The sequence below is a fragment of the Zea mays genome, chromosome 3, assembly GCF_902167145.1.
Source record: "Zea mays cultivar B73 chromosome 3, Zm-B73-REFERENCE-NAM-5.0, whole genome shotgun sequence".
Taxonomy (NCBI): Eukaryota; Viridiplantae; Streptophyta; class Magnoliopsida; order Poales; family Poaceae; genus Zea; species Zea mays.
The window spans coordinates 235142031-235213738 of NC_050098.1; the positions used below are offsets into that span (position 1 = coordinate 235142031).

Here is a 71708-nt window from a genome sequence, read left to right on the forward strand (position 1 = left end):
GCCATTGACGCGGATCTCATCGCTGTTGCCGAGCACAGGAATCCTCGGAAGCCTCCTAGAGGAGTCAACACGTTTGACAAGATGCTCAAGGAGTCGTGCCCCTATCATAGGGGTCCCGTCAAGCACACCCTTGAGGAGTGCGACATGCTCTGGCGTTACTTCATCAAGGCGGGACCCTCGGCAGAAGGTGGCAAGGACCAAGGCAACAGCAAGAAGGGGGGCGACAAGGACGAGGAGTTCTCGGAGGTTCGCGACTGCTTCATGATCTACGGCGGGCAGGTGGTGAACTCCTCAGCTCGGCACCGCAAGCAGGAGCGCCGGGAGGTCTCCTCGGTGAAGATAGCGGCGCCGGTCTACCTTGACTGGTCCGACAAGCCCATCACCTTCGACCAAGGCGACCACCCCGACTATGTGCTGAGCCCAGGAAGGTACCCGCTCGTCGTTGACCCCGTCATCAGCAACGCTAGGCTCACCAAGGTCCTCATGGACGGAGATAGCAGCCTCAACATCATCTACGCCGAGACCCTAGGGCTCTTGGGGATAGATCTGTCCACGATCCGGGCCGGTGCAGCACCCTTTCACGGGATCGTCCCCGGTAAGTGCGTCCTGCCCCTTGGGCAACTTGATTTGCCCGCCTGCTTCGGAACTCCCTCCAACTTCCGCAGGGAAACCCTCACGTTCGAGGTGGTCGGGTTCCGAGGAACCTATCATGTGGTGCTAGGGAGACCATGCTACGCCAAGTTCATGGCCGTCCCCAACTACACGTACCTCAAGCTCAAGATGTCGGGCCCCAACGGAATCATCACCGTCGGATCCACGTACCGCCACGCTTACGAGTGCGACGTGGAATGCGTGGAGTACGCTGAGGCCATCGCCGAATCTGAGGCCCTCATCGCCGACCTAGATTGCCTCTCCAAGGAGGCACCGGATGCGAAGCGCCACGCCGGCAACTTCGAACCGATCGATGCGGTTAAATCCGTCTCTCTCGACCCCAGCAACGACGCTTGCAAGCAAGTCAGGATCGGCTCCGAGCTCGACCCCAAATAGGAAGCAGTGCTCGTCGACTTTCTCCGCGCAAATGCCGAAATTTTTGCGTGGAGTCCCTTGGACATGCTGGGCATATCGAGGGATGTCGCTGAGCACTCGCTGGATATCTGAGCTGGAGCCCGACCCGTGAAGCAGCACCTGCGCCGCTTTGATGAAGAGAAGTGCAGGGCCATAGGCGAGGAGGTCCACAAGCTGATGGCTGCAGGGTTCATCAAAGAGGTATTCCATCCCGAATGGTTAGCTAACCCTGTGCTTGTGAAGAAAAAAGGTGGGAAATGGAGGATGTGCGTAGACTACACTAGTCTAAACAAAGCATGTCCGAAGGTTCCCTACCCTCTGCCTCGCATCGATCAAATTGTGGACTCCACTGCTGGGTGTGAAACCCTGTCATTCCTCGACGCCTATTCAGGTTATCACCAAATCAAGATGAAAGAATCCGACCAGCTCGCGACTTCTTTCATCACACCCTTTGGCATGTATTGTTATATTACTATGCCATTTGGCTTGAGGAATGTAGGTGCAACCTACCAAAGGTGCATGAACCATGTGTTCGGAGAGCACATCGGCCGAACGGTCGAGGCTTACGTCGATGACATCGTTGTCAAGACAAGAAAAGCCTCCGACCTCCTCTCCGACCTCGAAGCGACTTTCGGGTGCCTGCGTGCAAAAGGCGTAAAACTCAATCCCGAGAAGTGTGTCTTCTGAGTCCCCCGAGGCATGCTCCTGGGGTTCATCGTCTCCGAAAAAGGCATCGAGGCCAACCCGTAGAAAATCGCAGCCATCACCAACATGGGACCCATCAAGGATCTAAAAGGAGTACAAAGGGTCATGGGATGCCTTGCGGCTCTGAGCCGCTTCATCTCGCGCCTCGGCGAGAGAGGATTGCCCTTGTACCGCCTCTTAAGGATGGCCGAGCGATTCACTTGGACCCCCGAGGCCGAGGAAGCCCTTGGGAACTTAAAGGCACTCCTTACTAACGCGCCCATCTTGGTGCCCCCCGCTGCGGGAGAAGCCCTCTTGATCTACGTAGCCGCAACCACTCAGGTGGTCAGCGCTGCGATCGTAGTCGAGAGACAGGAGGAAGGGCATGCACTACTCGTCCAGAGGCCGGTCTACTTCATCAGTGAAGTGCTATCCGAGACCAAGATCCGCTACCCACAAATTCAGAAGCTACTTTACGTAGTAATTCTGACACAACGAAAATTGCGACACTACTTCGAGTCTCATCCGGTGATTGTGGTGTCATCCTTCCCCCTGGGAGAGATCATCCAGTGCCGAGAGGCCTCTTGTAGGATAGCAAAATGGGCAGTGGAACTCATGGGCGAAACAATTTCATTTGCCCCTCGGAAGGCCATAAAGTCCCAAGTCTTGGCAGACTTCCTGGCTGAATGGATCGACACCCAATTGCCGACAGCTCCAATCCAGCCCGAACTTTGGACCATGTACTTCGATGGGTCGCTGATGAAAACAGGGGCAGGTGTTGGCCTGCTCTTCATCTCACCCCTCGGGAAACATGTGCGCTACATACTGCGCCTCCATTTTCCAGCGTTAAACAACGTGGCCGAGTACGAGGCTTTGGTTAATGGGTTGCGCATCGCCGTCGAGCTAGGGGTTCGGTGCCTCGACGCTCGGGGCGACTCGCAGCTTGTCATTGACCAAGTCATGAAGAACTCCCACTGCCGCGATAAAAAAATGGAGGCCTACTGCGACGAAGTTCGGCGCTTGGAGGATAAGTTCCACGGGCTGGAACTCAACCATGTTGCTCGATGGTACAACGAGACCGCGGATGAGCTGGCTAAAATAGCCTCAGGGCGAACGACGGTTCCCCCGGACGTCTTCTCTAGGGACATATATCAACCATCCGTGAAACTCGACAACGCGCCCGAGCCCGACGAGACCTCGGCCCAGCCCGAGGTACCCTCGGCCACCGAGGGTGAGGCCTTGCGCATCGAGGGACAATGGAATGGGGTTGCGCCAAACCAAAACTGGCAGACCCCGTACCTGCAATATCTCCATCGAGGAGAGCTGCCCCTCGACAAGGCCGAAGCTCGGTGACTGGCTCGACCCGCCAAGTCGTTCGTTTTACTGGGTGATGAAAAAGAGTTGTACCACCACAGCCCCTCAGGCATTCTCCAACGATGCATATCCGTCGCCCAAGGACAAGAGCTGCTACAAGAAATACACTCGGGGGCTTGCGGTCACCATGCAGCACCTCGGACCCTCGTCGGAAATACTTTCCGATAAGGTTTCTACTGGTCGACCGCGGTGGCCGACGCCACTAGGATTGTACGCTCCTGCAGAGGGTGCCAATTCTACGCGAGACAGACACACCTGCCCGCTCAGACCCTACTGAGAGCACCTAGAGGGGGGGTGAATAGGTGATCCTGTAAAACTTAAAACTTAACACCACAAACTTGATTAAGAGTTAGTATAATGAAATCAAGTGAGTAGAGAGGAGAAATCTTGTGAAGTACAATAGACACAATAAGGACAAGCACAAGAGACACGAGGATTTATCCCGTGGTTCGGCCAAGTACAAAACTTGCCTACTCCACGTTGTGGCGTCCCAACGGACAAGAGTTGCACTCAACTCCTCTCAAGCGATCCGATGATCAACTTGAATACCACGGTGTTCTTCTTTACTTTTACTCTTTCCCGTTTGCGAGGAATCTCCACAACTTGGAGTCTCTCGCCCTTACAATAAGAATCAATATGGAGCACAAGAGTAAGGGAGGGAAGCAACACACTCAAATCCACAGCAAATATGCACACACAAAACCAAGACTTGAGCTCAAGACAATATCTCGAGGTTCTCACTAGAACGGAGCTCAAATCACTAAGAATGTCGAACAAGTGCGCAAGAATGAAGTGTGAGTGATCAACAATGCTCAAGGAATGCTTGGTTTCCTCCTCCATGCACCTAGGGGTCCCTTTTATAGCCCCAAGGCAGCTAGGAGCCGTTGAGAGCATTTCAAGAAGGCAATTCTTGCCTTCTGTCGCCTGGCGCACCGGATAGTCCGGTGCACCACCGGACACTGTCCGGTGCGGATCTCTTTCCTTATTTGGCGAAGCCGACCGTTGCAGTCTTGGAGCCGTTGGTGCACCGTACACTGTCCGTTGCACACCGGACAGTCCGGTGCCCCTTCCGACCGTTGGCACTTGCCACGCGTCGCGCGCGGATTCCGCGGCCGACCGTTGGCCCGGCTGACTGTTGGCTCACCGGACAGTCCGGTGCACCACCGGACAGTTCGGTGATTTATAGCCGTACGCCGTTAATTGCTTCCCGAGAGCAGCCAGTTGACAGACTCCGGCCTGGCGCACCGGACACTGTCCGGTGCACCACCGGACAGTCTGGTGCACCCAGACCGAGCTGTCTTTGGCTGAACAAAGCCATCCCTTTTCCAACTTGATTTCTTCTGTTTCCAGCACTTAGACACAATACATTAGTCTCAAAAACAATGTACTAAGTCTTAGAAACATACCTTTTTACTTGATTTGCACTTTGTCCATCACTTTGCATAGATTAACATAAGTCCACTTGTGTTGGCACTCAATCACCAAAATACTTAGAAATGGCCCAAGGGCACATTTCCCTTTCAATCTCCCCCTTTTTGGTGATTTATGCCAACACAATAAAAAGCAACTAAAGTAAGTGCAACATCAATACAAATGAGAACTCAAAATTGTTTTGATTCAAATTTGGCATATATGGATCATTCTTTGCCACCACTTGGTTTGTTTTTGCAAATCAAACTCAATTTCCTATCTCTAAGTAAAACACACTTGTTGAAACATAAAGAGAGATATTTCAAGAGAAATTGATCAAAGATTCAAAAACTCCCCCTTTTTCCCATAATCAAGCCTTCTCCAACAAGAGACCAATGTTTTGACAATAAATGACAAACATGAGTAGACAGGAGTATTTAGACAAACAAAGACTCTAACTCTACTATTTTCAAAATACTCAAGTGGTAGCTGATCCATTTCTTGCTTTGGCCTTATTTTCTCCCCCTTTGGCATCAAACACCAAAACGGGATCAACTTTGGCCCTTTAACCCCATTGCCTCACCAAAATCTTCAATTAAGAGTAAAAAGGCAATAAGAGTACCAAGATGAACTTGGAGTGAGTTACTCTCTCATCGGAGTGCAGTGGAAGTCTTGCTTGGTCCAAGTCCACCTTTTCCCTTTCAAACCTCCTTTGAGACTAAATTAAGTAAACTCAAGCACACAGTTAGTCTCAAAGGGTCAAGTTGTAGCACATCTCCCCCTAAATATGTGCATCACTTGCAAATGGACTTGTGAGGTCCGAGGAGTGCTTGTACAACTTGAGCACCATAAATAAACAACAATATGCATTAAGGAACATGATCAAGGCATAAAACACATGTATGCTATAAATCAATCCAGGTTCCGCGAATCTAAGACATTTAGCTCACTACGCAGCTTGCAAAAGGTCGACTCATCTAGAGGCTTGGTAACGATATCAGCTAGCTGGTTTTCGGTGCTAACATGAAACACTTCGATATCCCCCTTTTGCTGGTGGTCTCTCAAAAAGTGATGCCGGATGTCAATGTGCTTTGTGCGGCTGTGTTCAACAGGATTGTCCGCCATGCGGATAGCACTCTCATTATCACATAGGAGTGGGACTTTGCTCAGATTGTAGCCAAAGTCCCTGAGGGTTTGCCTCATCCAAAGTAGTTGCGCGCAACACTGTCCTGCGGCAACATACTCGGCCTCAGCGGTGGATAGGGCAACAGAAGTTTGTTTCTTAGAACTCCACGACACCAGGGACCTTCCTAAGAATTGGCACGTCCCCGATGTACTCTTCCTATCGACCTTACATCCAGCATAGTCGGAGTCTGAATATCCAATCAAGTCAAAGGTAGACCCCTTTGGATACCAGATCCCGAAGCAAGGCGTAGCAACTAAATATCTAAGAATTCACTTCACGGCCACTAAGTGACACTCCCTTGGATCAGATTGAAATCTAGCACACATGCAAACGCTAAGCATAATATCTGGTCTACTAGCACATAAATAAAGTAAAGACCCTATCATAGACCGGTATGCCTTTTGATCAACGGACTTACCTCCTTTGTTGAGGTCGGTGTGTCCGTCGGTTCCCATCGGAGTCTTTGCGGGCTTGGCGTCCTTCATCCCAAACCGCTTGATCAAGTCTTGCGTGTACTTCGTTTGGGAGATGAAGGTCCCATCCTTGAGTTGCTTCACTTGGAACCCAAGGAAATAGCTTAACTCGCCCATCATCGACATCTCAAACTTTCGAGTCATCACCCTGCTAAACTCTTCACAAGACTTTTGGTTAGTAGAACCAAATATTATGTCATCGACATAAATTTGGCACACAAAAAGATCACCATCACAAGTCTAAGTAAAAAGAGTTGGATCGGCTTTCCCAACCTTGAAATCATTAGCAATTAAAAAGTCTCTAAGGCATTCATACCATGCTCTTGGGGCTTGCTTAAGTCCATAGAGCGCCTTAGAGAGCTTACACACGTGGTCGGGGTACCGTTCATCCTCAAAGCCAGGGGGTTGCTCCACGTACACCTCCTCCTTGATTGGCCCGTTGAGGAAAGCGCTCTTCACATCCATTTGGAACAACCTGAAAGAATGGTGAGTAGCATAGGCTAACAATATGCAAATTGACTCTAGCCTAGCCACAGGAGCAAAAGTCTCCTCAAAGTCCAAACCTGCGACTTGGGCATAACCTTTTGCCACAAGTCGTGCCTTGTTCCTTGTCACCACCCCGTGCTCGTCTTGTTTGTTGTGGAACACCCACTTGGTTCCCACAACGTTTTGCTTGGGACGAGGCACCAGTGTCCAAACTTCATTTCTCTTGAAGTTGTTGAGCTCCTCTTGCATGGCCAACACCCAGTCCGGATCTAGCAAGGCCTCTTCTACCCTGAAAGGCTCAATAGAAGAGACAAAGTAGTAATGCTCACAAAAATTAACTAATCTAGAACGAGTAGTTACTCCCTTGCTTATGTCACCCAATATTTGGTCGACGGGATGATTCCTTTGAATCGTCGCTCGAACTTGGGTTGGAGGTGCCGGTTGCGCTTCTTCCTCTATCACATGAACATCTTGTGCTCCCCCTCGATCACACGCCTCTTCTTGATGAACATGTTCATCGTCTTGAGTTGGGGGATGCACCATTGTTGAGGAAGAAGGTTGATCTTGCTCCTTTTGTTCCAGTGGCCTCACATCTCCAATTGCCATGGTGCACATTGCGGCCGTTGGAATGTCTTCTTCATCTACATCATCAAGATCAACAACTTGCTCTCTTGGAGAGCCATTAGTCTCATCAAATACAACGTCGCTAGAGACTTCAACCAAACCCGATGATTTGTTGAAGGCCCTATACGCCTTTGTATTTGAGTCATAACCTAACAAAAACCCTTCTACAGCTTTGGGAGCAAACTTAGAATTTCTACCTTTCTTCACTAGAATATAACATTTGCTCCCAAATACACGAAAGTACGATACATTGGGTTTGTTACCGGTTAGTAGCTCATATGAAGTCTTTTTGAGGAGGCGATGAAGATAGACCCGGTTTATGGCGTGGCAAGCCGTGCTCACGGCTTCCGTCCAAAACCGTTCGGGCGTCTTGAATTCACCAAGCATCGTCCTTGCCATGTCTAGTAGCATCCTGTTCTTCCTCTCTACCACACCATTTTGCTGTGGTGTGTAGGGAGCGGAGAACTCGTGCTTGATTCCTTCCTCCTCAAGATACTCCTCCACTTGAAGGTTCTTGAACTCGGACCCATTGTCGCTTCTTATCTTCTTCACCTTGAGCTCAAACTCATTTTGAGCTCTCCTTAGAAAGCGCTTGAGGGCCCCTTGGGTTTCAGATTTATCCTGCAAAAAGAATACTCAAGTGAAGCGGGAAAAATCATCAACTATAACAAGACCATACTTACTTCCTCCTATACTTAGATAGGCGACGGGTCCGAAGAGGTCCATATGAAGTAACTCCAGGGGTCTTGATGTTGTCATCACATTTTTGGCATGATGAGGGCTTCCCACCTGTTTACCTGCTTGACAAGCTGCACAAGGTCTATCTTTTTCGAAGGTTACATTAGTTAGACCTATCACGTGTTCTCCCTTTAGAAGCTTGTGAAGGTTCTTCATCCCCACATGTGCCAAACGGCGATGCCATAGCCAGCCCATGCTAGTCTTAGCAATTAAGTATGCATCTAGACCGACCTCCTCTTTTGCAAAATCAACTAAATAAAGTTTGTCGTCTAGTACACCCTTAAAAGCTAATGAACCGTCACTTCTTCTAAAGACAGACACATCTATATTTGTGAATAAACAGTTATATTCCATATTACACAGTTGACTCACAGACAACAAGTTATATCCAAGCGACTCAACTAAGAACACATTCGAAATAGAGTGCTCGGATGAAATAGCAATTTTTCCTAACCCTTTCACCTTGCCTTGGTTCCCATCACCGAATATAATTGAATCTTGGGGATCCTTGTTCTTGACGTAGGAAGAGAACATCCTCTTTTCCCCCGTCATGTGGTTTGTGCATCCGCTGTCGATAATCCAGCTTGAGCCCCCGGATGCATAAACCTGCAAGGCAAATTTAGGCTTGGGTCTTAGGTACCCAACTCATGTTGGGTCCTACAAGGTTAGTTACAATAGTTTTAGGGACCCAAATGCAAGTCTTGTCTCCCTTACATTTGGCCCCTAATTTCCTAGCAATTACCTTCTTATCCTTTCTACAAATAGCATAGGAAGCATTGCAAGCATAATAAATTGTAGACGGTTCATTCATTACTTTCCTAGGAACATGAACGATATTTCTTCTAGGCATGGCATTTTTCCTAGCCAAATTTCTATGATGCATAGAAGAACTAGAAGCAAACATTGCATTTGAATCATAAGCATGTGAAACAACATCATTGCAACTCCTATCATGATGAACATTCCTAGAATATCTCCTATCATGGTATAAGAAAGCATGGTTCTTTTGAATACTATTTGCCATAGGGGCCTTCCCTTTCTCCTTGATGGAGATGGAAGCCTTATGGCTTGTTAAGTTCTTGACTTCCCTCTTGAAGCCAAGACCATCCTTAATTGAGGGGTGTCTACCAACCGTGTAGGCATCCCTTGCAAATTTTAGTTTATCAAAATCATTTTTGCTAGTCTTAAGTTGGGCATTAAGACTAGCCACTTCATCATTCAATTTAGAAATTGAAACTAGGTGTTCACTACAAGCATCAATATTAAAATCTTTACACCTATTGCAAATTACAACATGTTCTACACAAGATGTTGATTTATTGGCTATTTCTAACTTAGCATTCAAATCATCATTTATGCTCTTTAAGCTAGAAATAGAGTCATGGCATGTAGACAATTCACAAGAAAGCATCTCATTCCTTTTAATTTCTAAAGCAAGGGATTTTTGTGCCTCTACAAACTTATCATGCTCATCATATAAGAGATCCTCTTGCTTTTCTAACAATCTATTCTTATCATTCAAAGCATCAATCAATTCATTTATTTTATCAATCTTAGTTCTATCTAGGCCCTTGAATAAACGAGCATAGTCTATTTCATCATCATCACTAGACTCATCCTCACTAGAAGAAGCATAAGTGGATTTTCGAGAGTTTACCTTCTTCTCCTTTGCCATGAGGCAGGTGTGATGCTCATTTGGGAAGAGGGACACTTTGTTAAAGGCGGTGACGGCGAGTCCTTCGTTGTCGGAGTCGGACGACGAACAATCCGAGTCCCACTCCTTTCCAAGGTGTGCCTCGCCCTTAGCTTTCTTGTAAGCCTTCTTCTTTTCCCTCTTGTTCCCTTGTTCCTGGCCACTATCATTATCGGGACAATTAGCGATAAAATGACCAATCTTACCACATTTGAAGCATGAGCGCTTCCCCTTTGTCTTGGTCTTGTTGGGATGCTCCTTGCGACCCCTTAGCGCCGTCTTGAAGCGCTTGATGATGAGGGCCATCTCTTCCTCATTGAGTCTCGCTGCCTCAACTTGTGCCACCTTGCTAGGTAGCACCTCCTTGCTCCTCGTTGCTTTGAGAGCAACGGTTTGAGGCTCGTGGATTGGACCATTCAAAGCATCATCAACGTATCTAGCCTCCTTGATCATCATCCGCCCGCTCACGAACTTTCCAAGTATCTCCTCGGGCGTCATCTTGGTGTACCTAGGATTTTCACGAATATTGTTCACAAGATGCGGATCAAGGACAGTAAAAGACCTTAGCATTAGGCGGACGACGTCGTGGTCCGTCCATCGCGTGCTTCCATAGTTCCTTATTTTGTTGACGAGGGTCTTGAGCTGATTGTACGTTTGGGTTGGCTCCTCGCCCCTGATCATTGCGAATCTCCCAAGTTCGCCCTCCACCAACTCCATTTTGGTGAGCATGGTGACGTTGTTCCCCTCATGTGAGATTTTGAGGGTGTCCCAAATATTCTTGGCGTTATCCAAGCCGCTCACCTTATGGTATTCATCCCTGCACAATGAAGCTAGAAGAACAATAGTAGCTTGTGCATTTTTATGAATTTGCTCATTAATAAACATGGGACTATCACTACTATCAAATTGCATTCCACTCTCTACTATCTCCCATATGCTTGGATGGAGAGAGAACAAGTGACTACGCATTTTGTGACTCCAAAATCCGTAGTCTTCTTCATCAAAGTGAGGAGGTTTACCAAGTGGAATGGAGAGTAAATGAGCATTTGCATTTTGCGGAATACGAGAATAATCAAAAGAAAAGTTTGAATTGACCGTTTTCTTTTTCTCGTAGTTGTCGTCGTCTTTTTGGGAGGAAGAGGACTCGTCGCTGTCGTCGTAGTAGACGATCTCCTTGATGCGCCTTGTTTTTTGTTCTTCTTCCCGTCTTTTCTTTTGTGGCTTGAGCCCGAGTCAGTAGGCTTGTCATCTTTTGGATCATTGACGAAGGACTCCTTCTCCTTATCATTGACCACCATCCCCTTGCCCCTAGGATCCATCTCTTCGGGCGATTAGTCCCTTTCTTGAAGAGAACGACTCTGGTACCAATTGAGAGCACCTAGAGAGGGGGGGTGAATAGGTGATCCTGTAAAACTTAAAACTTAACACCACAAACTTGATTAAGAGTTAGTATAATGAAATCAAGTGAGTAGAGAGGAGAACTCTTGTGAAGTACAATAGACACAATAAGGACAAGCACAAGAGACACGAGGATTTATCCCGTGGTTCGGCCAAGTACAAAACTTGCCTACTCCACGTTGTGGCGTCCCAACGGACGAGAGTTGCACTCAACTCCTCTCAAGCGATCCGATGATCAACTTGAATACCACGGTGTTCTTCTTTACTTTTACTCTTTCCCATTTGCGAGGAATCTCCACAACTTGGAGTCTCTCGCCCTTACAATAAGAATCAATATGGAGCACAAGAGTAAGGGAGGGAAGCAACACACTCAAATCCACAGCAAATACGCACACACAAAACCAAGACTTGAGCTCAAGACAATATCTCGAGGTTCACACTAGAACGAAGCTCAAATCACTAAGAATGTCGAACAAGTGCGCAAGAATGAAGTGTGAGTGATCAACAATGCTCAAGGAATGCTTGGTTTCCTCCTCCATGCGCCTAGGGGTCCCTTTTATAGCCCCAAGGCAGCTAGGAGCCGTTGAGAGCATTTCAAGAAGGCAATTCTTGCCTTCTGTCGCCTGGCGCACCGGATAGTCCGGTGCACCACCGGACACTGTCCGGTGCGGATCTCTTTCCTTATTTGGCGAAGCCGACCGTTGCAGTCTTGGAGCCGTTGGCGCACCGGACACTGTCCGGTGCACACCGGACAGTCCGGTGCCCCTTCCGGTCGTTGGCACTTGCCACGCGTCGCGCGCGGATTCCACGGCCGACCGTTGGCCCGGCTGACTGTTGGCTCACCGGACAGTCCGGTGCACCACCGGACAGTCCGGTGATTTATAGTCGTACGCCGTTAATTGCTTCCCGAGAGCAGCCAGTTGACAGACTCCGACCTGGCGCACCGGACACTGTCCGGTGCACCCAGACCGAGCTGTCTTTGGTTGAACAAAGCCATCCCTTTTCCAACTTGATTTCTTCTGTTTCCAGCACTTAGACACAATACATTAGTCTCAAAAACAATGTACTAAGTCTTAGAAACATACCTTTTTACTTGATTTGCACTTTGTCCATCACTTTGCATAGATTAACATAAGTCCACTTGTGTTGGCACTCAATCACCAAAATACTTAGAAATGGCCCAAGGGCACATTTCCCTTTCACCTACAAACAATACCCATCACTTGGTCGTTTGTCGTATGGGGTCTGGACCTCGTCGGTCCCTTGCAGAAGGCACCCGGGGGCTTCAAGCACCTGCTGGTCGCCATCGACAAATTCTCCAAGTGGATCGAGGTCCGACCCTTAACCAGCATCGGGTCCGAGCAGGCGGTGGCGTTCTTCACAAATATTATCCATCGCTTTGGGGTCCCGAACTCCATCATCACCGACAATGGCACGCAGCTCACTGGGAAGAAGTTCCTAGACTTCTGCAAAGACCACCACATCCGTGTGGACTGGGCCGCCGTAGCCCACCCAATGACAAATGGGCAGGTGGAGCGCGCCAATGGTATGATTTTGCAGGGACTGAAGCCGAGGATCTACAATGACCTCAATAAGTTCGGCAAGCGGTGGATAAAGGAACTACCCTCGGTGGTTTGGAGTCTGAGGACGACGTCGAGCCGAGCCACGGGTTTCTCGCCGTTCTTTTTAGTCTATGGGGCCGAGGCCATCCTACCCATGGACTTAGAATACGGTTCCCTGAGGACAAAGGCTTACGACAACCAAAGCAACCAGACCAACCGAGAAGACTCGTTGGACCAGCTGGAAGAAGCTCGGGACGTGGCCTTACTACACTCGGCGCGGTATCAGCAGTCCCTGCGACGCTACCACGCCCGAAGGGTTCGGCCCCGAGGCTTCCAAGTGGGAGACTTGGTACTTCGGCTGCGACAAGACGCCCGAGGGCGCCACAAGCTTACTCCTCCCTAGGAAGGGCCCTTCATCATCGCCAAGATTTTGAAGCCCGGGACATACAAGCTGGCCAACGATCAAGGCGAGGTCTATAGCAACGCTTGGAACATCCAACAACTACGTCGCTTTTACCCTTAAAATGTTTCAAGTCGTTTATGTACCTCGCTTTCTTTACATGCACAAATAAAGTCTAACCATCAGCCTTGCCTCGGTAAAGCCCGACCCTCCCTCGGGGGCTAGAAGGGGGGAACCCCCTCTACGTCAAAAATTTTCCTCGGAAAAGTCTTTTGCCAGAACGTCTTTTCGCGCTTTTTGACTGCGTCGATAACATAATCCTAAAGACGAGCGAGAGAGACCTTGAACGGCAAGGTCGACCGAGCCGAGGGACTCCTACGCCTCTGGGATACGGATACCTCACTCGTCACCTTCCGCGAAAAGTAGCTCACGCTCGGATAAGCGATTCTGCTACCGAACAAGTCCTAACGCTCGGAAACTTTTCTGCCAGAACGACCTTCGTGCCGTTTCGACTGCGTCGATAACAGAATCCTAAAAACGACGAGGGACCATGTAAGCGGCAAGGCTGACCGAGCCGAGGGACTCCTACGCCTCCGGGATACGGATACCTCACTCATCACCTTCCGCGAAAGTGACTCACGCTCGGACAAGGGATTCTGCTACCGAACAAGTCCTAACACACGAAACGAGAGGAAAGAAAACGCAGCTTTATAATCCAACGATTAAAATGTCTAGGCCTCGGCGGCCGCAAAAAACATACGCATACTTCAAGCAAACTGTTCTTGCAAGCTCAGACATCGGCTCGGGAGGAGCGGCACCCTCGGCGTCGTTTCCACCTTCGGTAAGATCTGGCACGGCCCCAGGCGGCGACACGGGCGGAAGGAGCTCCACCTCGAAGGAGGAAGCCAGCGCCGCACTTGGACCCTCGATAGCCGCGTCAAGCCTCTGGACCTCGGCTAAGGCAGCCTCCTCATCGTCGGGTAAGCAGTACCCCTCGCTAACCCGCTCCAGATCCACGTCATAGTGGGAAGCGAGCACGACGAAGGCCCGCCTAACGGCGTGGTGCAGCACCCCGCGGAATCTGTTGCGCACATGGCCGCCCAAGGCCTGTAGATGACTCTGGGGGGAGCTACCCGAGGGGACGCCGTCGAGGCTAAAGGCCTGGCAGAAAGCCGAGATGGCCTCGGACATGGCCACACGCTCGGCCTCCTTCTGCTCAGCCGCCTCGGCAAGCGCCTTGCAGTTCTTGACAGTCTCGTCAAGGGCTGTCTCGAACCCTGCAGACGACAGGACAACTTTCTTCAGACGCAAGGAGAAGGATGGAGACAAAAACAAAGTCATAGAGCAGGCAAAACATACCCTCGGCCCGGGCGCGCTGCTGTGAGGCCATGTCTCGGGCAGACCGGGCAGACCCGACGACCACGACCAGACCATCCGCAAGGGTCCCGACTCGAACGGTCGCCTCGAGTCTAGAAAGGGGGAAGCCCCTCTGCGCCAAAAATTTCCTCGGAAAAGTTTTTCGCCAAAACGACTTTCGTGCCTTTCGACTGCGTCGATAGCGGAATCCTAATGACGAGCAAGAGAGATCTTGAGCGGCAAGGCCGACCGAGCCAAGGGACTCCTATGCCTTCGGGATACGGATACCTGACTCGTCACCTTCCACGAAAGGTAGCTCACGCTCAGATAAGTGATTCTGCTACCGACAAACAAGTCCTAATGCTCGAAACAAGAGGAAAGAAACATGGCTTTTTACCCAAATGTTCAGGCCTCAGCAGCCACGAAGAACAAACACACGTACTTGGGGTAACAATGGTACCTAGACTCAGACGTCGGCAGCACCCTCGGCGGCTGTCCCGACCTACGGCAGATGTCTTAGTACTTAAAGCTATTACATCTCGCTCCCAAGAGGGTACCATTACAAACGGGACTCCGGGTCCATTCCCGCAGGAATGAACAACCTCCACACTAGGAGGCCTGCGGGATAACAAACTCCAGGTGGCTCGCCGGCGACCACTACACCAGCAGTGCGACAACGACCTCCGCCTCGGACGGCTAGACAACAACAGCGATGGCCTCAGGGCAAACGCTACTGCTGGAAGGCCCTCATTCACGTCCCCTCACGGGGGACGAGAACCAGCCATCAAAGCCAAAGAGCCAAAGGCCCGAGCGCAGGTGGCACTGACGGTCTCGTCGGCGGAAGCAACCACCGTTGCGGTGGGAAGCCTCACCAGCGGCGGCCGCCGCTTCAGCACCGACGACAGCAGCCGCCTGCGCACGACACGACCGTCACCCAGATGGAGGACGGACAGCTGCACCCTGGCCAGGCAGCAGCAGTTCACCTTCCCCCGCATGGCTGGAGGACGCCTCCTCTGCAGAGCTGGAGGATGCCCTTCTCCCCCGAATGCTGGAGGAAGAAGCGGGTCGCCGGCCCAAGCGAAGGTAGGCCCCACCTCGGACGGCTCACGCACGCGCAACAGACGCCCCCCGAATCGCCCGTCCTGTCGCATTAACTCCTTGGCAGGGCAAGCGACACCTCCGGCAGGCGAAGCGGGTGCCGTTTCATCTCCGTCATGATGGCCGCGTCAAAAAAGGTGCGCCACCTTATTTAAATTCATGTCCTTTTTCTTTCCCTCTCTCTCTCTCTTGCCACAGGGACCGGGAAAGGGGGTATTTCAAAAAAGGACCCTTCCCAGCGAAGGAAACGGGCCCCGAGCCCTCCTACTGATCAGGGGTTCGAAGGTTGCGCCCTCCGGGGTTCGGCAACCGCCCTAGAGCACTCGGGCTCCGTGCCCTTTACTGATCAGGGGTTCGTAGGCTGGCCCCTCAGAAGGGTTCAATAGCCGCCCCAGAGCACACAGAGTCAGGGATGACCCTGGGTACGTCCGTTACATGGCCGAGGCTTGGGCTACGCTCCCGAGGTACCCTAGGACATTTCCGAGACCAGCGGGAACGATTTTGTAACGGAATCCCATCGGAGGGAGGCATCGAGCCCTCGGACCCTATCGAATGGGTCCGGGTCCGGCAAATCACCTGCAGGTACTTTTGGAGCGCGCCTCTGGGCCACTAGCCGACCCTTATCGAATGGGGCTCGGGCGTCCACTCGGATCACCCGCTAGCAACTCACTGGAAACACCATGTTCGGTGCCCTCCGAGGGTAACATGGCGCTTTCCCCCCTTCCTCCTTGCGGAAAGGCGACGAAGGGGCATACAATAAAAGTCGAGACGGTCCTTGATCGTCCTCTCGCTCCGTGCAGAGGCTCGGGGGCTGCTCTCACACCAGGCTACGGTCGAACCGTTGACCACGTCAACAAACCAACGTGAAAACTCGAAGCCTGACCGTGCACCCGGGCTACGGCCAGGCCGCATGAGGGAACGACAAGGCCATCCGAGGCATCGCAAAAAGAATTAAGACCTCAGAGGAGTCAAAACCACTCCTCCGAGGCCTCGGGAGCTATACCCGGCGGGTGCGCTCGCGCGCACCCACCGGAACAGAATATAACTGAGAAGGGTTGGTCCCCTTGCAAAAATCCGGCAGAACCTCCAAGCGAGTGCCCGCACTCCCTTTGAGGCTCGGGGGCTACTGTCGGGTACCGTAATTAGGGGTACCCCCAATGCTCCTTAATCCGTCTGGAAAACATCTTCAGAACAAACCATACACGGCTGATAAAGCGCGGTTCAAGTCAGGGCCACGTCTGCCGAGGGATGCGACCTCATCCGAGCTCAGCCTCGGGCGGGAACAGTAGTCCCGGACGGATTCACGCCTCGCCTGAGGGTACCCTCAGCCAGCAGACGCACCCTCGGCTCGCCCGAAGCCCAGCTTGGGCAGACTTTGTCGTGCAGCGACCTTGGCCAAATTGCCTTACCAGCCGACCGTATCGCATGCACATTTAATGCGGGGATCTCCTGACACCTTATCCTGACACGCGTGCCTCAGTCGGTAAGGTCGAAGTGACCACATTCACTTCGCCCCTTTACTGACCGATCTAACAGGAAAACAGCGCTGTTCGCCCCACTCCGGCTACCGTGCCAACCACCAGGATAAAACGGAGTCACGATCTCCCACGAGTTTGGCCTCCGGCGTAACAGGGAGCTCCGCCTCGCCCGACCTCAGGCCTCGGCCTAAGCCTCGGCCTCGGGAGAAGATCTCCGCCTCGCCCGACCCCAGGCCTCGGCCTCAGCCTCGGCCTCGGGAGGAATCACAACCTCGCCCGAGCCCAGCCTCGGCCTCAGGAGAAGTCTCCGCCTCGCCCGAACTGGGCCTCGGACCGACTGCGCTACAAGGGATACATCATTACCCTACTCCTAGCTAGCTGCCCCAGGCTACGAAGGAACAAGACCAGTGTCCCATCTAAGGTTACTCCGGTAATAGGTAATGATGGTTCCTCGCGTGCGCCCATGACGTCGGATCACTCTCAACCCCCTACGGAAGCAAGACAACGTCAGCACAATCCATGTCGCGCCGACAGCTGTGCTTCTACAAGGCTCAAGGCACTTCTCTGACGGCAGCGTTAGCTCGTCTACAAGGCTCAAGGCGCTTCTCCGCCAGCCACGATAGCACATAGCTACACTCCCTTGTACAGCTGGGCATCTCCTTGTATCTATAAAAGGGGATGTCCAGGGCCTTCCTAAGGCACGTCGTGGACACACGTTGGACGCCATGGGCAGATGCGGCAACACTGACAACGTTGGTCGCTCTCGCCCTCGCTCCCTCGCGCGACGCTTGTAACCCCTACTACAAGCACCCCGGTGCGAGATAACATAAGCTACATTTCCCTCTTGTGTTCCATCTTGCATCAATCCATCTGGGCAGGGACACGCAGCAACAAATTTACTGGTCGGTTGACGGTCCTCGCGGGTCCGAAACGCCGACACAATCCAAATTTTAAACTACCAAACTCAAATCCTAGTTCAAAGTGAGCAGATATGGAGAGGAAAGTGAAATGAGTGATGTTGTTTCGAGTTAGATTGGTGAGCAAATAAGAAGAAAGGGAATGTGAGGGTGTAAGTACCCTGACCCTCCTCAACTAGTTGTTATTGTGCTTAATAGGCTAGCATAAAAAAATTTGATCACATTAGAAATTCTAACACCTAGAAGTCGAAATAGATTATGCATAGTTTACATGTGAAGTAATGACAAACAACAGAAATTTTGATTGTTGCCGAAAATTCTAATGAGTATATCTAACTCCAACCCTAGAGGTCCTAACTAGAAATTCTGTCAAAACCTTCGTTGGTCCCATGTTAAGGTCTCAAAACGTTCGAAAGATGGGTATGTGTGGATTTTGCCGTTTTGGCACCTTCTTCACATTATTCAAGCACATTTGGCACATGTTTTTAGGCACTCACATTGAAGAGTTGGGGTTGTAGCCTAAGTTTTTTGTTTAAGCTAGTATTGTACTTTTTATGAATGTTAGTGGTTATGCATGTACAAGCATCAATATTCAATCATGGCTTGGTGTTGGAACTATAGTTACATATAAGTTCTGATTCCAATGCATCTACAAACCTGGACAGTGACGTATGTGCAGTGGAACAATGAGGATTGCATTCGAGAATAGCCAGCAAAGCAATTTGCTCGATCGAAATGCTTCTGCATTGCAATATATATATATAAATATATATATATATATATATATATATATATATATATATATATACATAAAAGGCATAGATAAGAGTAAATGCATTAGTGGTCCTTAAACTTGACATGTTATGTTATTTAGGTCCTCGAACTCTCTAAACCAGTAAAACAGGTGTTGTAACTTGGTCGGCACATCCAGAACCGGGGTTTTTAAACCGAATGACAATGTGACGTGCCACGCTGGAGCGTATTAATTAAAGTTCGGGACCATGTGACACACTGACACAACACGTCAAGTTCGAGGACACAAGTGACTTTAACTTTGCACACAATGTCGACATCCGGTTTAAGCAAATCCGATTTTGGATATATATATATATATATATATATATATATATAGGCAAGCCAAGTTACATTGCCTATTTTGTGGTTTCGAGAGTTCGAGACCCAAACGACACAACATGCCAAGTTCGAGATTGATTATGCATTTTACTCTAGATGTGATCATCCTAAAACTGTGTAGATGTGATATATCATCAGTAGCCATATAAATGAAGTTCCGAACAAATGGTACAAATTTCAGTGGCTCATCCTTTAGTTTCATCATCCAAGGCTCCAACACAACATCTAGCTAATTAATACAAGCAACAGTACATATTGTATATAGTAGGAGTAATGCTTAGCAAACTCGATCTAGTGGGATACTGTAATTAATTGATTGCTTCAGCTAGAGGATCCCTCCCTTCTCTTTAATTATTTGGCTTTCTCATACGCATGCCTATATATTGTACTGTGAGTCCTTGGAGCAATAACAACAGCAACCATCAGGCCGTCTCTGTGTTTGAGAAACCATTATTTTTGCTTATGGTGGTTTTGGTTGGCCCAGCGATGAGCACTGCTAGTGTTCAAGTCATGGTCGGTTTGGTAGTAGACGACATCCCCGTGGTCGCTGACGAAGTGGTCGACTCTGAGGCTCCTGAGGAGCACGACGAGGAGGTGAAGTGGAAGCGGCCCTGACTTGTGCGGCTCCCGGTAGTATCGCCCCAGCACCGGCTTGGCTGCCTTGGTCTGTTTTGTTTGTTTTTTTCACAGATAGATGGATCGTCATACGAACTGTTACAAATTAGGCAGTAGGAGCTAGCAGCAGCTTCTTACAGCTTCGACGAGATGGTAGTGCGGGATCTGCGGGAAGAGGTGATGAATGACGTGGGTGCCGATGTCGTGGTGGACGTTGTTGATCCAGCCGTAGTCCCTGTCCACCGTGGTGAGGCCGCCGCGCAGGTAGCTCCACTCCTGGCCGCGGTACCAGGGGAGAGGAAGCTGATGGTGCCCATGGTGGTGCAGGTACGTCACCAGGTCAAGCCACATCACGAACACCTGCATATACATGGTCAGAGTCAGTTCAATGCAATGCAGCTAGATCTCTCTGGTTGCTTTTTTGCTTGGCTAGCTTCCCCTTACCAGGTATGGGATGCCGTACATCTTGAGCACCTGGAGTGGGCCGAACGCGCACGCCATGGCGAGGAGGGAGGCGAGCATGATGCACCAGCAGGTGGTTGACACCATGACGTCGCTCTTCTCCTTGGGGCTGAACAGGTCGCTGCTGGGAAGGAAGTGGGAGCCCGACTTGCCGGGGCTCCTGTACAACTGCAGCCGCATCCAATTAAAATGTATTCAGATCGATGATCATATATAGATATAGAGGACATGAGATCTATCTATATATCGATGGAGACGTACGAGGTAGACGGGGAATGCGAGCAGCGGGAAGGGCACCGTGAATCTCAGCTTCTTGGTGCGTGGCTCTAGTTGCCGGTACAGCTTCTCCGTGATCTGGCATGCATGCATGCCAACAACAAGAAAGCTCAGCTCGATCAGATTGAATCCTATTTCAGATGTAGTACACTATAGTATAGAGATAGATAGGTAGATTTGAGTGTCTGACCGGGTGCCATGACTCGTCCCTGTGGATGTGGCCGTGGTTCTGATGGTGTGTTCTGTGGCTGATCCTCCTGCAGCATGCATGATTATTCATATTATATATCCCAGTCAGTTCATCAATGCAAATGCAAGGTTGATATTGTATTTACCATCCATGGTAAGGGACGAGGATGAAGGAGTGAAGGAGATGGCCCACGACGCTGTTGAGCGTCGCGCTGTCCGAGAAGCTGCCATGGCCACTGCGTGCATCAACATCATGCAACATGGTCGTCGTCGTCATTTCGTCGTCGTTGTATACGTAACCGAAAGAAAAGAAAACAAAACAAAAGGAGGAAGAGAGATCGACGTACGTACCAGTCGTGTCCCAGCACGAAGAGCGCCCAGAACATGGTCCCCTGCGCCGCCCAGTACAGCGGCCACACCGCCCAACTGTCCATGCCCGCCGCCGCCGCGCCCAGCGCCGCCACCACCGCCACGTCCCGCGCCACGTACCACAGCGACCGCCAGGGGTTCTTGCGCCAGCAGTGCTCCGGCACCGCCGCCCGCACGTCGCCGATGCGGAACGGCGGCGGTTTCCCGGCGTCGAAGACGACGTCGTGGTCGTGGTCGTCGTCCACCCGCCGCCGGCCGCTCATCGTGTCGTCCTCCGTCGCCTTGGCCGCCGATTCCTGATCCGCCGTCATCTGCATTGGTTTTTGGCGGTGGTGCGGCCGCCGCCGGAGTAATGGAATGGGAATTGGTTTGCTAACGCATAAACATATGAACGGCCGATCGAGGAGTTGGACAAGATGGATCGGGGAGAGAGAGAGAAAGAGAGAGATGGAATTGGTTTGATTTGCTAGGACGTGAACGGAAGGCGTAACGTAAGAGGCTCGCTCCCTCTCCGTTCTCAAAATATGTGTGTGTGTGTGTGTGTGTGTGCGCGTGCCGTCTCCAGGCGCGGCGTCTCTTGCGGCCGGCTACTTCTACTTATAAACAGCACCAGCAGGCAAACCAACCATCCAATTCAACCACCCACACCACACCACATGCTTTGCTTTTCAATTTGGGACGTACCACGTCCATCGTACACTGCTGACATTTGCATGCACATGTTTTAATTTTATTCTAATAAGTATATAAATATATATATATATATATATATATATATATATATATAATTAAATCGATACCGGACTGTCCAGACGCAGAGCAACGGTTTCTTTCTTTCCTTGCCGAAAGCCACAGATACCAACTTGGATGGCATGCTACGTGTGCAAGCAACGGATCAGTCACCCATGGAAGCAAACATTTATTCCAAGTCGCTGTACTAAATCAAGTCTTCATTTCTGAATCAATAGGGCGGCAAGCTCCCCTCTCTCAGCCATGGACGAAATGATATCGCAGCCTCCCACGAGCTCCCCTCCGACGAAGACCTGAGGGAACGTCGGCCAGCTGCTGTAAGCCTTGAGGGTTTCTCTCAGCCCGTGGTTGTGCTCCTCGTCGAGCACATCCACGGTCACGAAATCCGCGGCGTGCGCTTCCAGGATACCCACCACCCTCTGCGAGAACCCGCACTGGGGAGCGCTCCTTGATCCTTTGATGAAGGCCACCACCCTGTTCTCCTTCACCAGCCGGTCTATCAGCTGCTCCAGCGGAACCGTCAGCTGGACGTGGCGTCCAGGCGTCAGACGCAGGTCCGGGGGCCGCTGGGGGGCACCAACCCAGGTGTGGTTTCCTGCAACGTTCCCTGGTGGCGCCTTGCCCGTGGCCGCTATGTGTTCTTCCATCCATGATTTCCAGGCATTGTTAAGGGCAGATCGATCTGGTGCCTCCTCATCTGATACTGCGACCTGCAAGTACCATAAAATGCTTCAAGTACTAACTAATCAACATGGGGAAAAGGTAGAAACTATTTTCTTTCTTTTTTTTTCCTTTTTGACAGATTTAGTTTGTGCAAAAGAGGAGGAGTCAAGGCAGCAGGTGTGTGTGTCCAAGCCTTTAAGGCCCCAGCAGAACCAGGGCAATATTCAGAAAAAGCTGGTATAACAAACAACAATTCACAGAACTGACTAAAACGGGACAGGGGGGTACAACCACCACTAGCTAAAACTTTGACCTGGATTTATGTTATTTCACCAGATCCTTTGGCATTGAAAACATCATATGAAGACATATCCAGATTCATGATCTCGCATGAGCCGGCCCCATAGTCAGTTAAAACATGGCGGTTGCTAACTTCCTATAGCAGCAATGAGGAATTTAATGTCCACAAACCTGCTATAAAGAAGGGAACTGTGAACAGTGTAATGCCATACCTACTGTCCTAATAGAAGGTAATCAATTACAGAGGTTACAATGAGAAATACTACGCTATATTAAAAATCAGGTACCAATATATTAATTACTTTGCAGACTCTATGTTATTGAACGTCATGTTTTGTGAACCAGAAGAAGGCTCATGGATGCAAGGCAAGTATGTTTTGTTTCAGGGAGAAAGGAAGAAGCTGAGCATATCGAATGAGAAATGCTAACTCCTACGTCAAGCAAAGTACAGACAGAGCGATACTAGGTACAGATGTTTACACAATGGCCACTTAAATGAGAATATTATTGGCGGAGTAGGATGGAGATAAGGTACTGTGCATTTTGTCCCCTCCTTTTCTTTAGGTCGCCAACAAAAGGCAGAGAGGACGAGGACACACGACTAATTAAACCATGCCTTCCTTAGTAACCCAAATTAGCATGTCTCAGTTTGCCCAAATTAACGATCCCTCATACTTACATACCAAAGCTAGCCCAAAGGTAAGTACTGGTTTAGTTCCAAGGCGAGGCTAAACTGTTTGTAAATTGGGAGAAGAAACTGCAATAATAATATAATGATGTACACGCTTAGTAGTTCATGCCGTACCTTGACGGAGGCGCAGAGGTTGGCGGGGACCTTCCGGCGGTGGCCCTCGACGCTGGCCCTCACGTTGCGCGAAATCCCGACGAACTGCAGCTCGCCGGCGGCGTCGTAGACGCCGTAGACCCCGGCCTTAGGAGGCAGGGCGTCTTCGTCGACCAGGAGGGGTTGGGTGGGCTCCTGAGGGATGGGCACGGGGGACGCCTCGGAGAGCTTCTTGAAGGCGGCGACGGCGAGGGGGCGGCAGGAGCTGCGGCGGCGGAGAGGGAAGCGAAGGGTATTGGAGTACGACGAGGAGGAAGCCGGCGCGGAGAGGAGAGGGAAGGCGAGGCGGAGAGAAGCAGCAGCGGTGGCGGTGGAAGCCATGGTGGCCATGGGGACGGTGGGACGTCTGCTTGCGTGCGGTGGAGGCGAGTGGTGGGGGTGCTCTGCTTCTGCCTGTCGGATAGGATGTGGGCTTCGTTACGGCCCATAACAAAGGTCCATTTCTGCAGGCAAAGTTGTCCGGCCTGGTGGCCTTCTAAACCCACCTGCGAAAACAGCCTTGTGTGGCCCAGTCTCAACTTTTGTTATTTATTTATTTATTTATTTATTTATCTTCCGTTCTCAATGAACATATTGACAGCAAGGGGGGTTCATGCAAAGCGAACATGTTTATAGAACCATATCGATGAGTGTCACGCGTCTCTTTCGTGTCTGTCCCACTAGGCAAGCAGTTTTGTTAAATTCCTTAATGTGTTTCATTTGTCCTGTGTACTACTCTTAAAAAACATACCTATATAAGCATGATTGTTAAACATCACAATTTATGAGACTTTCTTCGATAAACTCATGAAGGGATAAGAAACTCTAGGCATGAGTTAAATTTAATTGTCTCTGCCGAAATGTTGGCATATAAACTGGAGAAGGAAAACTTTTTAGTTGAGCATTTGATATCTAGTAAGGGTTGCTACAATGTATTTGGCATAGACCATTAGACTCAGTTGCAAATATTCTAATTTGGGTCATTAGTCTATGTTATGTAATAGATTTTAGTGTTTAAGTCCACACGTGGAAGTGAAAGGTGAAACATCAATTAATACCATACTGCTAGTTGTGTGGAGGCTAGGGATTCTCCTCACGATATATGTGCACCAATCCCTCCGAGAAAAGTTGCGCCAGAAATTATTATACTAGGAGCCCCTAGGTTTGGGAATCCCTATGATAATAAATTGGATTTATTCCTCTTTTATCTATTGCACCGCTAGCGTGCACCGGTGATTGGGTGAGCAAGCCTTTCCAATCTCTCGCTCTTGTGACCCTACGCCAAGAGTGGGTGAATAGGTTTTTTTTGGAAAGCACATTTCTATTAGGCCCTCAACACTGGGTCCACTCAAGGTATTATATTCTAACCAGTTATTTTTTTTGTTTATTCTAGTACTATGTTATATTTTGTGTATTGCATGAAAACAAAACAATTGACATGTGTCAATGCAAAAAAGGCATGTAGTATCTTCTAGAAGGTCCCATCTTATAAAGTATTTGGCTATTTTTTATATATATTCCCTTATATGTTTGCTCATTTATTTTTTTAGAGTCCGCTTCCCTTCATTCCTGGCCTCCTCAGTCATCTAGTTTCACCAGTGTTTTGGTTGGAGGGAATAAAGATGCCATGTTGTCAGTTGATGCTCGATGCAATTATGTCTATGAATCATACTGCCACCAGCACACCATCATGGTTGCGTCGTTTGCATGCGAAAAAAGGAATATCTGTGCCATCCAACCTACAAATTGATGACTTCATCAATGGAGATGGATCCCAACCTTCACTATGCTTGCCTGTACCAACTTCTTCCTACCACCACCATAAAAATCTTCTTGACATTTCCAAAAACCAACATCAAAAGGCTACTGAGACCGAACAATGTAAACCACCTAACAGTCAGACACAACAAAGCCCAAGGTTTGAAAAACCTCACATGCCACAACCACAGCCCAAAGCCATGATTTCTAATGTTTTGGGGACCCCTTCCATTGATCCCATGGATACCTTGCCCCTCAAGGCTTTTCGCAAGAAAAAGAAATCCACCAGCAGCACATTGTGCAACAAATCCATCAATAAAGAGATGCAGACCACCTTCATGATGTCAAACGTTCTAGATGTCCCCTCATGTAATTCGATAGAAACCACACCTTATAATCCCATATGCAAGCAGCCAAAACCCAATACCAATGTCACCAATGCTTTAGCAATCCCCTCCTCCACTCCAATGAATACCATACAGCCTCGCAAAGGTATGAAAATGAACACAAAAGGAAAAAATCGGTATGAAGGCAAGTGGAATGGTAATATTTATTACACCATCGTCGACACCAGTATTGATAAATGCAAGGGCACCAAAAAATCAATTTGTAGCAATGACTTCATGGTCTCTAGCAAAAATCCTAAGCAGACCTTTGAACAACATGATTCCATCATAAAGGGAAAGCGAAGGTTTAATCTCCTCTCCAATCTACAAGAAAAGTATGAGAAGGATAAAGAGGTCACCTTACAGGTAACTATTCTCCACGCCATTTAGTAATTTCACTTATTAACTTTCTTTTCCTTCTATCAGGAAAAAGTAGAATTGAGTTGCTAGAATTGTTGGTGTGTACACAATTTGAAATGCATGTTGGCATAGAATATATAATGTTGTGTTGGTAATGACATAATTAGTTAAGGATGTCAGTATTATATGTTTATTTTAGATTCATTTAATTTTTCCTATGTGTAGTTAAATGACAGTGTTGCTTTAATTGCTCAACATATTTATTATGCATGTAACTTTAAGTGGTGAATGTATCATGCTCAAGCTCAAATACATGTATCTATGTGCATATGTATGTTCAACTATGTACATTTGAGGTTACACATGCCTTAAGGACCATAAATGTAAAAAGTATGTGTGTAGATAAAGCTATCCAATCCTAGGATTATTAATTTTTATTGCCTATTTTTCTATGAGAAGGAAAAGAGCACAAAAGTCAAGAATAATCATGACACTAGGGATACGACAAGTGCAGTCATAGAGAGGCCCCAAAGCATTGATATCACTACCATTGACACTAGTATCAATGGATGGAAAGCCACCAAACACCTCATCCATAGGGGACAAGTTTGGGAGATTGTTGATAGAAAATCCACAATACGGCCTCTACACAAGAAATTGTCTACGATGAGGAAGAGAAAATGGCTACACACAAGTGAGTACCCTTTGTGGCATTTAGTACTTTTACAACTTAAGTTGCTTCTTCTTGTACTATATTGATTCATTGGCTTGTAAAAATTTACAATTTTACATGAAAATCAAGCATGTGTTTCTATTAGGGATGATTGTCGATAGGTAACTTTGATAATACTATATATTTATCTAAGTTTCACCAAATTCTCTCTATGTGCATTAAAATATCAATGTCGATCTCATTTTTGACAAAATCATTATGTCCTAGATGATTTCATTAAATTTAGTGATTAGATATTATACTCTAGCCAAATAGAATGCAAGTATGCACATGTAGGTCTAGTTATGCATATTTGAAGTTACGCACCTACCATTGAAAAGAGTGAAGTGGAATATGAAAGTGTGGAAGAATATAAAACCAAACATTTATAGCACAATTAGTTGTTTCGTCATATTTTTCTAGTGAAACAAATGTTATTGATTATGTTGTTGATTTGTACCATAACTCGTTGACATGCATCAACGATGATATTTGTGTTGCATGTGTATTTGTGAAAGGAAACATTGTTCTTTGAAGTGCATTGCTTAGATAGTGGAATAGCATATTAAACTTGAATGTGTTTTGGTTGTAGTTAGAATGTCATCGTAAAAAAACTATAATATCATATTTTTACTATGTATGATAACCAAATAAATTATATTATATAGATATATAAATAACCTTATGAACAAGGTAAATTATTGTTCTATTATTATATCAAACAATATATTCCATATCTAAATTGTTTGTTCATAGACAAACATACACATTTAGTGAACGATTAAAAGCTAAGCTTAAGCTCATTGTTATTGTTGTGCCATATGACTAAGAAGAAATGATGGGATGACTAAAATTCGCCTAGAGGGGGTGGATAGGCGAAACCTAAAATTTTAACTCAAAACACAAAACTTGATCTAAAATATTTAATTCTAAGTGATTACAACAAGAGAGTTTAGTCTGGAATAAGTATAAGCACAATACTTGCAATATGTTGCTAATAGATGGAAGTGCAGAATAGAACTTAGAAACAATATGATATCAAATTTATGGCAAGTATAAACTGGGGGAGAAAAGGTGGCAAATAAATCAAAAAGGCAAAAGCACAAAGATATAGCAATTTGTTTACCGAAGTTTGGTTTCCAACGAAACCTACGTCTCTGTTGAGGAGTCTCGATGACCCGAATCTCTGTTGACTCTTTCCTCACTAAAGTGATCACCAAGATCAAACTTGAGTTCCCTTTCACTTTGCTTAATTGTGAGGCTGGGTCTCTATAAGGTTCTCCACAACTTGGAGGCTCTTGCTCGCATTACAATCTCAATGGGAGCTTAGCTTATATCACCTGTATCTCAGCTCTTTGATATCATACTAACCGATTGGGGTCATATTTATAGTTCCCAAGTGCCCTCCTAATTGTTGGAAGTCAACTACAAAATTTGTTCTAATACTTGGTGCACCAGACATCTCACTATAGACTAGTCTGGTGCACCCTTGTTGTCAAAGTCCATTTACATATTCTCTATGTGCTGAGACTGGTAGGTGGTTCGATGGCAAAACGAACCTGGTTCGATGTCCCAAGCTATCAAAGTCCATTTATATCTTATTTGTGTGCCAAGTCTGGTGGGTGGTCCAGTGGCACATCAGACCTGGTTTGGTGTGCCAGGCTTCTTGAGCCAAAAACATGTTCTCTGAGTGTCGAGTTTGGTGCACACTAGACCAGTCTGGTGCACACTGGATCGGTCTGGTGCACTTAGAGTAGCCAGACTTGATCCATTTTGGAAACATCTTTCTTGGCTTTAATTGGCTAGTGTCTTGGGCACTTCTATGACTTAGACAAATGCTTCTAAAGTCAATACAACTACTCTAAGTATAGGTCTTGACCTTTTCTGATCCCCTAAGCCTTCTGCTCCGTTTCTCTCAAACTTTAATTCAAATGGTCCCTGGAACTCCAAATCCTAAATATGGTCTCTCCAAGTGTTCCAGTAGGATTCAAAATGTTTCTAGAGCATTTTAGAACTTATCCAAATGTTGAAATGACCCAAAGTTCATTTCCTACTTGACATGTCCTTTTTCTCTAAGTTTGAGTTGTTTCTCTACATTTGAACTTCTAAATCTAATATTAAATTTTTGCATTCAAAAACTTATCAAACTAGTTAGTCCATCAGGTTTTGATGGTTATCAAACACCAAAACCAATATAAATATGGCTCAAACCCATTTCTCTTTCAATCTTCCTTTTTTGGTGATTCATGCCAACACAACCAAAGAATATGAAAACCTACAACTTTATAACTTATTTGCTAAGTTAGCATACTCATAAGCATGATCCAGAATATGCTAATTGAAAGTTCCATCATTTTAAACATTTTGGACTATATTGCAACCACTTTGAATTTTTCTTTTGTTTTACAAAGAAAGTTTTCTCCCGATTTGGAAAACTTTTCTCAGAACCATTGTTCTCATTTTGAAATAAAATACCTCCCCCATTGTTAGAAGAGTCTGTTGCCTATAATCTCAAAAAGGATATTTCTCCCCCTTTGTAAAAGCAATGTCAATTGAATAAGTTTTCTCAAAAATTGCATTACGCCAACTTTTCTGTCTTGAAATGAGATTTCCCAAAGTGAACTTCCCTTACTCTTGAAGAGGGGTTTTAGCGGTTTGTGATACTTTTGCTTTGGCCAGATTATTTCTCCCCCTTTGGTATCAAACACCAAAAAGGAAACACAATATGTGGTCCTTTTATATGAATGTGGAAGGGCTTATCTTTCTCAAAGGATTCTATTTCTCTTTCAATCTGAGACTACACACATGATAGACTTGAAAATGATGTTAGTCTCAAAGTTTTAAACCGTAGAATATCCTCCCCTAAATATGTGTATACAAGTGGTGAATACTTGTAAAATATGTGCACTTAGACTTTTGATGTCCTGAGATTTAATAAAAAATTTGAAACTTGGCAGAAGTAAAATATAACAATGTGAAATTGTACCAATTGAAATCCATATTCATGATCAAAGGCGTATTAATAGACATAATATGAAACATTTTAATCCACGTTCGAGAACCAATAATATTTAGCTCATTTCTAAGCTCATAGAATTGTCTATCATCTAGTGGTTTTATGAAGATATCGAGTAAATGTTTGTTTGAGCTCACATGGTCTATGACAATATCTCCCTTCTATGAATGATCTCTCAAAAAGTGATACCAGGTGTTTATGTGTTTTTGTGGCCGTGATCTATAGGGTTATCGGCCATTCTAATTGCGCTCTCATTGTCCCATAGGAGAGGGACTTTGCTCAGATTGTAGCCAAAGTCCTTTATGGGTTGTCTATCCAAAGTAATTATGCACAACAATGTCCTACAGCATATACTTGGCCTCAGTAGTGGATAGAGCCATAAAATTTGCTTCTTTGAGGACAATGGAACCATGGATCTTTCAAAAAATTAGCAAGTCCCTAATGTGCTCTTCCTATCTACCTTACATCCAGCATAATCCGCTTCAAATTATTCAATGAGATCAAAATTTTAACCTTTAGGATACCAATGCCCTAGTTAGGTGTATGAACTTAATATCTCATGATTATGCAGTTCTAAGATGACATTTCTTAGGGTCGGCTTGAACTCTTGCACAAATGCATACATTACGCATAATATCCGGTCTAGATACACATAAGTAAAGCAATGAACCTATCATAGATTGGTAAACCGTTTGATCAACAGATGTACCTCCCGTGTTGAGGTCAAGATGTCCATTTGTGCCCATGGATGTCTTGATGAGTTTTGCATCCTTCATGACAATTTTATTGAGTATGTCCCGAATGTATTTTGTTTGGCTGATGAAGGTGCCTTCCTTGAGTTGCTTTATCTGAAATCGTAAGAAAAACACCAACTCCCCCATCATGGACATTTCAAACTTCTTGACCATGATCTTGCTAAACTCCTCACAAGAGGAGTAGTTAGTAGAGCCAAAAATAATATCATCAACATAAATCTGGCATATGAATAAGTCATTATCCATTCTCTTTGTAAGATCAACATAAATCTCTAAGGCAATCACACCATGCTCTAAGTGCTTGCTTAAGTCGATCTTGTTATCATGGTCTGGATACTTATTATCTTCGAAGTCGGGAGGTTGCTTAAAATAGATCTCTTCCTTGATTAGCCCATTAAGGAATGTGCTTTTGACATCTATTTGGTAAAGCTTGAAATCATGGTAGTGGCATATGTTAATATTATGTGAATTGACTCAAGCCTAGCTATAGGTGCAAAGGTTTCATCAAAATCCATACTTTTGACTTGTGAATAACCTTTGGTCAAAAGTTATGTCTTGTTCCTTGTCACCACACCATGTTCATCTTTTTTATTGTAGAAGACCCAAATGGTTCCTGCAACATTCTGAGTTGGATGCTTGACCAAATTCTAAACTTCATTCCTCTTGAAATTGTTGAGCTCTTCTTGCATGGCCACCACCAAATCTAGATCCTTTAATGCATCTTCAAACTTGAAAGGCTCAAGAGAAGACACAAAAGAGTAATTTTCATAGAAATTAGCAATTCTAGAGTGAGTCGTTAGCGTCTTTTGGATGTCACCAAGTTTCATGTTTACGGGGTGATCTCTCTGAATGCTTTGGTGGACTCTTAGTTGTGGCACTTGAGGTCTTGTAACTTCATTATCCTTCAGATCCTCCTTTTCTTGATTTTCTTCATCCCCCTTTGGTTTGTGTTGTCTTGAGTTGGGGCGATGCTCTTATAGAGGACGGTCAATCTTGTTCTTGAGTTGACTCATGTAGACATGCATCTCCAATGGACATGTTCTTCAATGTGGTGCATGGATCCCCTTCATCATCTAGTTCACCAAGATCAACTTGCTCTACTTGAGATCCATTAGTCTCGTCAAACACAATATCACATGATACTTCAACACAACCAGTGGATTTGTTGAGGACTCGACATGCTTTTATGATTGAAACATAACCAAGTAAAAAACCCTTCTATATCTTTAGGAGCAAATTTGGAAAATTTATCTCTTTTACCAAAATAAAGCATTTGCACCCAAAGACTTTAAAATATGAAATATTGGGTTTGTTACTAGTTAGGAGCTCGTATGGAGTCTTTTTGAGAAGCCAGTGAAGACACAATCGATTGATGGTATGACATGTGGAAGTCTTGTATTCATCAAGCATGGTCCTTGTCATGTCAGTTAGAGTTTAGTTTTTCCTTTCCATCGCTCTGTTTTGTTGTGGTGAATAGAGAGCCGAGAACTCATGATTGTTACCTTCTTCAAGATACTCCTCAACTTGTGTGTTCTTGAATTCCATCTCGTTGTCACTCCTTATCTTTTTTATTCTCAAACTGAACTCATTTTAAGCCCTTTTCAAGAATTTCTTTAATGTTCTTTGGGTCTCAGATTTTTACCCAAATGATACACGTATAGTCATCAACAACAACTAAACCATACTTACTCCCGCCAATGCTAATGTAGGCCACTAGACCAAATAGGTCCATATGCAACAACTCCAATGGACTTGATGTTGTCACGATGTTCTTTGCGGGATGTCTTGCTCCAACATATTTCCTTGCTTGACAAGCACTACAAGGTCTATATTTTTCAAAGGAAACATTGGTTAGTCCAAGTACATGTTCACCTTTTAAAAGTTTATGAAGATTCTTCATCCCAAGATGAGCTAGTTGGCGATTCCACAAACATCCCATGTTGGTTTTAGCAATTAAACATGGATCAAGTTTAGTTTTATCTTTTTAAAATCTACTAGATAAAGTTTGACATTTAATACACCCTTAAATGCAATTGAATCATCAGTTCTTCTAAAAACTGTAACACCCTTATCACTGAATAGACAATTATAGACCATTTCACATAATTGAGATACTGAAGGTAGATTATAATCTAATGAGTCAACTAGAAACACATTTGAAATTGAATGCTCAGTGGTGATCACGATCTTACAGAAACCTTTTACATTTCCTTGGCTTCCATCACCAAATGTAATGGCATCATTTGGATCATCATTCTTTACATATGAAGTGAACATTTTCTTCTCTCCGGACATATGGTTGGAGCATCCACTGTCTAGGACTCAACTTGATCCTCCAGAGGCGTACACCTACAAAACAAGTTTATGCCTTGTTTTTAGTTACCCAAATAGGTTTGGGTCCTCTCACATTAGTCACAAGGCACTTTTCCACCCAAACACAAGTCTTGGTGTTATTGTGCTAGAGCCCAACAAATTTTGCCACTACATTATCATATTTTCTTGTAAGCACACATGACTCATCAAAAGTATGGTAAGACATGTAAAGCACATTTGATGCAATATTATGGCAAGATCTAGTGTTAGCATGTAAAGAATGAGCATGTGGAACATTACAACTAGCATAAGAAACTCTAGCATGTGAAGTACTAGCATGAGCATGAATAAGAGTGGAAATTCTAGAAACAGGCTTCTTTCCATTTCCCCTTACAAATTTGGGAAACTTTTGCCCATTGACCTTGACTATAGTGTTTTTCTTTCCATCACTCCGAAATCCAACACCATCCTTAATTCTAGAGCGTCTCCCATTTAAGTATGTATCTCTAGCATACTTGAGCTTTTCATTCTCAAGCTATTTCTTACCTTTTTGTGATTGCTCCTCCAATTTTATGACTTGGTATTTCAATCTCTTAATCATACCAATGCTATCAACACAAGCATCAATGTCAACATCCTTGCATCTAGTACATATGCGTACATGTTCAACAGAGGATATGGATGCATGAGAGTCATTCAAGCACTTGATCTCATTCGTTAAATCAATTTTCTCAGATTTGAGACTAGTAATATCATCATTGCAAACATTTAGCCCCTTAGTCAAAATTTTATATCTTCCTTTCTCAAAAGTTAAACTCTTTTCAAGTTTTATATTCTTTTGCTTTTCAGCAACAAGCAAATCTTCTTGTTTTTCAAGGAGAACATTTTTCTCATTATTGTATAACATGAGCTTCTTAAATTTAGCAATTGCATTCTTATCTAGACCATTTACATTTTAGCCATTTCTTCCTCATCATCACTAGAACTAGCATAATCATAATCACTTTCATTACTTGAGGAAGTATATTTGGGAGAAGAGCTTACAGTCGATTTTACCTTCCTTTTGTGTTGTTTTGTCATGAGGCATGTGTGGTCAAGCTTGGGGTAGAGCAAAGATTTATTAAAGGCCAATAAATGGCGCTTTCATCATTGGAGTCCCACTCCTTCTTGATGTGTGTCACGCCTCCCTTCTTGTCGGAGAACTTCTTGTACTTGGTGAAGTTCTTTTCTTTCTTCTCCTTCTTATCCCTGTCGTTATTCTCGTTGTATGTATAATAGCAATAAAATGACCACCCTTACCACATTTGAAGCAAATCTTCTTAGGTCATGGCTTGTAGGTATTATATCCCTTGTCCTTCTGGTCCTTAATCTTATTGAAACTTTAGATGAAGAGTGTTATCTCCTCATCAAGGCTTGACTCCTCTTCATCCTTAATTGGTGGCTCCTCATTTACCTTTTGCTTCTTGCTTCCTTTCAAGGCAATTTCTTATGGCATGGTGGTGGTGGTGGTGGTGATCCCTTTGGAGAGGTTCTTCACATACTTGGCCTCCTCCTCCATGATATCGTGATTGATGATCTTGCCAAGAACTTCCTCTGAAGTGACCTTCCAGTAGTAGTTGGGGCTTCATATATTACACTCTACATAATGTAGGGTTCCTTATCGAGAAGGCCCACAACATCCTTTTCACCACTTTGTGGTTATTCCACTTCTTGCTCCTTTTGACTCCTAGAGTTTTGATCCAACGGCCACATGCTCCACATGAAGTTGCTTCGCCTCAATGCACCCTCTGTTGTGAGGCCATGTGTTGCCACAGATTCCCTCTAGAACCACCACCATCGAGTTTTGAGGCCAAACTAAGTCCAAAACTGGTCGTTCGCAACTCAGGGCGGTTTTTCGAGGATCATCCACCAAACCGCCGTGAGTTGCGCACCGCGTGCGCATCCGCCACGACCTAGACACGTGTCCCGCCAGTCCTCAACCGCGCCAGCAACATGGCCCGCTCCTCCACATGCTCGTACGAGTGCATGTCCCAGGTGTCAACCACCATGGCTAGTCACCTGGCAACTCTGGTCCCTCGGTCAAGTCTTAGTGCTTGTACTTCGCCGCTTCTGGTCCATTGGCACGAACCCGCATGACCTTCACCTTCACCGTCAACCACTGTCCCTGTGCTCCACACCTGCACACCACATGCTGATCGACATGGTTAAACAAACACATAACTCATGTCTTGGTCAATCCACAACTCGACCCGAGACACTACATGTTGGCTATCACTCATCATCACTCATCATCGACCCGAGACGCTACCTTGTGTTCACAACCCCCCCTTGATGAGTGCATTGTCAACACCACCACATGAACATATATAGCAAAAAGAAGGAAGAAGAAGAGAAGCTCACTCAAATGACCAAAGGCTAGATAAAAGCCAAACAAGTCATCCAAAGCGAGCAAATCTTGGTTCCAAAAGAAATGGGCAACGACTCAATGCGACCAAGCAGATCGAAAAGGCTAGACCTCAAGAAGAGGCAAAAGCAGGGCTCAACACCACTAGCCAGTAGACAAAACTAAATCAGAGCACAAAAGCTAGTTCCTCTAGAAAGAGGCAAATGGCTCAAACACAACTAGCAAAAGCTCGAAACATATCAAATCTCTCCCCTGTCAAACCACTCTCCCTCAAAGGGAACTCAGCATTCTCAAAGCCTCTCCCAAAGCAAAAATCTCCCCCTTGTAAGGAGTCCAAGCTGAAAATCTCAAATTCTCTCCCCCTTCGATAGGAGCAGATGCCTAAATGGCACAAAATTTCTCCCCTTGTTGACAAATGAACTCATCAAGCACAAGCAAGGGTAGAAACAGAAAACTCCCCCTTGATAAGAGACCTCCCCCTGAAACAATGCAGAAAAGCAAAAGAGAGTAGAAAATAGAGAAAATGCCCGAACTTCAGAAGTATACCAGTTAGGGTGTAAAAATGCTCTAAGTGGTGTTGTGCTATGTGTGCAACATATAATGCACGTGCTAGCAAATGCTCAAACTGATCATATGCACAAGGTATGTGAAGTGTAAGCATTTTGATTCAATTTTAAGCAATTCAAAAGAGAACTTTACCACTAAAACAACACTAGGCATATAGTAAGCAGGAAATTAACTAAGTGCCAGTCAAGGTAAACCAGTTGAACTACCCCAAACAACGATCACTCATCATGCTACAACCAAATCTAAAATTGATACAGTTAAAATTCTCAAGATTTATTGAATTTTGCAGCGGATTACAAATTTCAATGAAAAAGCATGTGAGTGTTGAAAAGCATGTGAGAGGTTGTAAGCATTTTCATTGTCTAATTTTTCAACTGGATGTAGCCTATGAAGCAAAGCAATCAAAAGGTAAAGACACCGATTTCGATCAACCACTACCCTGCTCAAGTTCATAAAAAGTGCAAATGAAAGCAGAATTGATACAGAGACGTTGTGACAAATGCAAACCCATCTTGATCTTTATGAATTTTTAACTTATCTTGATTTTGATTTTGAGCACAAAATTTACGAATCAAGACAGTGAATGACTCAAAGCATGAGACATAGCCACTTAGCATTCTAGTGATAGCACAAAGGATTTCAACACATCCTACACATTCTAGGTGTCAATCTCAATGGTGAACATATTTGGATTCAACAAGTAATAGTCAAGTTCACAATTATGAAAACAAGGTTAGCTTTAACAATATTGTATCAATATGAGCAAAAAGAGCTTAAACATGCCATAGCATCATCATGTACACACAAAACATACTACTAGGAGCATAGTTACAATCTATCAGTTATACAAGTGAAGCTCAAAATTCTAAATGAGATGTAGATATAATACAAGAGTCAAGAATGAACAATTAAAATCAACATGAAAAGCAGAAGAAAAGGAGAAAAACAAAAAGGAGCCCTCGATCAAAAAGGGAAGCAAACACCCAATTCCCCTTGCAAATGTGTAAAAAGTAGACTGATTAAGGGGTTTGGTCAAAATGACAGTAAGCTACATGTGGGTAACAACGTGGCACAAATCGATGTTGCCTTTCTCATACTGATCACAAAGAAAGTGAAAGTGAACATCAATGTGCTTAGTCTTCGAATGCAACATTGGATTCTTGGCAACACTTATGGCACTCGTGCTATCACAAAGCAGAGGCACATAATGAAATTATATGCCAAAATCCCGTAAAGTAGCCATCATCCAAAGCAGCTGCGAAAAATAGCTAGCGGCAGCGACATAGTCAGCCTCAGTGGTCGGTTGTTCAACGTTAGACTGTTTGCGGGAAGACCAGAAAACCAACAAAGTCCTCAAAAACTGACAAGTCCCAGAAGTCGACTTATGCTCCAAGCGGCATCCCGCAAAATCAGCATCTGAATAACCGCACAAAGACATAACGGAAGAAGAGTACCACAAACCAAACTCAGGAGTGAAGCGCAGGTACCGCATAATCTGTTTCACAATGTGTCTGTGAGAAGTGCGTGGGGAAGCCTAGAAATGAGCGCATATACACACTGCAAAGTGTATGTCTGGCCTCGTCGTAGTCAAGTACAGGACGAAGCCGATCATGCTCCAATACTCCTTCTGGTCCACGGGTTCGCCACCCTCATCAGCTCAAGCGCCGTCATGGTGGACATGGGCGTCGTAAGAGGCTTGGCCTCGCCCTCGTCGAACTTCTTTAGGACATCCTTTGTATACTTGCATTGATGTACAAATGCCCCATCTTGGGTCAGCTTGATTTACAGCCTAAGAAAAAAAGTTCAGCTCGCCCATCATGCTCATCTCAAACTCACTACTCATAGTATATGAAAATTTGGAAACAAGAGCATGAGAAGAGCCACAAAAGGTAATATCATCCATGTATATCTGGAGTAAAAAGGTATCATTATCATGCTTGAGGAGAAAGAGAGTTTTGTCCAGAGAACCCATTTTAAAACCCTTTGAAAGCAAAAAAAATTTCGGACACTCAACGAGGCTCTAGGGGCTTGTTTCAAACCATACAAAGATTTTTGGAGTTTAAAACATGGTTTGGAAACTTGGAAGTCCCAAAACTAGGGGGTTGCCTCACATAGACCTCTTCCTCTATATACCCATTCAAAAAGGCACTTTTGAGATCTATTTGAAAAGGCTTAAAACCCTTTGAAACTGCAAAGGCTAAAAGGATCCTAATGGCCTGTAAATGGGCAAAAGGGGCAAAGGTCTCCTCATAATCAATACCCTCTTTTTGGCAAAACCCTTGGGCAACCAACGTTGCCTTGTTTCTCAGTACCAACCCATCCTCACTTTTGTTTTTAAAAAGCCATTTTGTACCTATGAGATGGTAGTTTGAAGGAGGTGGCACTAAAACCCAAACCCAAACCTGATTTCTCTATAAAAATCAAGCTCATCATGCATAGCATTGACCTAGTTAGGATCAGACAAAGCGTGTCCAACATCTCAAGGCTCAAAAGAAGCAACAAAAGTTGAGTGAGCAAAGTGGGACATCTGATGATACCTGGAGCGAGTGACTCGCTCATCAATCTCACCAACCATTTGTTGAGGAGGGTGATCCGCTAGATATGTCGTGGTGCCATCCTCGAAGACGTGGCCTCCCCTCAATAGTAGCTTGACCACCTCTAGGCGCAAAAGACACTGTCTCAAGCGGTACCCAAGTGATGGAAGAAGTGGGGTCGGGTCCGTCAGCCGAAGTAGTGGAAGCAGGCTCAACTAGGGCAGCTGGTGGAGTCGACTCGGGATCACCCCAGTCGGCATCGTCATGATCCTCCTCTACAAAGATGGTATGTCCCATCTGATCTAAACCTGCAGGCTCAAATAAAGGGGATGGACAAGGCGAAGTCTCATCGAAAGTTCCTCACAGGTCTCCATGATGCGGTTACTCTCAAGGTGGAAAACACGATAAGGACGAGAGTGTAATGCGTAACCAAGAAAAACACCATCAGAAGATCGTGACTCAAATATGTCCAAATTTCTGTGTTTCAATACAAACCACCTGCAGCCAAACACCCTAAAATGGCAAACCTCGGGTGGTCGTCCAAACCGCAACTCATATGAAGTTTTGTTCAAGAAAGCTCGAAGAAAGATGTGGTTCGACACATGACAGGCAGTGTTGATCGATGCGTCCCAAAAACGCCTAGGAGTCCTATGCTCATCGAGCATCGTCCTGGCCATCTCAACACGGGTCCAATTCTTGCGCTCAATAATGCCATTCTGTTGAGGCACATACGGAGAAGAAAACTAATACTCAAGTCCCAAAGAAGTACAAAAGGTCTCAAAATGAGTATTTTTTTTAATTCTATGCCATTGTCCCAGGGTATAGCGCTCATGGCATTCTTGGGAAACTCATTTTGCAACCGAAGAATCAAATCTCGAGCATGAGCAAAAGCCTCATCCTTTGCCTTCATGAAGAACACCCAAGAATAGCGAGAAAAGTTGCCAACGACCACAAGCACATACCATCCCCCTCGAAAGAGCAAACCCGAGATGGACCAACAGTGTCCATATGAAGCAATTCGCCGGGTTGCGAGGTCATCACCTTGGTGACCGGAGAATGGGAAGCAGCAACCATCTTGTCGTGATGACAAGGGTGACAGACAAGATCATTCTCAAATTTTAACTTGGGCAATCCTTGGATGAGGCCAAGTGAGCTCACTCTACACAAAAGATCAAAGCTCAAGTGACCTAGCCTCTTATGTCATTTCCAAATCAAAGAAGAAGATCCTATCAAGAGACATCGAGAAGGGCTAGAAGAGTGTGTAAAATCAGTTTGAAAAACTCAACCAAAAGTAAGGGGAAATCCGACAAACAAGATCATCATGAGTGTCCAAAACTCGAGAAAGGCCCTTTTTAAAACGCACTTCATAGTCGTCCTCAAGGAGTTGCGAAATAGAAAGTAGATTGAAATGCAAATTCGAAACCAAAGCAGCATCCTTGAGGACAAAACTCTCGTTCACTCGAATGGAGCCACGAGAGACAACCTTAGCTCTTGACTAATCCTCGAATGTGATGTATTCCTTACCAATCACGGGGTCAAGGCTAGAGAACCATTTGTTGCTTCCGATCATGTGGCACGAACAGCCAAAATCCATGAGCCATATGTTCTCCAGGCCCCTGTACAACATCAATAGAAAGGCATGGGATGAGCAAATGTCATAGTATTGGGGTTAATATACTGGGAATAATACCAGTGTTGTAGCATTTGCCCCTGAAAAGTGTTGGGGAAAACATCAAACATCCCCGGTCCCAAAGGCAAGCGATCACCACAAGAAGGAAATTGCGGTCCGCTGGGGAAGTAAGAACTAAAGCCACTACCACGGGGGCCTTGGCCATATGGCACATGACCAGCACCACGCGGGCATGACCACCACGTGATCTCACTGCCTGAGGCCTAGCAGCAAGAAGCAAAGCACCTCTAGGCCTCGTAGGACGTCTTTGAATAGGAAGACCATGAACACCATGAGAAAGGCGGTTCATGTCCTTTCTACTCGGCTTAGAAACCCACCGATCATCTGTCTTCTTACTAAAGCAAAAGGCAGCCAGATACCCATCCCTCTCACAATAGTCATAATGGAACCTCACCTCTCACTTGGGTGGAATCTGTTTGCTGGAGTGGGAGTTTTTGGTTGGTTGTGGTGCTCTAAGAAGGGGATCACTAGAGATGTCAGGAAGGGTGTCAAGGGTGTTCCTGAGGTGGTTAGGATTTGGAACTCACACTTGTTTCTGAGAAGGGGCTCTCATAGGCTCCTCAATCACACCATCTCTCACAGGGGTGATAGACTTAGGTGGGGTGATTTTGATAATCTTGGGAGTGGTGGAAGTTTTCTCTGAGGGTTTCAATCCACTCCACTCACCAACCTTGCCAAGCTGAGTGTCACTCCTAGACCTAAAAGAAAAGCCTATTCCTGGTACGCCAGTTTCCCTCTTGAATTGACTGGCCACCATGCCCAACTGGGGCTCACTGCACGACACCTAGCTCAAGGCCGATCAAAGGTATGTGTTTTCTTCCTCAATTTTGGTCTTGTCGTGTTTGCCGGACTCGAGAGCAAACTACAGACCCTCATAGAGTGCACACTACGCAGGTGTAGGGCACTTACTAAGCTAGCCTTCTCAAGCAAATCTATCCTATCATTTCTCTCCGCTAGCTCAGTTTGCAAGGCATGACAAGTGGTACATGCACCTAACAAGCTAGATATAGATCTCAACTCGTCGCACTCATCTAGCAAGGTGGCATACTTGGTCTGCAAAGTTGTGATGTTCGACATGTGTAGAGCGCAGTCATCACATTATGTCTCATCAGACACCACAACTAGAGCTCTAGCATACTTAAGCTTCTTAAGTGTGCTCTCATACTTGGATCTAAACTCTCTCCTCTCATGAGCAGACTGCCAAAGCAACTTGTCCTAACTAGCCGTCGTCAGCTCCTCTACCTCAACGGTGGGAGCATCGGTGGAAGGTAGTACCTCAGATGTGGATCATACTGCACGAAGACTAGAGGGCACCAATAATGTTGTATTCACGAGGGCGTTACAATTTTTGGATAAGTCCAAAGCATCCAGACTCAAGTACAAAAGTCGTGAGTACATAATAATCGAAGGCAACCTTTACAAGAAAGTCAATAGCTAGCCCCTCTTAAATGCAAAACTCGTGTCGAAGGTAGGGACCTCCTCCTTGACGTCCATAGGGGATTCTATGGCTACCACATAGGCCCTAGGGCTTTCGCATAAAAAATTATACGTTAAGAGTTCTTCTAGCCAGGAATCGTCATGGATGCACTTCATGTGGTGCGTTCATGTGAAGCATGAAAAATATTCTCTCCAAGAAGTGGGGCACTATCCTAACAAATAAAATTAATTGCCCACACATGGCTCCTATAGTGGTGAGACATAGACATCATTGGCCCTTTGTCAATGATGCAAGCCAACCTCAAACATGCCTTAGTCACCATCGAGTATTTCACAGTGGACTAAGGCAAAGACAGTATCCACTATCATATTGAGGATGACACAGAAGTTTTTCTGGTAAAACATAGTATGTTGTTTCTGATTCCCCTACAAAATTGTAGTGGACAATGGCAAACAGATTGATAATCATGAATTCTGAGACTTCTCTGCATCTATCAGAACCAAAGTTAACTTCTCCTCCGTTTACCATCCCCAATCAAATAGAGTCATCAAGAGGGTCAATGGAAAAATCTTCATAGCTGTAATAAGAGACTGCTTGAAGACAAAAAGGGCAAGTGGGCCGATCAACTACTCGAAGTATTATGGGGGATAAACACAACAGAATCACGGACAATGGGTTTCACACCCTTCAAACTCATTTACGAAGCCAAAGCAATGACTCCGCAAGAGTTCACGCATGCCTCACCTCGAACCAGATTAGATTACACCCAAGATGTTGATGAAGCAACAACAAAATACCTCCTCAAGGCCTACCAAGTGGAAGCCCTCAACACCCTAAATAAATACCAAGTAGCAACGAAGACCTAAAGGGACAAGCAGATCATCCCCAAAGAGTTTGAGGTAGGTGACTTCAACCTCATCTGCACAGCAAGGACAGAATCTAGAGGCAAGCTCAAACTGAAGTGGAAAGGCCCCTTCATCGTCACCAAGAAGACCTCACTAAACTCCTACATGCTAGAAAGCTAGACGGGGGTCAAGCTCGAGCATAGCTAGAATGTAGACAATCTAAGAAAATTCTACTCATAGGCTGGCCCAGACTAGCAGGGTCTTTGAAGCACAGCTGCAATTTTCCATTTCCTTTCATGTAATTGGGCCCATACTCTTTTTCCCATGAAAGTGGTGAGGTTTTTAATGACGCAAAGCCTTGTAATTATAATTTTATATCCCCCCACAAATTGTCTCAATGGTTGAAAGACTCAAACTTAAGCCCAATATTCGACTATAAATCAGTCACCACAACAGCTGAAACATAAGGCCTCGCCGACTGCATGCGACAAAAAGACACCTAAGGGTGCGAAGACGCCTAAGGGCGCAACCGAATCAAAATAAGATTCAAGCGAAGACACCTAAGGGTGCGAAGACACATAAGGGCCAAGCTGAATCAAAATAAGGTTCGAGCGAAGACAACTAAATGATGCGAATATGCCTAAGGGTGCAGTCGAATCAAAATAAGATTCGAGCAAAGACACCTAAGGTGTGAAGATGTCTAAGGGCATAGCTAAATCAAAATAAGATTCGTGCAAAGACACCTAAGGGTGTGAAGATGTTTAAGGGCGTAGCCGAATCAAAGCAAGATTCGAGCGAAGACACCTAAGGGCATGAAAATGCCTATGGGCGTAGCTGGATCAACACAAAGATCCCCACAAGGGCACCTAAGGGTGTAAAATGAATCATGGCACAATTCAAAGTTGCTCAGGGGCGCAGTCAGATTATGACAAAGCTTAAGTGAAGACACATACGTGCAAAATCCAAGCAAGGACAATCAATACGAAAACACACAAGGCTACCCCCATTCAATGCAATAATAGCAAAAACACATTTGCATTGGACACTAACCATGAAGGGGTAGGGCAGTGTTTCGCTAGAACAAAATGATGATCGGCGTGCCCCACGAAGAAATGCAACACATTTTATTACAACTATGTCTTCGTTTGCAAACAAACAAAAAATATATTGAATCATCCAGATCCCCTCGGCTCTGGCTTTATAAAGAGACTGATATCTAGATAATTCTATACATGATATCAAACTCCTTTGTGCAAAAACCAATCACTCTAAAATCAACCATACTAACAAGGGTCGTCCATAACATGGCAGTCAAAGTCCCCATCGTAACAATGTCCTTCGATGTCCCCTCCTCACCACTATATACTACAGCCGAAAGGCCCTTACGAGTTCACCTCCGCATCCTCAGTTGTTTGTTTCGCACATCAAGTGACAGCGACCCCTCTCACAATAAGAGGGTTGAGCAAAACTCATCCAAGCGCGTGAACTTGGGCAAACACTTTTCAAGGTCTGAAGACTCGTCGAGCCCAAACAAATGCATATGTTCCTTGGAGTCCACAGATGAACTTTGATGGTCTAACAAACTGATGCACACCATAAAGTCCAAAGGCTCCATCTTGGCATAGATGACATCAACTTCTTCACCTTGTGCAGGCCACATAACAGGAACCTGCACAAAGCATTAATGTCAAGTTACACATAAGGGTTATTTTTACAGCAAAAACTCAAGAAAAGCCCTGATAAACTAAAACCTAAGATACCTTGCCCTCGACAAGCTGGCCATCCCCATCACAGTCAGTCACTGGGTCGTCCCCTGAACTATGGTCTCGGGAGTCGTCGATATCAAAGCGGGGGCTAGAACCTATGAAGTCCAAAAAAGGAGAGATAAAAAAAGAGAGGAACCTAGCACAAGCATATCAGCCTCAGACATCAATCCAAAACTACATACTTCATAGTCTAAGATGCCTAGCTCCTCAGTCATAGCTGGGACTTCATGTGTTGGCCCAATGCCCCCCATGATTGGAGAGCTCAGATTAACTGACGTGGCATCCCCAACGCTATATGCTGACACCTAGCAGTCTTCACGCATGTGATAGCCTTCATTGTGTCACCGCCTGCATCAGCCTTCCACTTCTTTGGCTTTAGCATGTTCACCACACCCAAACACTTCTAGCTTTATCCCCTTCGGTGCTTGCATGGATGCTCATACAACATTAGGGATGTTAAGAGAGTAAGGAAAAATATTTAAACTTCTCACCGATCAGGCTAGTTCAACATCTTCACACCCACATGCTGGAGTGTCCCTCACCACCCACTGTTTCGGTCCAACCAAAATAACTTTCCTGAATTTCAAAACCCTCCCAAACTTACCGCCAGTCACTTATTTGGCAAAGGCAGTCGCGGAAGCGCTATCACCAAGAGAAGACCTCGGAGACTCATAGGTTGTGCCTAACTCTTCAGCGAAGACCACATCCACGGCCTCAGTATTGAAGTTGTTAGTGCTAGTAGATGAAGTACCCATGGGCACTTGGATTTGGACCCGTGTCTTCTTGGCCTTCAAAGATGAGGTTTCTTTCTTCCTTTTCGTATCTCGAGCTAATGCCTCGCTACCCCCTTGACCTGCTGCAACGCCTTTTCCTTTCCATCTCCCCTTGCAACAATTGCCAAAGACATTATCATTGAAATCTCGTTCCTCCACCACAAATCGAGGGAAGGTTGTGTAATCAAATGAAGTCATCTCACTAGCTAATGACCATCCCTCACCATCATCCACCTTCATGTAGAACCAGAATTATGTCCAATTACCCCCAACGATTCTTAGCACATGGCATTAGCTCAGTCACAGTACCCTTCATTTTTTCTGTTTTGGCATAAAAGTACAAGTACCAAATTAACAGTTGCACCAACTTATTCACCATCTTCTTTCTCCCTAATGTGATGCTCGAAGAGCTTGGACTGTTTGAGCTCAAAAGTCTCCCCATCCCTGACCTCCTGAGTCCCAGTACGCCACCCACTAATGATGAAGTGGCATAATCCAAGCCCAAAGAAGATGATTTTGCCCACTAGGGCTAACTCGACTGCCGAAGGTGGCGGCGTATCAGAACTGGCCAGGTCAACCAAACAAAGAGGAATAGTGTCCATGGCATACTGAGGGCGAAGGCATCAGGCTGTCTTGTATTCTTACTCCTCACTAGTCCAATCAATGGGCGGCGGTGGTCGCTGGTAGTAATGGTGGCGGTGGAAGGCGAGAAGGAAAAAAGGCGAGCAGCTATCATAAGTGAAAAAGTAAAGAAACCCTATTCCAGAGCACAACAGTTTTATAGCCACTGTAAATTCGAAAAGCAACAATGATATAGTAACAATTACCTTTTTCATGTCCACATGCGCACAATGAAGGCCTAATGGGTCCACCACATGCAGAATGGGGCCATCTGTTAGTCTCTGATGTGGTACAGTGACTAGTGTAATTTATCATGAGGCAATATTCCATAATTACTCATTGTATAGTATATGATAGGAATGTACTAGGAAACCAGGGGTACAAATTTACTTTAAGCCCTAGCCCCCCTAGTTACCCTATAAATAACCATGTCCAGCTTGAGGACTAGACATGCTTGACATGACACCCAAGCTACCCAACTTCCCATTTTGTCGTGCACTGTTGCCTTACCTGCTCTTGAGTGTTTGGGCCCACGTGTCAGGATCAAAGTTGCCTAGATGGGGGTGAATAGGCAAGCGGAAACTTTTTCAACAAAAACTAGAAACAAACTGGGTAAAATTCAACTGGTCTGCACGAGCTCAACTAAATGATGAGATATAAAACTTAATTGACCTCGAAATTCACCTAATTATCTTCGGAAATGAGATGTTCTAGATGATCCACAGGGTTCAAATTAGTAGATCTGAGAAGGACACTTCTCAAAATCCACATACCAAAAAGATATGAACATTTCTTTCACGGAATGGTAAGAGAACGAGGAACACAAACAAACACAATGAACAAGAACACAAAAGACACAAGGTTTATCCCGAGGTTCAGTCACACCACAAAAGGTGCCCTACTTCCTCGTTGAGGCGCCCACAAAGAGTCGGGTCTCTTTCAACCCTAATCCTCCCTTCGCCGATCGCAAAGGTCAAGCCCACACACTAATCTTCGCTCAAACGAGCGAGTAATACAAACTTTCTTGTGATCTTCCACAAGATTCAGAGACTCACAAGAGACACCTAGTCGTCTAGGAGCTAGAAGCTCCAAGAGTAATGAATCCACAAAGAACTCGATGTAGTACCAAAGCTCGAATGAAGAAGAGCAAGAGGGATTTAGAGATGAAGCACAAATCCGCAGTTCTCAAACTCACTCAAAGATTTCTCTCCAAAGATTTGAAATGAGAGAGACAAGAGATGTGTGAGAGAGAGAGAGTGGGAGGTGTTTCTCAGGTTAGAAATGGAGTTCAAATCGTGCTCTCATGTTCGAAGAGAGGTAGGAGTGAGTATATATAGGTGGGGCTTCAAAACTAGCCGTTGGGCTGATTTTTCCGGGGAGAACCGGTTGAACCGCCCTAGGGGGCGGTTGAACCGCCTCTGGTCTGACTGTTAGCCTGTCTGCTAGTCTGACTGGCAGACTGCTGCACAGTCTGGTCAAGTTGACCAAAACCGGTTGAACCTCTCTGGGGAGGGCGGTTGAACATCTTTGGGCGGTTGAAACTCTCTGGGGGCGGTTGAACCCCCCCTGGTAGACCTGTCAGCCAGTCTGACTGGCAGACTGCTGTGCAGTCTGGTCAAGTTGACCAAAACCGGTTGAACCTCTCTAGGGAGGGTGGTTGAACCTCTCTGGGGAGGGTGGTTGAACCACCCCTGGCAAACCTATCAGTCTGACTGGCAGACTGTTGGACAGTCTGACCAGAGGGGTCAGAGACCGGTTGAACCGCCCCTAGGGACCAGTTCAACTGGTCTTGTCCAGAAAGTTTAGGAGAGAAAACCCCAGTTCAACTGGCTTGGAGGTAGGTTCAACTGGTGTATGGTCAAAGAGGTTCACAGTTGAAGTTGAAGTTCAACTGCAGTTAAAGAAGTTCAACTTAGCTAAAGTTCAACTCAGCTGAAAAAGCTCAACTGCATCTAAAGAAGCTCAACTGCATCTGAAGAAGCTCAACTGCATCAGTTTGTAGGTTTCCAAAATTTAGAGAATATGGATCACTAATTACACATTTTACAGTTTAAAAATCATATCCATGTTAGTGCATATGCATGTGATGAATACCAACAAAAAGGATTATTATGCACTTGGTATACGACAAAGGAAATTTTTAAACTACATCAAGAGTAGTTATTTAGAAAACGAGGATTGCAATCCATAAAATGAGATACAATTCTATCATCATGGATTGAGTTAATAAAGCATACTCAAGAGAAACTTATTCTCTAATGCACAATATATATAATGTGCTCCACCAAGTTATGTGCACCAAGTATTTGAATGACTTGCCAAATGCACTTTCAATTTAGTTAAGAGTCTCATGAGGAGTACATTACATATCTTAGTCAAGGCATGATAAATTTGCAATGAATTAACTTATGCCTAAGAATACTTAGCACCATATAGGACGTACCATTTGTTATATCAATTGAAATATCTTACTATATGAGATGGTGTCATTTAAGTATTCTTCTTTTCTTCATTTACGGAGACTTCCTTTTTTAGCTTGTTATCTCTTTTCCTTTTATTACTAGTTAAAAAACTTTGAAAAGAGATATTAGTAGTCCAAGGAAGTTTTCAATGAATGGTGATCTTTAGATATGAATTGCAAACAAATCATCATTTGTGAGGCATGAAGGCATAAATTAAATTCCTTTTAAGTTAGTGCACATGGAGGAGTGAATTAACAATATGCACCAATTTACAAATTTAAGGCAAAAGGAATTTAACCTTCATATTGACATTTCTTTCCACAGAATAGATCATTACCAATTAAAATAATGCCACTTGAAAGGAACTATTATTGATCACATACTAAATGAAACAACTAGTTCCATACCTTTGCCTTGAGCATTCCTAATCTTTCTTTTAGGTGATGATTAACCTTTAATGATTGTTATTTTACCAATTGAAAGATCACAATATCTACTTATGAATTTCCATGAAAAAGCTTAAAAGAGATTGCATTAGAAATACAAGCAATAGTTTCCTATTTAGTAACCTTTAGTATATGAATGACAAGAAGCTTACTAAAATAAAGAAACCTCATGATATGAACTAAATTACCCTTACAAGCATCATGCATAACACTAATTTAAACAAGGTGAAAATAGCATGATTATTTAATTAAGTTTACATGGCAAGTTTAATTCATAACATGGTGAGTGATTAATGTAGAAGACTTAAAACCAATTCAACCAAGAAGGAATACATCACATAGTATTGGTTTGATCTTCTTTGAATATTGAATGGCACAATCCATGTGAGAAACACATTCTCATGTCGTGAGACTACATAAACACTTAGATAGAAACATTAGTCTCACAACTCTAGTCATATAGAGAATTATTACCATCCTTTGGATATCCCTTAGTTGTAGGCCTTTTGCTTGATTCCCACAAAGGTTAATCCTTATTCCCTACACCACAAGCTCTTGCTAGAGATGAATATGAAGTTAGAGATATAACAACTCAATTTTTCTTTGGGACAATCTTAAAAGAATAGTCAATGTAATATTGATAGCTTGAGATAAGAATTGAGTTAAACCATCAAGCACTCCAAAGCTTCATATCATCTTTGGGTACATGCAAAACTTATTAAGTACATTTTGGTACCCATCTCATGATGGGTCCATCAAGGTTAGCTAATAAGGACTTAGACACCCAAATAGCCTTGGTCCTAGAATATGGTGAACTCACCGCCTTTCTAGCACAAGAGTCAAACTTGGGTCTCCTAAGCATATTTGAATGTATTGCCAAATTAGGCTTAGGAGTTTTACCCATTGGACAAACCTTGAATAGATGACCTTTTCACGGCAATTGTAGCAAATGTGGTGCCTATCCTTGCAATGCATTTGCCTTTTGCTTTCATCCTTTTTTATGGTCATCTTTCTTGATTGTGCAAGGTCTTGGTTCTTCATGTGGGGGCATGAACCAATTTCCATGTTGAAGCACATAGGTACATTGTTAGAGCAAATAGTATGAACATTAATTTTCTCACCTTGAATTTTGCTCATGCCCTTCTTGGAAAGCTTGGTATTCTTTTGAAGGGGTTTTGTGCATACTACGGTTGTCCCCTTCTCAAGCTTTTTCACCAAATTATCACAGTTACCTTGAGAAGGTTGAGCGTTGAGCATAACACTTTCCCTTCAATTGAGTCAAGCTCCTTCTTAGCCTCTCATTTTCTTTCTTGAGCTCATTATTTTCTTTTGCATAGGAAACATTACTTATTCCTGGAAATTCTAGCTCAATGGAAGATTGGCTTTCTTGAGAGCAACATTTGTTAGCACATGATAATATAGTTTTATTTGAGTACATGTGCATAAGTGAGGTTGGTATAATTTCAAATTAGTTAACATAACCTCATGAGCCATTTCTAACATGATATGTGATTCCATAAATTTATTATGAGAGCATACAAGCATATCATGTTTTTCTTGCAAAGCTAGATTTTTAATATTTAACTTTTCTATCGTGTTCTTGAGCATAACATTTTTATTTTCTAATTGAGCAATATATGATGAATGATTAACAACTCTAATTTGCTTAATTGAAATGTCTTCATACCTTTGGACCAAATCATCATGAGAGCACATTAGCTTCTCATGCTCTTTGGTCAACTTCTCTAAGTCTTCGATTTTTCTGATGAGTAAGTCTTCTTGCTTATGAAGCATTTCCTTTTGTTCTTCCGCTCTTTTCATGAGTTTGAGCAAGCTCATCCGGTTCTTCTTGCTTAGTTGAGCGAAGAATTTTTGAAGATCATTCTCATCTTCACTATCACTTTCATGTTCATCCTCATCCTCACTTTTACTTCCACTATCACTCCCATTAACGACAAGGCACATATGAGAAGTGGATTTGAAAGACGAACCTTGTCAAGAGATGGATTCGTCGTTTGGTCTCCATTGATCATTTTCTTCTTCTTCAATCTTGTTCTTCGCCTCATCTTCCTTCATTTTGAGGAACATTCTTTCGGCGATTCTCATGGCAAGATCTATTGCCCTAGGATCAACATCTGCACCAAAAGATGAAGTCGAGGCAACCTCAACTTTTTCAAGCTTAGAAGCACTTTTGTTGCTTAGTCTCCCTGACATGATCTTTTACTCACTCGATTAAGCGTTAGAACGAGGATTAGGCTTTGATACCAATTGAAAGTTGCCTAGAGGGGGTGAATAGGCAAGCGAAAACTTTTTTAATAAAAACTAGAAACAAACTGGTAAAACTGGTTCAACCAGTGTCAAAACCGGTTCAACTGATTTGCATGAGCTCAACTAAATGATGAGATATAAAACTGAATTGATCTTGAAATTCACCCAGTTATCTTTGGAAATGAGATGTTCTAGATGATCCATAGGGTTCAAATTAGTAGATTTGAGAAGGGCACTTCTCAAAATCCACACACCAAAAAGATATGAACAATTCTTTCACGGAATGGTGAGAGAACGAAAAACACGAACAAACACAACTAACAAGAACCAAGAGACACAAGATTTACCCTGAGGTTCAGTCACACCATAAAAGGTGCCCTACTTCCTTGTTGAGGCGCCCACAAAGAGTCGGGTCTCTTTCAACCCTAATTCTCCCTTCGTCGACCACAAAGGTCAATCCCACACACTAATCTTTGCTCAAACGAGAAGGTAATACAAACTTTCTTGTGGTCTTCCACAAGATTCGAAGACTCACAAGAGACACCTAGTCGTCTAGGAGCTAGAAGCTCCAAGAGTAATGAATCCACAAAGAACTCAATGTAGTACCAAAGCTCGAATGAAGAAGAGCAAGAGGGATTTAGAGATGAAGCACAAATCTGCAGTTCTCAAACTCACTCAAAGATTTATCTCCAAAGATTTGAAATAGGAGAGACAAGAGATGTGTGAGAGAGAGTGGGAGGTGTTTCTCATGTTAGAAATGGAGTTCAAATCGTGCTCTCATTTGGGGAGAGAGGTAGGAGTGAGTATATATAGGTGGGGCTTCAAAACTAGCCATTGGGCTAATTTTTCTGAGGAGAACCAGTTGAACCACCCTAGGTGGCGGTTGAACTGCCATTGGTCTGACTGTCAGCTTGTCTGCCAGTCTGACTGGCAGACTGCTGCACAGTCTGGTCAAGTTGACCAAAACCGATTGAACCTCTCTAGGGAGGACGGTTGAACCTCTTTGGGGGACGGTTAAACTGCCCCTGGCAAACCTGTCAGCCTGACTGCTAGTCTGACTGGCAGATTGCTGTGCAGTTTGGTCAAGTTGACCAAAACCGGTTGAACCTCTCTAGGGAGGGCGGTTGAACCTCTTTGGGGGCGGTTAAACCTCTCTGGTGGTGGTTGCACCGCCCCTGGAAGACCTGTTAGTCTGACTAGCAAACTGCTGGACAGTTTGACCAGAGGGGTCAGAGACTGGTTGAATCGCCCCTGGGACCAGTTTAACTGGTCTTGACCATAAAGTTTAGGAGAGAAACCCCAGTTCAACTGGCCTGGAGGCAGGTTCAACTAGTGTATGGTCAAAGAGGTTCACAGGTGAAGTTGAAGTTCAACTGCAGTTAAAGAAGTTCAACTCAGCTGAAGTTCAACTCAGCTAAAAAAGCTCAACTGCAGCTGAAGAAGCTCAACTCAGCTGAAGTTCAACTCTGCTGAACAAGCTCAACTATAGCTGAAGAAGCTCAACTCAGCTGAAGTTCAACTCTGCTAAAAAATCTCAACTGCTTTTCAACAGGAACACTCTCAGTTTCTCAATCCTAACAACAGTCAACAGTCATACATAGAGTGCCCAAGGGATTTTGGTTTTTTGAAATAGCTTTTGAATATAGAGGCTTGAGCTTTGGCAAACACCAACCTTCTTTTTGGATCCCCCTTGATAGTACGACGATTTATTTTGAAGCAAACACAAATCAAACCCTATGATTTGTACCATTTCACCATATAGGAGTTCAAATCATGGCTTCAAGTCACCTTACTGATGCATCAACATATTATAACTCTTCATACCTGATTAGTTCATCGACTTAGTGCAAGTACTCTCTTCTTCACCTTAGATATGGTACTTCGGTCCACAAGCCGTCCCTTGGCCTTCACCTTCGCTTAGTTTCTCGAAGCCCTTTCCTTGCTATCTTCACCCTATCAAGCCATTCTTGAGTCACATCATATTGAGCATTCATTGAGAGAATCATTTCTTCAATATTGTGAACCTTGCTTGAATGTCTTCTTGATATAACTGTTAAGATCAATCAAGCTCTAGTTTGATTCTAATAGAAGCATATATGGATTGATAGTAATATGGTCAAGCCAATTCACGATTCCTCATATCTTATTCACTTTGTCTTGACCAATCCTCTTAATCACTTCATCCTCTATTCTGATCATATGTATGTAGTGATTTCTCAGGTCTTGTCCATATATTCAAACCAATATAGAGATCATATTATATTCATTTGCATTGTCTCACTGGTTATTTAACCTTGTGTTGAATCTTTGTTCATTGATCAGTATACACTATTCAAGTAAGTTCATCATACTGAATTTCCTGTTCAACATTTAGCAAACTTGTTAGACCTTTAAATGTGTTGTTATCCAAATCACAAAAACTCACAAAAGGGATGAATGCACTTTCACAGGACCCAATAAAGTTAGTATAGAATAAGTAGAAGCACAATGTTTGTAATTATTGCTAATAGATGGAAGTGCAGAGTTGAACTTAGCAACAATATGATATGAATTGTATGGCAAGTATAAATTTGGGGATAAAAGGTGAAAAACAAATCACAAAGGCAAAAGCACAAAGACACGATAATTGTTTACCAGAGTTTGATTTCCAATCATACATCTCCGTTGAGGAGTCCCGATGGGATCAAGTCTCTCTCGACTCTTTCCTCACTCAAGTGATCACCAAGATTAAACTAAAGTTCCCTTCCACATTGATCAATTGTGAGACTGAGTTTCTTCAAGTCTTTCCACAACTTCGAGGCTCTTGCCTATTTTACAATCTCAATGGAAGCTTAGCTCCAAGGCTCAGTGATCACAACACACTCTACAATGCAGCTCAACACGCAAGTGCAGTCCTGGCAAACACTCAAAGGATTACTATCGCTACGTAAGATTTGTGGCACTTGAATCACTTGGGTGCTTGGAGGTGCTTCTCTAACTTACATGACTTGTATCTCAGCTCTTAGATATCATACCAACTGGTTGGGGTCATATTTGTTGGCCCCAAGTGCCCTCCTATCCATTAGAAGTACACTATAAAATCTGCTCTGATATCGGGTGCACCGAACCTCTCAATGTAGCCAGGTTTGATGCAATGAACCTCTATCTATTGCATGTCTCGTTAGTGACTGTTTTGAAAAGATGTTAGTTGTCACCATGCACTGAACCCATCTAGTGCACATCGGGCCTCGCACTATTCACTACCACATCTACAGGCTGTTGAAATTTCCCTTCTGACTGTTGGATACACTGTAAGTCCAGTGGCGCATCAAACCAGTTCGGTGTGCCCCTGCTACCAATGTCCATTTACATCTTCTCTACATGCTAAGTCTGGTAGGTGGTCCAGTGTGCCAAGCTGTCGAAGTCCATTTACATCTTCCCTATGTGCCGAGTTTGGTGGGTGGTCGGATGGAACACTAGACCTGGTCTGTTGTGCCAAGCTACTTGAGCCCAAAAACATGTTCTCTGAGTGGCGAGTTTGGTGCACTCAGAGCAACCAAACTAGATCCATTTTGGGCACATTTTTCTTGGCTTTAATTGGCTAGTGCCTTTGGAACTTCTATGAATTAGACAAATGTTTATAAAGTCAATCCAACTACTCTAAGTCATAGGTATTGACCTTTTTTTAATCCTCTAAGCCTTCAACTCTTTTCTCTAACTTTGCTTCAAATGCCCCCTAAAACTCCAAATCCTAAATCTGGTCTCTCTTACTGTTCCAATAGGATCCAAAATGTTTCTATGACCTTTTAGTTCTTATCCAATTTTTTTAAATGGCCCAAAGTCCATTTCCTTCTCAATTTGACCTTTTCCTCTAAGTCTTAGTTGTTTGTCTGCATTTGAATTTCTAAACCTAATCTATAAATTCTGCAATCAAACACTTAGTCCATGAGGTTGTGATGGTCATCAAACACCAAAACCAATATAGAAATGTCTCAAAGCTCATTTCTTTTTTAATAATAAATTATAGAATAAAGAGGAATCTACCTTCATATATATGTTCCCTAATTTGATATGGAAAATAATCAACACATTATTTAGTAATGTTGTGGCGTTTATGTAGTGTATTTACGAAATTAATTGTATCCGAGCAAGTCTATTTAGTCTATGCTTTTGTATTAGTATATGTTATATACATAACGAAGCACACTCATATGCACTCCTCACAATCCATCTTTCATGTGAAACTCATTCTTATACACTTAAATGACTACATAATAAACCCATAATTTGTCACTGAGTTTTCTAAGCCTTGAAATAGAATTCTAATTCACTACATTACAAATCTAGAAGTTTTTGTTGATTTGTCTAGTTGTTCATTGACTTTGTCTTGATAGTTTTTACTTCCTAATGAGAGAAATGTATATAATGTTAATGATTATTTGCATTCGAATAGTGTCCTATCCAACTATAAGCTTTGTACCTTTAGCATGATGGTATAATACTAAGAGTCATTGAGAGTGGGTTAACAAACATATATATTAATATGAAGTATGCAACCTCAATACTACATATATTAAGGATTTATCTTACTATTTTTACTGCAGGGAATAATGCTTTTTAGAGGTAAAGGTGTCATTAAAATATTGGATGGTCAAATTCAAACTCAAAAAGGTAATTCTATTAGTTCACCATTTGCATTAGAGTGCTCTAGTGTTGAAGCCGTTATCCACTAAATAATACATATTCTTTATATGATAAAGATATTTTCTTTTACATGAATATTCCAGGACTAGATGTTCTCAACCAGTACTAGAAGACAATGGTGACACTACTATTCAAATACAAACCATAAGGAGGAGGAAGATCTCAGACATCATAACATTAATTTAAAGGGGAAAATTAAGCCAATGATTATGTAGGAAATATATTGTTACTTTATTATTACTGATGAATTATGTTGATTCAGTTACCATCAGATTGTTTCATCCTTTCTATTCGTTAAAGTCGTCATTAAACTAAAATAGATATTTTAATTCTTGTGGTTGCTGGCAAGATAATGAAATAATATGCTTTATTAAAAAAATAGGCCTACTATAAGAACATGAATCATTTTATTCTCTTTTTTGATTTACCATATATTTCTATATTGATTGTCTTGTTCTTTTTGTAGGATTTTATTGGTTCATTATAATGGTTTTTGCTTTTTTAGTTGTTTCTTAGTTTCCTGTAGCGGTTTAGACAATCAATGATATATAATGGAATTGACATCATTAATTACATTAAAACAACAAAAAAGAAATTGTGATAACTTCTTATATAATAATAGAAAGTGCAAAAAAACTCATCATAAAATAGTTTTGTTCTAAAAGTATTTTCTTTGCCAAAATATTTATATAAACTTTTGAAAGATAACCCAACGGATAAAGCATATGGAAGATAAATTCATGGATCAATAAAAACACATCTATAAATTAATAAGACTACCTATAGCATTGCCTCCTAGACTATATATAAGAGGGGGATAGAGAGCCACTTATCATCTTAGACTTTAGCTCTGTTTGTTTTGTCTTTGGCCGGATTCTGGATCTCATAATCAATTTTTTCTGGCAATCTAATGTTTATTTTTAGTATGTTTACTTGAGAATTGCTTCTAGTATGTTTATTTGAGAATCGCTTCTCTTAAAATCATCCAAACAAACGTAAATGTAGAATCCACTGATTCATCGCGACGGGAGAAATATGTCGCTTCCTAAACCTTGAATCGTGCATACCCTTTCATCTTCCTCCACCGCAAACCCTACGATATTTAGATTCCCGTGACGGTTAGATTATCAGGAATCCAAATTCATAGAAAAGCTCTTTAGAAAAAAAAACTATTACAAACATGACCATAGAGGATAGGGAGCCCTTTATGAGCACTTCAACCTATAGAAACACCCGATATCGAATACTTGTAATCCCTTACTCACGGCCAACCTAAGCATACCACACACAAGCAATACAATACTCCGTATACATTAAACGTAGGTACCCCATACCACTTGATTATTAATTTGTTGCAGACAGTGATGATGATAAGGCTAGACAGCCGGTGGACACAGATACATAGCATGCATGCATTGAAACAAAAGTAGGAAGCTTATATATGCGTCGTCGTCTATCCCTCGATGGCAACGCCAGGCGGTGCCACCCTAATCGTCCTTGGCTTCTTGCCGCTTCCTGCTGCAATGGCCGCCGGGACATGCTCGGGATCATGTTGGTGTTCGTAGGCGGCGAGATGGACGCCCAGTGCCGCCCTTCCCGAGGGGTCCAGATTTCCTGACCATTGTGCGTCCCACTCGATGGCCTTGGCTGTGCTGCACGCCACACTTGGCCCACCAGGTACCGTCAGGATAGCAGATTTCTGCATGGTCAATGATTTAGTAATTACATGTTAGTTGATAATGTCTGCTGGCCAAACAATGCCCCTCCATCCTAAATTAGTATAGGTTTTAAATCTTGGTTTTTATGTCTATTTTAAAATCTATATTCAAATGAATGAACATATAGTATGAATCCATTAAAAACCTAAACAAATTTAAATTTGGAACAGAGCGAGGGATAGTAATTAGTTAGCTCGACCCACCTGTGGGAAGAACCTCTCGAAGACCATCCTGTAGTAGTAGGCCTCCTTGGTGGTCGGAGTGTTGTGTGGGAAGATGAACTTTGCATTTGACAGCATCTTGTCAGTCACCTGTATTCAAATAGTGTATGTATATGGATCATGATCCATGGAGAGAGAAAAAAACAGAGTTGTCCTTAAATTGATATGGCAACATTTACATTTGATGTTGCATGAGCCTTCAGGCCATCGATCCAGCTGTACCCAACGCCGTCACTGAACTGCTCCTTCTGTCTGTAGAGGATATGCTGCAAGGCAAAATCTTTTCAGATGTCTGTCTGAACGTCCAAATTTTGGCTAGGAAAGATTCAGTAGAAGCATCTGAAACGCAGGTTGGCTACCACCTTGGGCAGGAATGGCTGCTCCTCGTCGTCGAATGCCTTCCTCAGCACCCACTTCTCAATCCTTCCAAGATCAGGCTGGACCTGCAAACTCATCTGGTCACATATACATACATACTGCTTTGATTTGCTTTGTTTGATTGAAAAAAAAGCAATGAGCTCTCTTTCCGTTCTCAGCTAGGGTAGTGTCAGTAAGTACCATCTTCCACTCAGGATCGATGCTCATGGCCGCATTGATGAACTCCTTGTCCAGGAACGGGACGCGAGCCTCCAGGCCCCAAGCTGATGTCGCCTTGTTGGCTCTCAGGCAGTCGTACTGATGCAGAGCCTTAACCTGCAGAGCAAGAATCGATCATCCATCCATCCACCAATGCCAGTCAGTCAGTGAAAGAAACTGACACAGACCTTCCTACACGTCTCTCGGTGCAACTCCTCCTTGTTGGGCGCCTTGTGGAAGTAGAGGTAGCCTCCGAAGAGCTCGTCGGAGCCCTCGCCGGAGATGACCATCTTGACCCCGAGCGACTTGATCTTGCGCGACATGAGGAACATGGGCGTGCTCGCCCTGATCGTGGTGACGTCGTACGTCTCCGTGTGGTAGATCACGTCCTCGATGGCGTCGATGCCGTCCTGAACAGTGAAGTGGAACTCATGGTGCAGGGTGCCCAGGTACTCCGCCACCTCCCTGGCCGCCTTGAGGTCAGGGGACCCCTCCAGGCCCACGCAGAAGGAGTGGAGCTTGGTGCCCCAGCGCCTGGCGGCCTCTGTCCGGGCGAGGTGGCGCACGGCGACGGTCGCCACCAGCGACGAGTCCAGCCCGCCGGAGAGCAGGACGCCGAACGGGACGTCTGTCATCAGCCGCTTCACCACGGCCTTCTCGAACGCCTTCCTTAGCGCCAGCGGGTCGTAGGGGACGGAGGGGGTGACGACGGCCTCCTCGTCGTCGTCGTCGTCGTACCAAGGAGGGTTGTACCACCTGCTGAATCCGCCGGTGTTGCTGGAGTAGAGATGCCCCGGAGGGAAGATCTCGAAGTGCTCACACTCGTCGTGCAGGGCCTTCATCTCCGACGAAATCCACACCGACCCTGCCCAGCACCCAGATTGTTATGATATTGTTCAGCTTCTATTCCATTCATCAGAGAGAGAGAGAGGGAGACGGTTGTTACCATCGACTCCCCATCCGATGTAGAGGGGCGTCACACCGATGGCGTCGCGAGCAGCCATGAAGAAGCTGCTGCCCGCGCGGTCGCCATGGCGAGTGTCCAGCAGCACGAAGGAGAAGACGCCGTCCAGCATGTCCACGAACTCTTCTCCATGCTCCTCGTACTACACATGCATCGCAATTCGCACCCGGGGGGAAAAAAGTTGACGATGCTGAGCAGAGGAATGAATCGAAACAGTGGTAAACTAGTAGGTGCTGTGCTGGTGAGTGGTGACCGATCGACAGACATGACATCAAATGACCCAGCACATGACATACCAGGTGCGCGATGACCTCGCAGTCGCTGCCGGTCCTGAAGCTGTGGCCTGCGCCGGCGAGGCGGCTCCTGAGGTCCAGGTGGTTGTAGATCTCGCCGTTGACGGCGACGACCACCGACTGGTCCTCGTTGTAGAGGGGCTGGTCGCCAGAGGCCGGGTCGATGATGGCGAGGCGCTGGTGAGAGAGGTAGCAGTCGCCCACCTGCCGGAGGCCGCTCCAGTCGGGGCCCCGGTGCTTCAGCCGCCGCGACAGCTCCAGCACCCGGGACCTCTTGCTGCTGCCCTTGGCCTCGTCGGCGCACCCGAGCACAGCAAGTATGCCGCACATACTCACTCGTTCACTGTAAAGCTTCTTGCTCTGCTCTGCTCTGCTCTGCAGCCTCCGTTCGTTTTATAGAGCGAGCAGCAGACGGTGCTCCTTGTCTCCTACTGCCCTACATATCATCAGGATTCAGGTACGTTACGTAGTGCCTTTTAACACCACTGCTGGAGTACAGTACGTCAGTCGTCAGTACCTTCTCGATACCCTATCCTTCCCAAATAATTATACATTTTGTTTTTAGAAGATAAAATATTTTTAGCTTTTAACATATATAAATAATAATCATAAAAGTTGTACTCTTTATATTAGTGTATTGATCGTGACGCATATTTTTATAATAACATTTATTTGGAGATATAAATTTGATACTGCTTTTATAGTGTTAGTTAAATTTAAAAAAATTGAGAAGCGAGATGTATAATACTACCTCTGTTCATTAAAACAAATATAATTCTCATTTTATGAAGAGTAACAATTTAAAATTTGATAAAAAAAATTTCAAGAAAACACAAGCATTTAATATATATATATATATATATATATATATATATATATATATTACAGATATATATTACAGCAAACTTAGTTAGAGATATTAATACTATTCGATCTAAGTTTCATCAAAGGTAAGTTAGTTTTACTTGTAGAAAACCTATAGCTATATTTTTTTTGTGGATGGATGAAAAGAGTAGTTATTTTAGAACAAATGTACTCTTTATACATGTTTCTAGCCATACGCACACGCACACTCTCTTTATGGGTTTGACACGTATATATTTCAGACCACGTAGCATGCATCGTTATAACCTGTAATATGATTGGCACGTGACACTCAATTATCTTGAGAGATGCATGTACATTAAAAGTCAAAGTTTTTTCTAATCTTTTATCATTATTTTGGCTACATTTTTTTGACTGTTTTAATATAGACATGGCATTATTAAATTTGTGACTAGATGAATTATCTAATGATAATAAGCTTATAATTATAAACAAATATAAAATAAGTAAACTATCAACAAATTGTAGTTTATAAAATGGACTGGACCGAGGGGTATTATAAAAAAAGATAACTAATATAAGATGGGGGAAAAAGAGAGACGGATAAATCTGGTGATGGTATAAATATTGCTCATCTTTCAATTGGATCGGACACAGATCGAGAAGATCAAGTCGAAAATGAATCAAGCCATTGGCTGGACAAAGCATTCAAAAGTGAAGAATCATTTAACCCGTGCGCATGGCGATGAGTGAACCAAGAATATAGACACAAGTTGTCAATGACTTACCAAGGTGCATGCTCATCTCCATCTTGTCTCGTATTTTGCAATGCAAACAAAACTAGGTAGCCTGTCAAGAAGGCCATAACTTCCTAATCTCCATCTTGTCACGATGTTGCTCCTTTAATATGGCTCCTTTAACAGCTTCTTAAAAAAATCTACCCAAAGAGAAAGCTCTTTGATGAGCTCTTTCTAGAAAAAAGGGAGTAGCTCCTTAAAAAAACTGTAGAAACCGGAAGCCAGAAAAAGAACTTCTACAGGCTACTCTCACATGTTTTTCTCTTTATGGGTGCTACATAAAAAGTTGTAAAATGAGCTATATTTTCGATCAAACAAAGTGTTCTTTCTAGAGCTCTTATTAAAAATAAGAAGGAAGGTGTTTTAGCGAGAGTCAGGGCTGAAGCTAGCAGAGAAAAAGCCCTACCAAATAAAGCCTTAATTTAGAAGCAAAGATGGCATACACATATAGAATTCTGTGATTATATTATATATATCCGTACATGGCACGGGCACAGAATGTGGACAGGCGCACACATGTCTTTTTTATTAGTGGATTAATTATAAATATGCCACTAAACTATTGTAAAATTAGATATTTGGTTCATCTGGTTACTGCGCAGAGCTCGTGTTGGTGCCAGCCCAATTTCTTCAATAGCAGAAGGATGCACACTGAGAAAACATACTCCCTCCATCTTAAATTTAAATTTGTTTTTAGACTTTTAATGGACTAATACAATAATTAATGTATGTGTTTTGTATATGTGTTTAGATTCATCATCATCATCCATTTAGATATAGTCATAAAAATCAAGGGGTAAAATAAATACTAATTTAGGACAGAGCGTAGTAATACATTTGCAATCCAGCCATATGTGAAACTAGGTGTGTGCCCGTGCGTTGCAACGGGAGTATGCTGGGATGAGCATCAACACATATCTAATCGAATCTTATATTTTCTTGGGAGTCTGGAGAAAGTTTGCTCGGAAGTCAAATATGTTAAGACCTGAGCATGTGTTACCCTTGTGCCCCATCAGCACACTGTTCCGCGCTTGTATGAGACTTGTTAATTTGCATGCCTCGTGCATAGTCTCTCATGTCTCGGTAGCAGTATCAGATTTCTTCAACCGTGGTCAAACAAACTGAAAGATTACAGAACTGTGGGAAAACGAACTCACTATAAGTCGAGACCTTTTTGTTCTACACTTCTCCTTTACATGAGCAACATATATATTATCTTATCATCATCGGCCCTTACCACAGCATGCTATCCAGAGTTCCAGACAACAACTCCAATAGAAATTTCAAATCCAAGAACAACAACCAGTGTAATGAGATATCTGCTCTTGTAAAACTGACAATAAACTGTTAAGGACAAATCTTCAAGACCTCCAACTTTAATTCTCAAGAAATTAATAGAGAAAAATATATATTAAATGTACACCAGAACATCCATGAAAATCATGATCAAAACAAACTTACAATTTTGGTAAGAGTTGCATGAAATGCGTGGCTTTAGCCTCGTTGAATCGGCACATAAGCATCAGCATGCAAACAGCTGACAGAATCACCAGATTCTAGCATTGGCAATCCTCAGTAAAAGAGTATTCAGATCCTCTTCTACAGGAGGTGCAAGGAAAATAGAAGTGACCATTGCGAGTCAAGCGACCAAGATCAATTGTTGGTGGAAACACAGCTCATATTCTGTGAAGTCACAACCAAACGGCCAAATTCAATGAAATGTGTGCGCTCTGTAATAAATTCAGTTTTGTATTAATTTTAAAATGTCGTGCTCCGAAACTATTAAATATGTGTGCTCTTCACTAAAAATTCAGTTCTAAAACAAAAAAATCAATTATGAAATAAAATAAATGGTTTTGCACCTCAAAAATTCAGTTCCGAAACAAAAGAAATGTGTGTGCAACTCTTCACTACAAAAGACTTGGTCTAAAAATAATCTGGCCACCTTAACAGCTGTGAAGGGATGTGCCAAAGCTAAGAAGTGACTGTATTTGGAAAACTTGTCCACAACCACTAAAATGCAATTCATGTTAGCTGATTGAGGTAGTCATTCTATGAAATCAAGAGACACTGTGTGCCAGGCATGAGGGGGAACTGGCAGTGGTGATAATAAACCCGGAGATTTTAGTCTGTCTGGCTTTGCTTGCTGACAAATACTACAAGTCTACACAAAACGATGAATAGCTTGCTTCATGCGCTTCCAATAGAACAGTTGTTTGATTCTTCTGTAGGTAACTGGAGCTCCCGAATGTCCACCCAAAGCTGAATCGTGGAGGGCTGATATGACCTTATTTTGCAGCTGCACATTAGTGCCCAACCAAATACGACCTTTATATCGGATAACTCCATCCTTTAAGGTGAAATCCGAGTTAGCTATTTGTGAAGTCACCGCCAGTTGACTCAACAGTTGTTGAGCTGAATCATCTTGTTCATAGCCTTGCACAACCTCCTGTATCCAGATTAGTGTGCAGTGAGACACATGAAACAATTGTCCCTTGGTATGAGGATATCGTGAGAGAGCATCTGCAGCAGTGTTCTTTGATCCTTTCTTATAGATGATTCTATATTGTAAACCAGCTAACTTGTAAATCAATTAACACCAACAATTCCCGATTCTGCAACATTCCCTGCATCCGAAATGTGCTAGGAGTATCCTGACCGACCCAAGCAGCCATAGATAAAACCATCATTATTTGTTGTTCAGGTTCAAAAACTTCTTCAGTTATTTCTTCTGAACCCAATAGTTCCCAGACTTCCGCAATTGCACCGTAGTAGCACATATGTGACCATGAGACAATTTCTCTGCACATCGATCACATAAGCCCCTTGCTCTTTGATAACTTTTGAGTGAAGCTACCCGATCAAGCACCGAAGTGTGTCGAGCTGTATCAGAAGTTGCTTTGTCCATTACTGCTGCCTGAATTGGTAGCCGTTCTGTCCAAGCTGTCTCTGCAGATGCTGATCCCGATTTCCAAACCTTGCTGGCTGATGGTTCAAAGCGTCGACGCCGACTGGATTCCACAGCCTCCTCCTGCACAATAGCGAGAGAACAAGCAGTATCCAAGTTGTGTGGTCTCTGAACCATAACAATTGTTTTGATTTCGTCCCTCAGACCGTCTACAAAACGCATCGCATAATAAAGTGGATCGGTATGGGACTCATAAGCAGCTAACTCGTCCACCAGAGATGCGAATTGTTCCACATATTCAGAGACAGGGCCATTCTGCCTGATATGAAAAAGCTTACGAATCAGGGACTCATGTTGTTCTCGCCCGAACCGATCATGAATTAATCCACAAAATTCCTCCCAACCGAACTGGCGCAACCGCTTTTCTACCGACTGCAACCAGCGCGACGCGCGGCCACTAAAGTGCATTGAAGCCACTTTGACCCACATCGCAGGTTCCGTTTCATACATCTCAAAATAACTCTCACACTGCCTCTTCCATAACTGCGGTTGACTACCATCAAATTGTGGAAAATTGATTTTAGGCAGCCGACCCATAGAAGAGTGCCTGATTTCTCGACTGCAATCGGTATCGTTCCCGAATCCAGTACAACGATGAAACGAAGGAAGATACGTACCCTTGACCGGGCCGTTCGTCTGGGTATTGGCATACCCAGATTCACGATCCCGGTAACACTGGTCAGAGCGGTGGCCAAATTGCCCGTCGACTTGCTGGAGCCCGGCCGGTACGCGCCCAGTAGTCGACCCATAGGGACCGCAGATCCCTGGTTCACCAATTGCAGGTGAACGACGTTCGCGTTCAAGAAATTTGTTGACACACGTGATCTCCAGTGTCATGTCCGTCAGGCGCTTCTCAAAATCTGGCTTCAACTGCTCCACCTCTGTTCTTGCCATTTCCAAGGCGATGAGTCGTTCTTCGTCGTGCGATGCCGTGTTGTCGACTGCATGCTGCAGTTCCTCGCACCGGGCGGTGAAGTGATTGTGGAAGTTGGCACAACGCTCTTCGAATCTGCGCTCCAGCCCCACACAGCGTCCCTCGATCTTCTGCGTCAAGCAATCTTCCATTTGCTGCATTTGCTCGAGCAGCTTATGCGTCGAGTCGTGATACTCCATGGCCACCGACCGTGGACGACGCGGGATGGCACACCGAGAATCCAGGATCTCGAGAGCGCTAACAGGTCCGGTCCAGGCCCTCGGCCTCCACATTCTGGTCGAGGCCCGCGACGACGACGGTGGCTTCAGCTTGGCGCGCTGCCTCGATGGCCGCGGTGATGGGTTGGTTCCCGCGGCACGCGACGTCGGTGCAGCCGGCCTGCTGCACAACCCGCGCGGCGTACGCGGCGATGCCCTGCAGCGGCGTGGTGTAGCGGCAGGGCTTGCCCTCGTAGTTCCCGATCATGGCAACGGTGGCGTCGGCGTGCGGGCCGACGACGGCGACGACGCGGTGCGCGGCGGGGCGGAGCGGGAGCACGTCCCTGTTGTGCTTGGCGCCGCACCAGTTCTTGAGGAGCATGACGCGGTGCGCGCCACGTCGAGCGCCAGGTCCTGGTGCTCCCTAGAGCACACGTCCGCGGGGCCCATGCGCCCGAACGGCCCGGCCGCGGGGTCCCCGTCGAACATGCCGAGCCGCATCTACACGGTGACAGTGTTGAGGAGCGCGACGTCGACGTCGGCGTCGGCGACCTTGCCCGCGGCGACGATGGAGCCGGCGTAGAGCGCGAGGAACGGCCCGCAGTCGAGGTCGAGGCCGACGCGGAGCGTGGCGGCGGCGGCGTCCTCGGGGGTGCGCGTGTAGGCAAGGGGCGGCAGGCTGGGGATGGGGGTGGTGGAGGATTTGGGAGAAGAGCTTGCGAGGAAAGGGGAGGTGGTTGGCGTTGGGCGATTGTGAAGGCTGGCGAGCGGGGCGAAATCCTCGCGCGGATGGGGAGGAAGGGGGCAGAGCTACCTCCGGATGAGGATGGCGGCGTTGAGTGCGGCGATGCGCACGGAGAGAGAGGTCGGGTTGCGGGAGGGAGGATTCGCGGCGGGGGCGGCGGTTCGCGCGGCGAGATTCGCTGCGGGCGTTGCGGGTTGTTGGAGGAGATTTGCGTCGTGCGGGCTGCTCGAGCGGGGGCAGTCTACAGTTCGCTCTTAATAGTTGTAGAGATTGTAACGCTATCATATTAATTCTTGCAACTATATGAATTTTCATCGTGCGGGTTTAGAAGTTGAACGCACCGATCTAAGAAGTGACGTTGTGTTCAGGACATAAATTGTAGTTGCAATTCATGCAAATATGAGGTAGCTATTGGGCTATATTTGATATTGCAACTATGTTTCTATGTGATACTTGCAATTTTCTACGCTACAATATTACAATCCATACGCACAGAAGATGTAACTATGGAGCAGTTGGTAGTGAGTTGGCACTGAGTTGCAATCGAGTTTACAAGTAATATTGTAGCATAACATATAATAAAAGGTGGTGTCAACTGATTAGTGTTTGTGTAGCCTTGTTTGCACCTCGCCCCATGGTTGGGTATTGTAACGGAATCGAACGTGGTTTTGCAAATGTTCCGCGCGTCAATTTTTCAACTATTGATAACAGGTGTTTATAATTGTGTTGTTTGGATATTTTTAATTGCACCACAATGTTGTAGCCCATCCGCGCTAGAGGTTTGACATTGGATGAGTTGGAACTAAGTTGCAACAGGGTTTACTTACAATATTGTAGCATAACATATGAGAAAAAGTGGGTCAACGGATTGTGTACCCTTGTTTGCACCTCGCACCCCGACTATGTGTTCTAACTAAATGAATCACGAGTTTTGCAATTGCTCTACGCGTAAGTTTTACAACTATTGGTGAAAGTCGTTTATAGTTGTGTTGTTTGGATGATTACATTTGTGTTAGAAACTGGTTTATAATTGTTGCTAACGTATGTTTGCAACTGAGCCTCTTATGGGTTAGCAACTGCATCATTGGTTTGTTTATTGTTGTGCCTCATCCACTTCGGCGAGTCCAGGGCTAGGAAGACACTCGCATTCTCTCGTCCTTCTCGGATTGACGTCGGGTGCGGGTGCCTCTCAGTTTGGAGTTGCTCCGGCTGGGCTTCATTCTCCGTTTGCGTGCTCTCTCCCTATATATCTAGCGGTATACTATCTATGTCGCCTCTAGATGCCCAGGTCCTTGTCGTGTCCTTCTCCGGCAACGAATAGGTATGTCCGCCTTTTCCATTCCCCTCCTGCTCTACGAAACCTTGGAATGGGGGAGACGATGGATGAGGGTCTCTGATTTGCTGCATATGTTACCCGTGCGTTCATAAAAATATTATGCAAAGAGCGGAGACAATCAATAAAAAATCTTAAGATCTTTTTGGTGGATAATTTACGTGGGTATTGTTGTGAGCCGTCGCAACGCACGGGTAACCGACTAGTGTAAGATAGCGATCTACATGCATGTGGACAGATGGATGCATCTGACGTTTTCCGGGGATACACACGCAACTGTCGTCCCTACGGTGTGGTTGCATCATGCAAGCCAAACAGCCCGTCTACATTCAACGAACTTAACCGAGAGGTAGCCAGTTTATCATGCATGCTGCATTGCAGTTGCACCCACGAGAAGAGCTGCAGCTACTGAGTATAGTCCCTCGGAAGGGAGTACCTAGCAGTACGTACTAGTGATTCATGGACAACATTCATGAATGCATGCTGCACACAATGCACGCGTGATTGGCTACGAGTGTCTAGGTTCAATGAACCGATGCGCAAGCACACACGTACGTAGCGTTGGCTAATTAAGAACAAATAAAATAAAAGTGCATGATTATTCAGTCGAACAGATCGAGGGAAAAGCTCATACTAATAACCCAACTGGGCTGCCGCAAAACACACTTTCTTATTGTGAGAATATGTATTGATAGCTGTGATGCATGCAGTAAGAGACGGAAAAGGAAACAAGGTTTAAGCTAAGCTTATTTATCTCAAATGGTGAAGTATGATCCAAAGCAAGAGAAAAATAAGAACGGCCCTAATTAAATGAGACTCGAATGGGCCCTGGGTGGGTGGCCATTCTTCTTAGTGGACTCAAATGAGTATGACTTGCATATGCACTTGTGAAATCTCACGAGGAAATTAACACGGGCTGAAATGACTCATGTCCTTATTAACTTATTAACTATAGGAGATCCACAACAAACCATGGGCTGAAATGACTCACCTGTTATTGATATATTTTTTTGTCAAGATCATGATCATGACTAAGAGCAAGTCTAAGGGCATGTACAGTGGTGTTTAATGTGGAGTCTCTTAAGGTGTTTAAGGGGGTTATTTGCAAAAAAATCTTAGAGCCGTCTCTCCGCGAAGAGACGCCTCTGGCTCGTAAACCAAGTAGCAACAGACGCCTCATTTCCCACTGTACGAATTTGTCGTCTGTTCTATCGATCTGATGCTATACAAATACATTTAATTCTGTATTTATTAATAGACTACGTTTGTAGACACTCCATTGTACAATACAGTCTCTTAGTTGTCTTATGTGCTTAGAGAACCGTTTTGGTGTCTCTCCACTGTACATGCCCTAATGACTTCGCCCGCTCCTGTCTGTAAGGCTCCATGACATGTCACGTATTAATAGTGGTCCCTACTGGTATTTAATACGACGCAGCAGCCTCGACAAATAGCAACAGTGCTCATCTGTATACGCCGTTCTGAGAGAGAGCGCTTCGTGAGACGCCCGCTTCACTCTCCCTCCTCGCGTTTTCACGTAGATATCCGCCTGCCTGCAGCCCGTTATTACTACAATACCACTCTCTTCGTTTCATATCGTAAGCCATTCTATTTTTTTCTTTACATACATTTCATAGTGTATCTAGCAATGCATACCGAACATTGCCATGTCACCTACCGCCCCCTCCCCCCTTGTTGAAACATGCAGTAAGTGCTAGGTGCACGATGGATCTATTTTGTCTAGTGCCTTGCAAGAAATTTATACCCACCTACAGGCAACTAAACTAGCGGCAAACCTAAACGCCTCTGTTAGCGCTCCGGAAATGTCATACTCGATTATTAACAAGACGTCTTTCAAGAATCTCGGTATAAGAAAATATTGGGGGTCAAGTATTGTCAGACCCATGTGCCTGGAGCTCTGCGCCCTGGGGACCAACCTCGGCTTTGAAGTTATTGTATTGGTTTTTTGTTGCACTACGCATCAGGGGGCTACCTTGGCTTTGAAGTTATTGTGTTGTTTTTTTGTTGCACTGCATCCCGGGGACCTACCTCGGCTTTTAAGTTATTGTGTTGGTTTTTATTGCACGGTGGGCTATATATCCAACCCCCTTACACGAGCTGCCCGTCACACTGTTTTTGTATGTGGATAGAAACTTGGTCTATTTTTTGCATTTCATTCTCTATTTGGCCTACCTCCCTTTCCCCATTTTTGCATTTCATTCTCTATTTGGCCTACCTCATGAAAACAAATAGGCCTATTGATTTGAAGTAAGTATGAAAGGAACTGTCAATACCATAACTATTTTTCGTTTTTTTGGAAGGAAAGACCTTCACATTCTTAATCTGGTAGGGACTGAACAATTTTTTTTGCCCTAGCTTGACGAATCGTGCTCCTAACTATTCCCACAAAGTCTTTGCAATGGCTATAAACCTGTCTAGAAAGCTAAGCATTTTGCCATGATGACCATCAAACATGAGTTGTGTCCCTTATGAAAAATGGAATGACACAAACCAATAAAGGAAGATTAACGTACACAATGCCTTCCATTTGCACAAACCGTGAAAATACCTTGCATGACTAGACATAGAGCCAAAATTCATAGGTACACCAAGTTAGGTGTAGGTGCTAGATCCTCAAAGTAAAAAATAAAGCATCGATGCACCAACCACGTGTAGAACAGACACTCAAAGATCTAAGGAACGAGAAGCCACCCTCCCAAGCTCGTTTATGTCATATAGGAACTCTTAATTAAAATAATCATTATGGTTTTACATCTAATCCCTACTACTCTATAAGACTCTATTGAGGGCGTCCACCACATGGCTTCACCACGCCTCCGCCCGCCCAATCTCGCATCTCTATGTGGCCCTTGCCTGCCCCTGCTGCCGCCGTGCCCCTCCCCCACCCACGTATCTCGCCCCCCACGACCGCAAAGGCACTCCTCGCCCATCCCCGCTCTCCGTTGATGGAAGGCGTGTCCTTCACGACCGCCCCAGTCCCACCACGAGTCATCTCCGCCCCCTACCCCGGAAATATCGCCTGCGCTGCCACACCTCCCTCGGAAATCTCGTCGTGGCTCTTGACCTCCCCGTCCAGGGCCTCTCTCCATCGTCGTCGGCTACGCCCGACAAGCGTGCGCCGCGGCATCATGAACTGTGGTATCTTCCACACCTGCGCGGTCTCCTTCCCTGTGCCCGCCCCCAAGCCCACAACGGCACTGCCCCTGACGCCCCCTCCCCCTGCCCTCGAGCCCCGAGACGCCGACCTGCCCCCTTGAAAGTTGCCTAAAGGGGGGTGAATAGGCGAAATCTGAAATTTATAAACTTTAAGCACAACTACAAGCCGGGGTTAGCGGTAGAATTAAAACTGAGTCCGAAAGATAGGGTGAAAACAAATCAAAAGCAAATGAAGAGTGTGACACGATGATTTATTTTACCGACGTTCGGTTCTTGCAAACCTACTCTCTATTGAGGTGGTCACAAAGACCGGGTCTCTTTCAACCCTTTCCATCTCTCAAACGGTCACCTAGACCGAGTGAGCTTTTCTTCTCAATCAATCGGGACACTAAGTCCCCACAAGGACCACCACACAATTGGTGTCTCTTGCCTTGATTATAATTGAGTTAGGAACAAGAAAGAAGGAAGAAGAAAAGCGATCCAAGCGCAAGAGCTCAAATGAACACGACAAAACTTTCTCTTCTAGTCACTATTGCTTTGAGTGGAATTGGGACTTGGAGAGATTTTGATTCACTCTAATTGTGTCTTGTATTGAATGTTATAGCTCTTGTATTGAATGTGTTGGCTGAAAACTTGGGTGCCTTGAAATGTGGTGGTTGGGGGGTATTTATAGCCCCAACCACCAAAGTGGCAGTTGGGGAAGGCTGCTATCGTATGGCGCACCGGACAGTCCGGTGCGCCACCAGACACTGTCCGGTGCGCCAACCACATCACCTAACCATTAGGGTTCGACCGTTGGAGCTCTGACTTGTGGGGCCACCGGACAATCACTGTTCACTGTCCGGTGCGCCTTCTGGCGCCTGCTCTGACTTCTGTGCACGCAGTTGCACTGTTCACTGTAGACTTTTGCAGACGACTGTTGGCGCAGATAGCCGTTGCTCCGCTGGCACACCGGACAGTCCGGTGAATTATAGCGGAGTGGCTCCCCAAATTCCCGAAGCTGAGCAGTTCATAGTCGTTCTCCCTGGTGCACTGGACACTGTCTGGTGGTGCACCAGACAGTCCGGTGCGCCAGACCAGGGCAGCCTTCGGTTGTCTTTTGCTCCTTTAATTTGAACCCTTTCTTAGATTTTTATTGGTTTGTGTTGAACCTTTGGCACCTGTAGAACTCATAATCTAGAGCAAACTAGTTAGTCCAATTATTTGTGTTGGGCAATTCAACCACCAAAATTCATTTAGGAAAAGGTTTGACCCTATTTCCCATTCAATCTCCCCCTTTTTGGTGATTGATGCCAACACAAACCAAAGCAAATATATAAGTGCAGAATTGAACTAGTTTGCATAAGGTAAGTGCAAAGGTTACTTGGAATTGAAACCAATATAATTATTTCAATAGATATGCATGGATTGTTTTCTTCTTATTAAAATTTTGGACTACATTTGCACCACTAGTTTTGTTTTTGCAAGTTCTTTGAAAAATTCTTTTCAAAAACCTTTTGCAAATATTCAAAGGTACATGAATAAGAGTGAAAGAAGCATTTTCAAGATTTGAAATTTTCTCCCCCTGTTTCAAATGTTTTTCCTTTGACTTAAACAAAACTCCCCCTCAATGAAATTCTCCTCTTAGTGTTCAAGAGGGT

At 44.8% G+C, this 71708-nt stretch overlaps 4 protein-coding genes across 4 annotated transcripts; 1 reads left to right on the forward strand and 3 right to left on the reverse strand.

The window, feature by feature from the left end:
* Window positions 1–19242: 19242 nt before the first annotated feature.
* Window positions 19243–21447, reverse strand: LOC100283566 (omega-3 fatty acid desaturase). The gene is made up of 7 exons (NM_001156466.2): window positions 20970–21447; window positions 20765–20854; window positions 20620–20686; window positions 20415–20507; window positions 20136–20321; window positions 19830–20051; window positions 19243–19742 (listed from the first exon to the last, which is right to left on the reverse strand). The coding sequence occupies exons 1-7, from the start codon at window positions 21302–21304 to the stop codon at window positions 19527–19529; spliced, it is 1209 nt and encodes a 402-aa protein (NP_001149938.2). The 5' UTR covers window positions 21305–21447; the 3' UTR covers window positions 19243–19526.
* A 175-nt stretch (window positions 21448–21622) lies between these two features.
* Window positions 21623–23932, reverse strand: LOC100193989 (grx_S16-glutaredoxin subgroup II). Its single transcript, NM_001139054.1, has 2 exons — window positions 23506–23932; window positions 21623–22447 (listed from the first exon to the last, which is right to left on the reverse strand). The coding sequence occupies exons 1-2, from the start codon at window positions 23872–23874 to the stop codon at window positions 21938–21940; spliced, it is 879 nt and encodes a 292-aa protein (NP_001132526.1). The 5' UTR covers window positions 23875–23932; the 3' UTR covers window positions 21623–21937.
* Window positions 23933–24629: 697 nt separating this feature from the next.
* LOC103651651 (uncharacterized) lies at window positions 24630–55735 on the forward strand. The gene is made up of 5 exons (XM_008677336.3): window positions 24630–24876; window positions 25074–26033; window positions 26487–26721; window positions 55221–55287; window positions 55404–55735. Exons 2-4 carry the CDS (start codon window positions 25146–25148, stop codon window positions 55235–55237), a joined length of 1140 nt encoding a protein of 379 aa, XP_008675558.1. The 5' UTR covers window positions 24630–24876; window positions 25074–25145; the 3' UTR covers window positions 55238–55287; window positions 55404–55735.
* A 711-nt stretch (window positions 55736–56446) lies between these two features.
* LOC100192349 (asparagine synthetase 2) lies at window positions 56447–59524 on the reverse strand. Its single transcript, NM_001137541.2, has 8 exons — window positions 59096–59524; window positions 58782–58941; window positions 58024–58700; window positions 57818–57952; window positions 57622–57702; window positions 57439–57525; window positions 57242–57349; window positions 56447–57019 (listed from the first exon to the last, which is right to left on the reverse strand). Exons 1-8 carry the CDS (start codon window positions 59420–59422, stop codon window positions 56774–56776), a joined length of 1821 nt encoding a protein of 606 aa, NP_001131013.1. The 5' UTR covers window positions 59423–59524; the 3' UTR covers window positions 56447–56773.
* Window positions 59525–71708: the final 12184 nt, after the last annotated feature.

Coding starts and splice junctions, on each gene's coding strand:
- LOC100283566 (NM_001156466.2), bottom strand. CDS start 21,304: ATGCAGATGACGGCGGATCAGGAATCGGCGGCCAAGGCGACGGAGGAC. Junction 20,855..20,969: donor TTCGTGCTGGGACACGACTG/GTACGTACGTCG, acceptor TGATGCACGCAG/TGGCCATGGCAGCTTCTCGG. Junction 20,322..20,414: donor TCGCATTCCCCGTCTACCTC/GTACGTCTCCAT, acceptor ATGCGGCTGCAG/TTGTACAGGAGCCCCGGCAA.
- LOC100193989 (NM_001139054.1), bottom strand. CDS start 23,874: ATGGCCACCATGGCTTCCACCGCCACCGCTGCTGCTTCTCTCCGCCTC. Junction 22,448..23,505: donor ACCTCTGCGCCTCCGTCAAG/GTACGGCATGAA, acceptor TGGTACTTGCAG/GTCGCAGTATCAGATGAGGA.
- LOC103651651 (XM_008677336.3), top strand. CDS start 25,146: ATGCCATGTTGTCAGTTGATGCTCGATGCAATTATGTCTATGAATCAT. Junction 26,034..26,486: donor ATAAAGAGGTCACCTTACAG/GTAACTATTCTC, acceptor TTCTATGAGAAG/GAAAAGAGCACAAAAGTCAA.
- LOC100192349 (NM_001137541.2), bottom strand. CDS start 59,422: ATGTGCGGCATACTTGCTGTGCTCGGGTGCGCCGACGAGGCCAAGGGC. Junction 58,942..59,095: donor GCGAGGTCATCGCGCACCTG/GTATGTCATGTG, acceptor ATGCATGTGTAG/TACGAGGAGCATGGAGAAGA. Junction 57,526..57,621: donor AGCAGCCATTCCTGCCCAAG/GTGGTAGCCAAC, acceptor TTTGCCTTGCAG/CATATCCTCTACAGACAGAA.